The sequence below is a fragment of the Acipenser ruthenus genome, chromosome 55 (genome assembly GCF_902713425.1).
Source record: "Acipenser ruthenus chromosome 55, fAciRut3.2 maternal haplotype, whole genome shotgun sequence".
Taxonomy (NCBI): Eukaryota; Metazoa; Chordata; class Actinopteri; order Acipenseriformes; family Acipenseridae; genus Acipenser; species Acipenser ruthenus.
The window spans coordinates 1,914,676-1,986,764 of NC_081243.1; the positions used below are offsets into that span (position 1 = coordinate 1,914,676).

General features: G+C 41.9%; 3 protein-coding genes across 6 annotated transcripts; 2 read left to right on the top strand and 1 right to left on the bottom strand.

Moving 5' to 3' along the window:
• The first annotated feature begins 2,057 nt into the window (after positions 1-2,057).
• On the top strand, positions 2,058-18,122 carry b4galt3 (UDP-Gal:betaGlcNAc beta 1,4- galactosyltransferase, polypeptide 3). 2 transcript variants are annotated; one of them, XM_059017125.1, is made up of 8 exons: positions 2,058-2,350; positions 3,945-4,056; positions 5,556-6,528; positions 6,844-7,079; positions 7,164-7,354; positions 8,268-8,390; positions 12,077-12,181; positions 12,647-18,122. In XM_059017125.1, the coding sequence occupies exons 3-8, from the start codon at positions 6,240-6,242 to the stop codon at positions 13,215-13,217; spliced, it is 1,515 nt and encodes a 504-aa protein (XP_058873108.1). In that variant the 5' UTR covers positions 2,058-2,350; positions 3,945-4,056; positions 5,556-6,239; the 3' UTR covers positions 13,218-18,122. The 2 variants fall into 2 exon arrangements, with proteins under 2 accessions (XP_058873108.1, XP_033858359.3); XM_034002468.3 differs by lacking the exon at positions 3,945-4,056.
• Positions 18,123-25,819: 7,697 nt separating this feature from the next.
• LOC117401683 (natterin-3-like) lies at positions 25,820-32,530 on the top strand. 2 transcript variants are annotated; one of them, XM_059017186.1, is made up of 4 exons: positions 25,820-25,853; positions 27,082-27,138; positions 27,892-28,183; positions 29,819-32,530. In XM_059017186.1, the coding sequence occupies exons 3-4, from the start codon at positions 27,901-27,903 to the stop codon at positions 30,862-30,864; spliced, it is 1,329 nt and encodes a 442-aa protein (XP_058873169.1). In that variant the 5' UTR covers positions 25,820-25,853; positions 27,082-27,138; positions 27,892-27,900; the 3' UTR covers positions 30,865-32,530. The 2 variants fall into 2 exon arrangements, with proteins under 2 accessions (XP_058873169.1, XP_033858368.3); XM_034002477.3 differs by lacking the exon at positions 25,820-25,853 and having other exon boundaries at positions 26,892-27,138.
• An 8,057-nt stretch (positions 32,531-40,587) lies between these two features.
• tnnc1b (troponin C type 1b (slow)) lies at positions 40,588-55,440 on the bottom strand. 2 transcript variants are annotated; one of them, XM_034002502.3, is made up of 6 exons: positions 55,309-55,437; positions 53,159-53,189; positions 52,780-52,926; positions 51,187-51,301; positions 41,997-42,133; positions 40,588-41,300 (listed from the first exon to the last, which is right to left on the bottom strand). In XM_034002502.3, the coding sequence occupies exons 1-6, from the start codon at positions 55,330-55,332 to the stop codon at positions 41,269-41,271; spliced, it is 486 nt and encodes a 161-aa protein (XP_033858393.1). In that variant the 5' UTR covers positions 55,333-55,437; the 3' UTR covers positions 40,588-41,268. The 2 variants fall into 2 exon arrangements, with proteins under 2 accessions (XP_033858393.1, XP_058873157.1); XM_059017174.1 differs by lacking the exons at positions 40,588-41,300; positions 41,997-42,133; positions 51,187-51,301 and adding an exon at positions 51,350-51,708 and having other exon boundaries at positions 55,309-55,440.
• Between the last annotated feature and the right edge of the window lie 16,649 nt (positions 55,441-72,089).

Sequence of the window (72,089 nt, forward strand, 5' to 3'; positions counted from 1 at the left end):
TACCCGCATGCGCGTCAAATAATTGTATTATACCAAGAATGAATTGCAGCCAGTCGTTATTTTTTCTGTTTGTTAAAATTCAATCGCCCATATTATTCTGCAACTACAATCAAAGCATCATCATCTCGTTGCTCTATCGATAAATTAGCTGTTCGTTCATTAAGATCTGATCAGAAGCAGCTGATCAGTGTGACTTGTTTGCTGCGCCCAAGCAATTCCACCACAGCAGGATTAATCTCAGCAAAGGTGGAGCTCATTTATTGCTTTCAATTTAGGGGGGATTTTGAAATTCCGGTCTGTCTCAAAGCGTCTGGTTAATCTGGAGCCATATGGTAACCCTACTTGATTTAGTCTTTTCAAATAACGAAGACAGAATAACTAAAACAGAGATCAGAGAGCCATTGGCAAACTCAAACCACAACATGGTCTCATTTGAAATGATTTTTAAAACCCAAAAAGTAATGACTAAAGCTAAGGTTTACAATTTTAGAAAAGCAAACTATGAAGGTATGAAACAGAGACTAACAGAAGTAGATTGGAATAAAATAGAGAAAACATTCACAGAAAAAGGATGGCTTTTTAAAAAAAAAAGTGTAGTACTAGAGGTGCAAAACAATTACATTCCGAAAGTAGACAAATCTAAATCTAAAACAAAATGGCCAAAATGGTTTAAAAAATATTCAGTGAAAAAAGGCACTTTTCAGAGCGTTGAAAAGGGACCAAAAACAAAGTACACAGAAAGAGTACTTGGAACTGCAAACACAAGTCAAAAAGGAAGTTAGAAAGGCCAAGAGAGAGTTAGAAATGAACATTGTTAAGGGTCTAAAACCAATTCCAAAATGTTTTTCCAATATTATAACAGCAAGAGAAGATTCAAAGAGGAGGTTAAATGTCTGAGAGACACAAATGGCAAAATCATAGACGAAGAAAAAAAAAAATAGCAAATATATTAAATGATTACTTTTCACAAGTTTTTACAAAGGAGGACATGGACAACATGCCCCACATGTCGACCTGTTCCTATCCAGTTTTAAATAACTTTAGCATAACAGAGGCAAAAGTGTTAAAGGGACTAGGAGCTCTTAAAATAAACAAATCCCCTGGGCCGGATGAGATCCTCCCAATAGTACTCAAAGAAATGAAAGAAGTTATTTACAAACCGCTAACCAAGATCATGAACAGTCTCTTGACACAGGGGTTGTACCGACAGACTGGAAAATTGCAGATGTAATACCGATCCACAAAAAGGAAGACAAAACCGAACCAGGTAACTACAGACCAATAAGCCTGACTTCTATTATATGTAAACTTATGGAAACTATAATAAGATCCAAAATGGAAAATTACCTATATGGTAACAGTATCCTGGGAGACAGTCAGCATGGTTTTAGGAAAGGGAGATCGTGTCTAACTAACCTGCTTGATTTTTTTGAGGATGCAACATCGACAATGGATAATTGCAAAGCATACGACATGGTTTATTTAGATTTCCAGAAAGTTTATGACAAAATCCTGCATAAAAGATTAATTCTCAAACTGAACGCAGTAGGGATTCAAGGAAATGCATGCACATGGATTAGGGAGTGGTTAACATGTAGAAAACAGAAAGTACTGATTAGAGGAGAAACCTCAAAATGGAGCGAGGTAACCAGTGGTGTACCACAGGGATCAGTATTAGGTCCTCTGCTATTCCTAATCTACATTAATGATTTAGATTCTGGTATAGTAAGCAAACTTGTTAAATTTGCAGACGACACAAAAATAGGAGGAGTGGCAAACACTGTTGCAGCAGAGCAGACTATAACACTGAATCTGCAACAAGCATTCATTATAATATTTAAAAAAATACAGAAAGCTGTACACATCACATTACAGAAAGCTGTACATGTACACATTCCAGTGTTGTTTATGCTGCATTTCGCTACTTTATGTCATACAATATAACTGAAATGCTCGCCCGGATCCTTGTCTTAAAAGATCCCAGTGACTCAGCATCAACAACGTGGAGGTAACCCTTGGTAACCCTTGGTACCCGTTGCATTCACTCAGAATATCTTCTCAATACTATAGTATACCGACACTTTCTTATATACTTTCATTTCTCAAAGTGGAAATCAGTTGTCTGACTGATAAATGTGGTTGATATTAATAGGAGGTTAAAATAAATGGTCCGTTGTCAAGACAACCGCATCTCTGCTCATAACGCTCTGCCCGGGAGTGACGTCCCACTCCCAGCAGCCGGAGCCGAGCTGCGGAGTGAGTCTGGGGTGTCTTCGCAAACAGCAACCCGCCTTTCTGACCCGCTTCACGCCTGGCATGGAAAAAGACCTGTAAACCACAAAGTATCGAGGTAGGGAGTCGACATGAACCTGTTTAATACGTTTTAGTGAGGGGTTGGCCTAGCAAGACTCTGTGAAACACCGGACTCGAGTAGAGCACCGACACGGGGAAAAGGGGCCGGCGTTTGGAAGTGGGTGTGCTTTGTTTGGGAGGTACTGTGAGTTCTTGAGCTACATTAATTTAAACCAAGCTCTGACAAAAACAAAAACACAAAACTGTCAGTAATAATACTCACATAAGGGTTACAAACAATTTTGACTACAAGTGGCAGCCAGAAATACAGTACAGTGTTTACAACGGAAGTAGTTTCACCTTTAACCCGTTAAGTACCCAGTAACATTTTCTATGAAAAAATCCAAACACGCTGTATTTATGTAATTTGATATATTATAAATCAATATGCTATGAATCTAAACGCGTTTAATCTATCAGAAGTGTAATGACAGGTATATTTCCAGCGTCCTAAATCTGAGGACAGTCAATTTAGACGTGGCCGTAATCAGACCAGTGAAATTTGACAGCGGCTATGATATGAAGCCCAGCATATAGAAAAATGAGCTTTATCATCCCTGGGCGGGGGAAGCACCCACAAATGTGTCTCTGATGCATCATAAAAGCATCTGAAGGGCTCTATTTGCAGAATAACAGTTACATTTCAAATGAACTTTTGCGCTTCACAAAATTCGAGTAAGTTATCACGACAATAGTGTTAAAGAGAAAATGTAAAACTGGTTAAAACAATTACAAAGTAGCCTGTCCTCAAATGAGGACAAAGGCACTAATGGGTTAATGGAACAACCAGAGGGGGTATATTATTATTATTATTATTATTATTTATTTCTTAGCTGACGCCCTTATCCAGGGCGACTTACAATTGTTACAAGATATCATATTATTTTTACATACAATTACCCATTTATACAGTTGGGTTTTTACTGGAGCAATCTAGGTAAAGTACCTTGCTCAAGGGTACAGCAGCAGTGTCCCCACCGGGGATTGAACCCACGACCCTCCGGTCATGAGTCCAGAGCCCTGACCACTACTCCACACTGCTGTATATCTGCAGAACTTGTCTATTGTCACATATTGTTTCCATCTGTGTCAATCGCATTAATCAGGAGAATTGCACATGACATTGTGATTCGACATTTCATTGCTATTTCTTATTCCATACTAATCTGTTTACGCTGTGGATTTACGTTATGGTCATCTGCTTTTGCATCATCCTGACAGCTCTGATTTTGAGTGCATGTTACTGATAGGCTTGTTGAATGTGTCGTCCGGTGGTTAATGAAAAGGGCTTGAAACCAGGAGGTCCCTGGTTCAAATCCTGGCTCAGCAACTGACTCATTGTGTGACCCTGAGCAAGTCACTTAACCTCCTTGTGCTCCGTCTTTCGGGTGAGACGTAGTTGTAAGTGACTCTGCAGCTGATGCATAGTTCACACACCCTAGTCTCTGTAAGTCGCCTTGGATAAAGGCGTCTGCTAAATAAACAAATAATAATAATAATAATAATAATAATAATAATAATAATAATAATAGTATCATAGTTAAACTGAAACAGTGATTGGGTATTTGCCATTCATTGACATTCCTTTATAGATCTGATGATGGGCCTAGTGGGAGGAGCCTGGTTATCAGAGGACCATCCAGACAACAGGCTTTGATACTAAAGCCCCACCCACAAGATAATTCAGCTTTAAATTATATTCAGGTAGGGGTAAAACTGACCCTGGCATCGGTGATCATTAAAAGGATTGTAGATGACGAAATAATTACCTACGTTTTCCATGCCCTGTAGATCCATTCACTAAACAGTTTTGAAAGAAACACATGTTTTAGCAAACATTTCAATTTTAACACCTGACATCTGGTACTACACTAAGTTAGAGAAATCTCTGTACACAAGCCTTGCTTTCAGGTAGACTTGCACGTCCTGTCACCTGGAAGGTGAAACTGTCCCCGCCCCTTCAGAGCTGTCTTTCCTGCCAGTAACCAATCATCATTCGAAAACACAAGCAGTGAGCAAAAACATGACAGTGTGCGTCGGTCTTCCAATTAAAGCTACAGTATAGCTGTGCGGTACACAACAAACCAAATAAAATAACACATCAAAGAGCAACCTAAATATTCTACATTTGTTTAATGTAAACAAATACTAACATAAATAAACATGATGTATGATCTTTACCTAAGATTTAAAATGGAGTGTTTAAAGTTGTGGGTAAACTTTTTTTAGTTTTTATTTCTCTTAATACATGATCATCTTCATATAAGAACATAAGATGAACATAAGAAAGTTGCAGGCAATAAAGATGTGCATTATAAATATCATATGGGAGATACTGAAAAAGACCTAGGAGTTTATGTTGAATCAGAAATGTCTTCATCTAGACAATGTGGGGAAGCTATAAAAAAGGCCAACAAGGTGCTCTGATATATAGTGAAAAGTGTTGAATTTAAATCAATGGAAGTAATGTTAAAACTGTACAATGCATTAGTAAGACCTCTCTAGAATATTGTGTTCAGTTCTGGTCACCTCGCTACAAAAAGGATATTGCTGCTCTAGAAAGTGTGCAAAGAAGAGCGACCAGAATTATCCCAGGTTTAAAAGGCATGTCATATGCAGACAGGCTAAAAGAATTGAATCTATTCAGTCTTGAACAAAAAAGACTACAAGGCGATCTGATTCAAGCATTTAAAATTCTAAAAGGTATTGACAATGTTGACCCAGGGGACTTTTTCAACCTGAAAAAAGAAACAAGGACCAGGGGTAACAAATGGAGATTAGATAAAGGGGCATTCAGAACAGAAAATTGGAGGCACTTTTTTTTTTTACAGAGAATTGTGAGGGTCTGGAACCAACTCCCAAGTAATGTTGTTGAAGCTGACACCCTGGGATCCTTCAAGAAGCTGCTTGATGAGATTCTGGGATCAATAAGCTACTAACAACCAAACGAGCAAGATGGGCTGAATGGCCTCCTCTCGTTTGTAAACTTTCTTATGTTCTTATGCTCCAATATTGAGTTTATTTTTCTCTAAATCTGTCTTTGACTGAGCAGCTTTGAGCTTGTCTGGAGAAACTTGGTATTAATATTATTTAGCTTCGTCGAGAATATCAGATTCAGGTTCTTAATTCTACTTGCATGTTGGTTTTGTTCCGCTTAATCAATGCATATAAACCAACCAGGGTCATCTCTGTGTGCTTTACAGGAGTGCTTACAGAGACAACTCCCCTGAGAAGGCCACTCCCACCCGGATAACAAACCCCACCCACCTCAGAAGACACACCCCTTTACATAACCACTCCCACAATCCAGAGGCCCCTTCCATTCCATTAAAGAATCACCTGTCATAGTTTGCCTTTCTCCGCTTCCTGATTGCTCTCCTCTCTCTTTCTCCTTACCCTTTTCTCTCCCTATTCTCCTCTGTCTCTTTCCCCACTTTCTACTATTTCCTGATTCACCCATTTTCCCTCTTGTCGTCCTCTCATCCTTTTCCCTTGCCCCTCTCCCCCTTTTCTACTTTCTCTCCTCTCCCTCTGCTCTTTCCTACACTGTTTCCCATCTCTGCCCTTTTCTTTCCCACTCTCCTCCCTCTCACTCATCTGTCTCATTTCCCCTCACCAATCTCCCACTCCCTTTCCTAACCCTCTCTTCTCCATCCCCTTCATATCTCACCTTTCCCCTTCTCCTTTCTCTCCAGTCTCCCTTTCTGTTTTGTACGCCCTTCTCTTATTTCTCCTCTTTCACCTTTTCTACTGCATCTCCCACTGCCTCCTCTTTCACCAGCCCCCCTCTCCCTATTTCTTCTCTCGTTCCTCTCCCTCCTTCTTTGCTCCCACACATCTTCCATCTCTCCTCCCTCTTCATTCCTCACCCCCTCTCCCCTGGTACTATGCCTTGCTCCTGCCCCTTCACCCTCCCCTCCCCTCCCCGCTCCCTCCACTCCCCCTGCACCCTGGCCTTGCTCGTGGGGTTCCAGTTTGCCTTTGTTGTGTATTTCTCTCTGGGTGGGTTTCGGGGTCTGGCCTCTGTTCTGATGCGCTCGGCCGGGGGGGACCCCCAGTTCGATTACTCACGACCCCACGATGTCTACACCAACCTGAGCCAGCTGGGGGCGCCGGCGAGCCCAGGGGAAGAACTGGAGAGAGAAAAAGACTGCCCCGAGACATCACCTTACCTGGGTATGAGAGGGGAGAGAGGGAGGAGGAACTGGGGAGAGATGGAGAGAGAAAAAAAACTGGGGAGGGGGGTACGGCACTGAGGCACCACCTTACCTGATGTCAGACAGAGTGAGATAGTGAGGCAAGGTGAGAGTAAGAGTGATATTAGGTGTGAAAGTTAGAGTAAGAGATAAAGTGAATGTAAAGTTGAAAGAGAGTGAGAGTATGATTAGGCTAGAGAGTTGGAGAGTAAAGTTGTCTGCCTGCCTGTGTGTGCTTCTACAGTGTGAGAAATGAGATAAACTGACACTGATTCATTTTTTTCCCCCTTGTCAGTGGGCCCTGTCTCGGTGCTCCTCTCCTCCCCCCTCTCGCTCTCTCAGATTGCGGAGAGGAACCCCCTGGTATCTCTGGGGGGGATGTACCAACCCCCCTCCTGCCAGGCTCTCCACCACACTGCCCTAATTGTCCCGTACAGGAACCGACCAGCCCACCTCCGCACCCTGCTATACCACATCCACCCCTTCCTGCAGAGACAGCAGCTACATTACCGGGTTTACATTGTACACCAGGTGAGATGAGAGGGGAGGGTAAAGGAGGAATGAGTGGTAAAGTGTGTGTTACACAACTGAGTCTGTATTGTGCTTTTCTCTCAGGCTGGTAACTCCACGTTTAACCGCGCTAAGCTCCTGAATGTGGGGGTGCGCGAGGCTCTGCGTGACGAGGATTGGGGGTGTCTGTTTCTCCACGATGTTGACCTGCTCCCCGAGAACGATCGCAATCGCTACGTGTGCGACCCCCGCAACCCCAAACACGTCTCTGTGGCGATGGACAAGTTCGGATACCGGTGAGCGAGAGAACTTGTCTGTGTGCGTCTGCCTACCTGTCTGTGCATCTGTTGTCCACACTGACATTTTTACTCTTTTCTGCAGCAAGATAACCGCCTTATAAAAGTTTCACACGATACAAGTACAGTGAAGTGTAATAAAGCACAGGGAGGTCTGGTAAAGCATAGGGAACCATTGTAAAGCACAGAGAGGTATGGTAAAGCATAGGCAAGCATTGTAAAGCACAGGGAGGTCTGGTAAAGCACAGGGAAGCATTGTAAAGCACAGGGAGGTATGGTAAAGCATAGGGAAGCATTGTAAAGCACAGGGAGGTCTGGTAAAGCATAGGGAAGCATTGTAAAGCACAGAGAGGTCTGGTAAAGCATAGGGAAGCATTGTAAAGCACAGAGAGGTCTGGTAAAGCATAGGGAAGCATTGTAAAGCACAGAGAGGTCTGGTAAAGCATAGGGAAGCATTGTAAAGCACAGAGAGGTCTGGTAAAGCATAGGGAAGCATTGTAAAGCACAGAGAGGTCTGGTAAAGCATAGTGAAAAACAAACCGTGGTAAACTCACCCTTATAAAAGTTTTCTACAATGAAATCACAGTAATGTGTAATAAAGCACAGTAAAAACATGGTAAAGCACAGAGAGGTATGGTAAAGCATATTCAAAAACAGGGTAAACTAACCCTTATAAAAGTTTCCCGCAGTAAAAGCACAGCAATGTGTAATAAAGCACAGTGAAAGCATGGTAAAGCATAGGCAAGCATTGTAAAGCACATTAAAAAACATGGGGGGGAAAACTGCAACTTTACTATACAAAATTGAGAAACTTTTATAAGGGCCAATTAACAGGACAGCATCATCACTGCCAATTACCAATAACTGAGCATCTCAGCACTGTCCTGTACTAACCCCCCGCCACCCTCCCCAGGCTGCCGTACCCACAGTATTTCGGGGGGGTCTCGGCTCTGACTCCTGACCAGTACCTCAAGATGAATGGATTCCCAAACCAGTACTGGGGCTGGGGGGGTGAGGATGATGACATCGCGACCAGGTGAGAGGGGGGCGGTGTGTCACATCTATGTACAGTAAAGGGGAGCTGTGTCACATTTATATACAGTGAAGGGAGGTGTATGTAAGGTTTATAGATAGTGAAGGAGAGCTGTTTTTGCAGTGGATATTAATTGAAATACTATACTGTATTAAGACCAGCCCTTTAGTCTGGCTGTAATAGCAAGTGAGAGTGAACTGTGGACTGTGGGAATTGCAGTTAAACTGACGAGAGAGAAAGGGGGTGGGGAATGGGAAGGATGGCAACTCTCATTACCTGTTTAATTTCTCCTTCTTCATGCTGTGGGGGCAGGTCCTGTGGGGACTTGTCTTTTTTTTGTATTTATTATTTGTTATTTCTGTTTGATTTTTCCCCTCTCCCTCTTTTTTTATGGTGGTTAGTTTGCAGGAGTATAATTTTTGAATAGCAGGTAAGTTCACTTGAAGGTTTTTGGGTCAGGCGTAGATAGCGGAGTGTGTGTCTGTGTGTCTCTTTCCTCTCCATGTATTGCTCTCAGCAGTGCTACTCAATCCTGCTTCATTCTTCAGTCTCTGATTTCCAGGAACACTCAGGGAGACGGCTCACTTGTTCACTGCTGTGAGCACGAGCTAGAGCAGAGAAGTAGCCTCTAAACCAGACCTGGGCTCAATAATAATTACAATTACAGCAGCATTGTTTGCTGAAGTTGCAATGATATTTTCTTCAATTACAATTAGTTACAATTATGCTTTACTCTGTTTATTCTAAATAACCCAAGCAATAAGCACAGGAACAAATACAGAAACATACTTTGCAACTTTTATTTTATTCAAACAAAAGGGGTCACTAAAAGTGGTTGAAACTACGAGAATAATGATTGCTCAATGTGAGGGGACCCTCTTTGCATATTAATTTGCTTCCCTTTACTGTTTTACTACCATCATGCTCGATTAACATTAATGTCAGATTATTCAGTCTTAGCCGATCCGTATTTTACCTGATTCGATGTTTGAATTAGCGGCAGTTTTGAAAATGAGCATTGACCACCGCGTTAGTCACTGGCAGTTTCAAATACAAAATGGGAAGTCCAAACTGCAGACTCTTTTGTTGTAAAATAATTGAATCTATTCAGTCTTGAACAAAGAAGACTACGCGGCGATCTGATTCAAACATTCAAAATCCTAAAAGGTATAGACAATGTCGACCCAGGGGACTTATTTGACTTGAAAAAAGAAAAAAGGACCAGGGGTCATAAATGGAGATTAGATAAAGGGGCATTCAGAACAGAAAATAGGAGGCACCTTTTTAAACAGAGAATTGTGAGGGTCTGGAACCAACTCCCCAGTAATGTTGTTGAAGCTGACACCCTGGGATCCTTCAAGAAGCTGCTCGATGAGATTCTGGGAACAATAAGCTACTAACAACCAAACGAGCAAGATGGGCTGAATGGGGCCTCCTCTCGTTTGTAAGCTTTCTTATGTTCGTAAAAGCAAGTTATCTGGAAATGCGTTGTCCTTATCTCTTACAAATATGTACGTGTATAATAGGTTTGTAGTAAATATATATGCAGTCAAACAATGTTTAGCAAATAATACAAGGATAGTACACAGCGGTTTCTTATGTAATCTTTTTTTTTATTATTATTATTTGTGTAACGCTACAGCTTGTCTGGTTTATTTTTTTAGGGAGGGGGGAGGGGGTCCAAATGAGGCAGGCTGTGTTTTAAGACAACCTAAAAACTTCATGGAAACCCGGTTTAAGAAAGCTGTACGATATCAGTAAGTCGCGCAAGGCCAAATTGGAACTCAGGCACAAACACAGCCTCCCGTATTTTTATACGAATTAGTTTATTTGCATTTGGAGCGAGAATTTCTCAGTCTAAAAGAAAACTAAATGGAAACACACACAACCCGAAACTACTACCAAAATAGAGTGAGAAAAAGGTGAGACTTATTTTTATTTTTCCATGGAGATTTCCCCCCACTGTAATCCATATAAACCTAGGTTGTTTCCTCCTGTTGATCTCTCTCCATTGTATTTTCCAAAGTACTGGTACCTTCACATACATTTGTTGGTAAAGTATTTTATTAAAATAGTGTGTTCAGCTTCGCTGTCGTGCTTTGACAGACATTTACAGATTCTGATCTGCGTCACGTTTGCGCCGCAACACACCTGATAAGTGGCATGTGACTTGATCGCAGGTCAAGTCATATGATCAGGCAGTCCCTGCTCCTCCAACGCAGTATGGCTTGGTTAAACAGACCTGTTGTTCCGATCCATACAGTCATACATATATATATTGGGGTCCCTCAGAATCGGGGGACCTGGGCTGCAGCCCCTAAAGCCCCTGCGTTAATCTGGCCCTGCATGGAACTGCGAATGATTAAGCTTGAAAAGGTGTGTCATTGGATTGTAATCAATTATATGGTATAATTACAATAACATCTACATTACACAGATGTGCTTAGACTATCATTCCAGTTCCACTGTAATTGCAATTAATTATGAATTACACAATTGCAATTTTATTTGACCCCAGTTCTGGTGTAAACTGTGAGTAGAAACACCAGCTGACCTCAGATCCCTGTGCTCTGTGTGCTGCACACTCCCCTGAGAGATCCCTGTGCTCTGTGTGCTGCACACTCCCCTGAGAGATCCCTGTGCTCTGTGTGCTGCACACTCCCCTGAGAGATCCCTGTGCTCTGTGTGCTGCACACTCCCCTGAGAGATCCCTGTGCTCTGTGTGCTGCACACTCCCCTGAGAGATCCCTGTGCTCTTTGTGCTGCACACTCCCCTGAGAGATCCCTGTGCTCTGTGTGCTGCACACTCCCCTGAGAGATCCCTGTGCTCTGTGTGCTGCACACTCCCCTGAGAGATCCCTGTGCTCTGTGTGCTGCACACTCCCCTGAGAGATCCCTGTGCTCTGTGTGCTGCACACTCCCCTGAGAGATCCCTGTGCTCTGTGTGCTGCACACTCCCCTGAGAGATCCCTGTGCTCTGTGTGCTGCACACTCCCCTGAGAGATCCCTGTGCTCTGTGTGCTGCACACTCCCCTGAGAGATCCCTGTGCTCTGTGTGCTGCACACTCCCCTGAGAGATCCCTGTGCTCTGTGTGCTGCACACTCCCCTGAGAGATCCCTGTGCTCTGTGTGCTGCACACTCCCCTGAGAGATCCCTGTGCTCTGTGTGGTGCACACTCCCCTGAGAGATCCCTGTGCTCTGTGTGGTGCACACTCCCCTGAGAGATCCCTGTGCTCTGTGTGGTGCACACTCCCCTGAGAGATCCCTGTGCTCTGTGTGCTGCACACTCCCCTGAGAGATCCCTGTGCTCTGTGTGCTGCACACTCCCCTGAGAGATCCCTGTGCTCTGTGTGCTGCACACTCCCCTGAGAGATCCCTGTGCTCTGTGTGCTGCACACTCCCCTGAGAGATCCCTGTGCTCTGTGTGCTACACACTCCCCTCTCAGCCCTGCGACTCCTTTAAATCTCAGCACCTCTGCTTCTGTGTGAGTTATTCTGCACACGATGTGACTCCCAACTTTGAAGTCCCAGCGAGTATGAGGAGAAGTTTACTCAGGTGGCCATGCTTTCAAAAATAACAAATCTGTCTCCCCTCTCCTTTCTCCCTCCTCGTATGTAATACTCTTCCACTTTCCCCCTCCCTCTTTCCCCTCTCCCTTCTCTCCTCTCCCTCTCCCCCCTCTCTCAGGGTTCGTCTCTGCGGTATGAAGATCACTCGCCCCCCTATTTCAGTCGGGCACTACAAGATGATCAAACACCGAGCCGACCGGGGCAACGAGCAGAACCCCCACAGGTGGGAGCTGCGAGCAACCAGGCATTACCACAGAGAGAGAAGAGCAGACAGCCAGGCATTACCACAGAGAAGGGCAGACAGCCAGACATTACCACAGAGAGAGAAGGGCAGACAGCCAGACATTACCACAGAGAGAGAAGAGCAGACAGCCATCATTACCACAGGGAGAAGGGCACACAGCCAGACATTACCACAGGGAGAAGGGCACACAGCCAGGGTTCAGAAAGTATGTCACACTTAGCCTTTTCCATATATTTGGAGAATCGCTTTTCTGATTGTCACGAAACTTGGTATTAACATTATTTTGTATACGACTGAGAATGTCAGATTTTGGGGGGAGTATGATGTGGTGTTTATCTGTATATCCGTCAGTCTGTTTGTCATATTTTAAAAACTGAAATTTCAACAAATTTCAAATAACATTTTTCTCCCCTCTCCTCTCCCTCTCTCGTTCTCCTCTCTCAGGTTTGATCTCTTGATGCGCACTCGCCGCTCCTGGCACTCGGACGGTCTGAACTCTCTGACCTATGACCTCCTGTCTCGAGAGCTGCAGCCGCTCTACACCAACCTGTCTGTGAATATTGGAGAGGAGCCGCCCAAACCCAAACAGAACCAGGGCCAGAAACGCAACCAGCCCACACAGAAACCAGAAAATAACCAGGCCCAACCGCTCCACACAAACCTATCTGTGAATATCGGAGAGGAGCCGCCCCGATCCAAACCCAAGAACCAGACACTGGGACACAGACTGCACCCGACCACACAGGCATTGACCCAGCCCCTCTGCACCAACCAGACTGTGAGCATTGGAGAGAAGCCAGACCAGAACCCAACACACAGCCTGACACAACCTAGAGTTCAGAACCAGGGGGCACCCATACTGAGACTGGATCAGAACCAACCCACGCTGAGACAGAACCAAAACCAGGGCCAGGACCAGGGGAGGCCCGCAGGAACAACGCAGACAACAAGCGAGCAACACACAGGCGATACAAACCACAGAGACAAGACACAGCACAGACACAACAAAGACTAGACACAACACAGACACTACAGAGACTAGACACGACACAGACACTGCAGAGACTAGACACAATACAGGCACTAGACACAATACAGGCACTACAGAGACTAGATACAAAACAGAAACTACAGTGACTAGACACAACGCAGACGGTACACAAAACGATAGACAGCCTTGTAAATACACGCAACGCAGGTGACTCACACTACACTATCACCAGAGACACAGAGTGCTGAAAACACACAGAAAAGAGAATGAGGCTATGAGGGAGGGGCTACAGGTAAAGGGGGCGGGGCTGTGCTCCAAGAGGGTGGAGCCAGGAGGAGGAGAGATCAGGACATATCAAGAGGGATGACATTGCAGATCAGTAGTTGTGCATAAGGAGACGGGTCGCATTTCGTTTGTATCCCCCTGTAGGCGCGAGGGGGCGGGGGGCATCTCCAACTAGAATTATGAAAAAAACAAAAGACATATTGGAATTTATCGCAATAAACATGATGAGATTTTTGTAAATGTTGACCTTTTGGGAAACCAAAGGGTACATGAGATATTGAATTGAGTGAATCAGATACCAATGATTCCTTAAAGTAGTGAATCATTCAATTCAATTCAAAACTCGCCATTCTGATCGCTCTGCTCCTTCTCCCTGAACTACAGCGTTTCCATATCCCATTTTGATAAATCTTAAACTTTCAGCTTTTAACAAAATACTTGGGTCACCCTTAAAAGAGACTTTGGTGGTTAATGGATGTTTTGTTGCCATTCTCCCGGTCTGTCCGTTCTTCTCCTCTGGTTGGTCTGCCTGCCTGCTGCCAGTCGACCCACTTCATGCACAGCTGTGTGATCTGATGCAGAATATTTATAAATGCATCTCGACAATTCGTGCCGTACCGTTTAAATGTGTCCAGGTATGATGGTATAATCTACAAAGTCAGTTTAGAAGTAACCGGGTATTCCATGCAAATAACGTCTTTCTGGCCACTGTGAAGCTGTAGCACACATCTGGTATGGATAACAAAGAACGATTGATTAAAAAAAAAAAAAAAAAACAGCACTCTCACCTGCTACTGTTGCAGGTCTTGTGAGGAAGGGTCTGCGTGATTTAAAGGCAGACTCATTTATGCTGTGTCATGATGAAAATGGGCAGTAATATTTTACTTTAAAATGTAATGAACAAACCAAGAATTACAAGAAGTGTAACAAATATATATAAAAGATAGATGGATATACAGTCAGCACTCAGATATACAACACTTTTCTTGCATGTCAAATCAGGCTGTTTTTATTGTGCAGTTATACAGCGCTTCCTCCAGTTTCACCTGACGAAAATTCAGCCAAAACAAAGCAAATGAGACAAGCTACGGTAATGTAAAACAGTTAATCTTTAAACAGTTTTAGATACTGTGATGTATTTTTATTATTTTTTTTTAATCTGTGATCTTTAATTGCTTTTGTGCATTTTCATTTGCATGTGAACTATGATATTAGGGCCCTATCGAGCACTATATTCTGTAATTTTGAATACTGACATTGGATAGTGTTTTAATTCTGGAAACTTTTTTTTTTATCTTTTACCAAATTGCATTACTTTTACATTTTTCTGTGCATAGCTAATATTTTGATTTAATTTTGCCATTGGGTCGTTAACAGGGAATTTTACAAACTGCTACAATACGTTCCGTGTTTAAAAGTATGTACTGTATTACAGTTCATGTGTCATCTCTTTTGGCATGTGATATTTTCAGAATCATATTGTTCTGAATTAAAATACTTCTGTTGAAAATATAGTACTGTACCAACAAAACCAACTATAGTACATCTAAATGGAAGCCTGCTTATTTTAAAACACAGTCCTTTCAGCTATGTATTTTTGACATTGTATCTTGTTTGTGTTCCCTGAAAAAAAGACAAGGGTTGGACGGGCCAAAATGAAATAATCAGATATATGTCACACGTGTTTAACTGTCACTGAAGTCAAAATTTTATCGGGTCGGATATGTGAGTGCTGACTGTGTGTGTGTAATCTAGACAAGCGCTTCTTATACAGTCTTGATGAAACTTGATCATTTCTTATATATGTCAGAATGTCAGTGGGATGTGTCTGTCCATTTTACATCTAGATATATCTTGCTTATACAGTCGTGATGAAAGTTATTTCTTTAGCAATCAGTATCAGCATGTGGAGGTGTATAGAGGCTGCCTGTCTTAACATATCTACATACATACAAATACTGTGTATATATATATGTATATATATATATGTGTGTATATATATATATATATATATATATATATATATATATATATATATATTATATATTTACTTGGCTTGGCCACTTTATTAGGACCAGTCTGTCTTCCTGATTGGGTTTGGCATGGCCCTGGTGTGGGGCATGTTCTCCTGGTATACCCTGGGTCCCTCCATTACTCTGGAAGGCTGAACGAATACTAAGCATCACTGATGCACCACCCAACAATGCCAAACACAATTCTGGCCCCACCACCGTGCCAGAATTGTGAACGGTTTGAGGAGCATGACAGACTTCTTCCACGGTCCCCACAATGATCTCAATGCAATTGTCTGAACAATTCGTCATCACGATCCTCTATACTGAATATTAATGACTGAATGGAGCCCTGGAGACACCTTCCAGCACCTTGTGGAGTCAAGGCCACGCCAAGGCAATGATAAGCTTATTAGGGACAGGTCCTAATAAAATGATCAGGCAGTGTACGTCACACTATTTTACATTTCTAGAATATTGCTTATCTGATTGTGGTGAAACTGCTCAGGACATTTCTTTACGCCAAGCTAATTAGCCTATCAGAATATGAGGCTGTATGGAGCCTCTGAATCAGACTTGCATTTTCCATGTGCATACAGTGGGTGTAAATCCTTGTGAATTTATTTTATGATGGTTTTATATTTATAGCTGATAGTGTATACTGTGTGTGTTTTTTAATCATGTATGTGCTATTTATTTATTTATTGCTAGTGGGATGCCCACTAAGAGAAAGACTTTGGTGTTGCAATAGCCTCATCACTGTCAGAAACCAAATGCTTGGGTATGTAGCCAAAATATAGAGTACAAATCAGATGAGTTTATGATGCTGTTGCATAATGCACTGGTGAGATTGCACTTGAAGTACTATGTCCAGTACTGGTGACCACAGCACCAAAGAGACATTGTGGCCCTGAAGAGAGTCCAGCAAAGAGCAGCCAGACTAATCCCACTGCGCAAAGGAATTCATTTATAGAGGGAATCTATTTAGAATGAAGAAGTCATTCAGATCTTAAAAGGAGTTGACAAAGTTAACCCTAACCAGTACTTTAAGCACAGCACAGAAACCAGGACCAGAGCACACACAGTTGGAGATTAAGTGGACTTCCGAGACGGAGGGTAAGAGAGAATGGGTTACCAAGCCATGTTGTTCATGCTGAATCACCGAGATCCTTTAAGTAAAACTGTGTTGAGATCTATCACTTGCCAGGAACCAGATGAGGTTTGAAGGGCCGGATGGCCTCCTCTCATTCGTGAATTTTTCATATTTCCTATCTCTTGGTCTTTGGTTCAAAAAGCTGTTTCTGCACATGTGCCGTATCAGAACTGACTGAAGGGCATTCCCATTGAGAATTTGTTTTTGTTGCAATTAAGAACCGTACTTGAACATTGTGTGCCTTTGTTTTGTTGTACAGTACAGTGAATGTTTTCCTGTCCCCTTAACTTTTCATGATGTTTGCAATCGGAGTGTTTCTTGTTGCAGTTATATTTTTAGCAGTTGCTCAAATACTAGGTTTTTATATTGTTCAGGTGCTAGCTATGAATTAGGAGCTACTCTTCAGTTCTAGTTGCTTGTCATAGATGTAGGCAGGCTAGATCACCCAAAGTGTCTTCATGTTGCTAAGCATCAGCGCCATCTAGTGCACAGCTAGTGTATTGCCAGCAATACACTGCCAAAGAACAAAATGATCAGTAGGTAGCTTGTATTTCTACAAAGACACTGGGGTTGATACGTCTACATACATCTATAACTGGCAACTAGAACTGAAGAGCAGTTGTTGAACTCGGTCAAAGCACTTAAATGTATGGTAGTCCTATTGTTAATGTGCTTTTTCTTGCATCCTCTAGGGTAGAGTGTTGCACGGGGACAGGTTAATGGTTACACTCAGGGTAGCTGTACTACTGATGGAAATATGTTGGTTAAGAGGAGTCTGGTATTTCCATACCCATACCAAGATACTTACTCATTTTTAATTGAATTTATATACCTATTTATGTGTATTAAATGGGCATATGTAAACAATCTGAACAGTCAACAAGGTTTGTATTGAAGTAAAGCGAAAAGAAGGCTGAACTTTGAGGGAGTATATTGCTGGAAACTGCTTGCTTGTGTGATTGTGTGGGTGTGATAGTTAGTCTTGCTTCTTTTCAATGTTTATTTTTCAAGGGCTTACAAAGTACTATAATAAATCACTCACCTTTTAGATCCTGGATTGGGGTTCTTCATTGGAGCAACATGAAACCTGTCAATCATACAACAGGCATCTCCGTTCAGTTCATGAGTGATTCTGACCAGCTGAGCCTTGACTGAGTGGGGCGGAGATATTCAAAGTCAATAGGAAAGTTTTGGGTGTGCTTGGAAATGCTTTACTCTTAAAAGATGAGTGATTCATTACAGTACTCTCTCTGAAAAATAAACGTTGAAAAGGAGCAATCTTAGTGGTGAGTGTGAATTTGCTATATTTCTCTAGTTTTCTATTTATCGCGGAAGTGGAGCAAAGCTGTCTCCTAAACTGTGAAAACACAAAGTTGTGAATAGTTTTTATCGTAGAGGATATATATATATATATATGTATTTACTGTGTACTCTGAAAGCTGTATCCGTCTATATAAATAAAGTGCAAATTCAACTGAATACTTGTTTCATCTTGTTGTTTATTATATTGTATTATATTGTATTATATAGAATTGGCTTCAGCAATAATTCAGACAGTTCCCCTAAGTTTAAATCTCCATAGTTTTATACCTCCTATCTAACTTACAGGGAAATATTGAAAAATGTGAATTAGTGAAGAGCTCTGTGATGTGGAGACCTGTGCTGGCTATCAGGCACATGCATGATACTGCAGGAAGTGGTCCGGAGCCCTGTGGGATCCATCTGCCAATCATGGCAGTGACGCAGAGAGGTTGGGTGAGGATGTGTCACATCTCTCTCTCTGAGTGGTCAGGAGGTGGGTCTTGGGGGGTCGAACGACCAATAAAACTGACGTTTTGCTATTCCTTCACTCTTCTAGGAGAAACGACAGCATGAGTGGGGTTCGTAAACCTGGAGTAAACAAAACCCAGAACGCCAGTGTCTGGAACGAAAAAAGGGACAAACAAGCCCGGCTGAGGAAGGCAGCCGCTATAAAGTATTTAAGAACATAAGAAAGGTTTCAAACGAGAGGAGACCATTCGGCCCATCTTACTTGTTTGGTTGTTAGTAGCTTATTGATCCCACAATCTCATCAAGCAGCTTCTTGAATGATCCCAGGGTGTCGGCTTCAACAACATTACTGGGGAGTTGGTTCCACTCCCATGATTCTCTGTGTAAAAAAGTTCCTCCTATTTTCTGTTCTGAATGCACCTTTATCTAATCTCCATTTGTGACCCCTGGTTCGTATTTCTTTCTTCAAGTCGAAAAAGTCCCTTGGGTCGACATTGTCAATACCTTTTAGAATTTTGAATGCTTGAATCAGATCGCCGCATAGTCTTCTTTGTTCAAGACTGAATAGATTCAATTCTTTTAGCCTGTCTGCATACGACATACCTTTTAAACCCGGGATAATTGTGGTTGCTCTTCTTTGCAGTCTTTCTAGAGCAGCAATATCCTTTTTGTAACGAGGTGACCAGAACTGAACACAATATTCTAGATGAGGTCTTACTAATACATTGTAAAGTTTTAACATTACTTCCCTTGATTTAAATTCAACACTTCTCACAATATATCCGAGCATCTTGTTAGCCTTTTTTTATAGCTTCCCCACATTGTCTAGACGAAGAAATTTCTGCTTCAACATAAACTCCTAGGTCTTTTTCATAGATTCCTTCTTCAATTTCAGTATCTCCCATATGATATTTATAATGCACATTTTTATTGCCTGCGTGCAGTACCTTACACTTTTCTCTATTAAATGTCATTTGCCATGTGTCTGCCCAGTTCTGAATGCTGTCTAGATCATTTTGAATGACCTTTGCTGCTGCAACAGTGTTTGCTGCCACTCCTGTTTTTTGATAGGCTAGAGCGAATGTCAGTCTCAGTGATTATTTGTAAGTGAGTGGGGGGAATTCCTGTCAATCAACCCATGATAACTCAAGCTTTCAGGTAATTCTGATAACTCAAGATTCAGGTAATTCTGTTGATGGAAAACAAGGTCCGCATTTTGCTGCCCTTTTTGAATTTCCCCTGGGGGGCTGTTCTATAATATCTTCCACTTCTATCATGCTGTGCAGTCCAGCCACCCTTGCCTCAAGGCCTGCCACCCTAGCCTCAAGGTCAGAGACCAGCTGGCATCATTCACAGGTGTATTCCCCCTGGATAGGATTATCCAGAGAAGTCCACATTCTGCAAGCCTGGCACTACATGTTGGCCTTTATATTACATTTGGGTTTGTTTTCCAAGGGAGAGATCTAGTGTTGCAATTACTCTTACTTTACCAGTAAAAATGTGATAGTAGTTTATTATTACTCTATAGTATTAATTTATAACTTGTTTTAATACTTTGTGTTAGCTTAGGGCTACTGTTTGGAGTATGTATTGTTTTATGTTGTATGCATTCGCTCGGTAGACGGTAAGTGTTGCAGATACAATGGATGCAGTAGGTGGATTATGCACACAGTGGATGCAGTAGGTGGATTATGCACACAGTGGATGCAGTAGGTGGATTATGCACACAGTGGATGCAGTAGGTGGATTATGCACACAGTGGATGCAGTAGGTGGATTATGCACACAATGGATGCAGTAGGTGGATTATGCACACAAGCCAAATCATTTGGCAATTAAATAAGTAAACAGTAATTAAATAAAAATAGACTTAGCTGTTAACTTTTGATGGTGGTAGCCTTGTTCCTCATTCGCCTCCCCCCTCGCTCTCGCTTCCTTCCGTTCTGCTCGATCTTCCCAAAAAAAGTTATAGCAACATCGGAAAATATCAGCTTCAATAGCTTAGCTGTGAATCTGTCAGATGTACCACTTCCTTCCTCTATACGGTGAGACTAACAGTAACCCACTAAACCTTCAGTTTCAGCTCAACTTCGAGAGACCAAGACGAAACTCCTGACTCTACTTTTCTGTGAGTATTTTGCTTTTATTTAAAAATTTCTACTTTGCACAGAGAGAAGCATCATTGTGATCTAATTGTCATATTCTTGACGGCTCTGATTTTGAATGCTCAATGCGTGGCACTGCAGTGGTTCTGTATTACACTGAGGGGCAATGGCAGCACAAGTATAGGGCAGCTACAATGGGATGAGGCTGGTAGAATGGACCACAGTATGCTAACTATACCCTAAATCAGTTATTCAATTGCCAGCCCGCTGACCCAATCTGGCCCGCAAGAGCCTTCCGTTTGGCCCATCGAGCGTCAGCTGTCCTTCATCCAAAAGATGAAATAACAGATATGCAAAATTGAAAGATTGCTGCCATCAACAGGCATTTGTGTACCCTAACAAACATTTTGGCAACACGCTATAATACAGAAACAAGTGACCACTGCACTTCATGTGGTAATAATCCTTCTCCTTCTCTGTTTGCAAGCTGCCCTCAAATCCATATTCACTCTGTATGCACATGAATTCCTATTCATATCAGTGCAATCCATAACCCAACAGTGAATACAGTTTACTGTTATTGAACTATAACTATAACTCCTCTACTGTAAATTCTACTCTGCCTCTGCTGACTGACTGGGCTAAACACTGTTAGTGAACCACTCACTACTTTTTGAGTCTCTGTAAAGCAGCTGGGAACTCTAAAATAAAAAGGGAGGGCAAGAATTAGATGGGCATGGAAACTAAATTGACATTTCACCCTGTAAGAGCACAGCCTGATTTGCATTGGATGAATACTCTCTGAATCTCTGAATCAATCTAGCATTGTTCCAAAGGACTAACATTTAGGAATATACACAATCAAAAGAACAACTTACTTCATAAAACAAGAAACGTTTAATATTACTGGCATAGATCTGTCTTTTTGTTGGTGATGTAAATGACTTAACAGAATGCCAGTACAAAGCAGCCAGCTGGTGTAACAAACATTGTTAAATGTGTTCACCTGCAAGGACCTGTTTCCTCAACATCTTGTTTTAAGAAAATAAGGTTACAAACGAGAGGAGGCCATTCAGCCCATCTTGCTCGTTTGGTTGTTAGTAGCTTATTGATCCCTTATCAAGCAGCTTCTTGAAGGATCCCAGGGTGTCAGCTTCAACAACATTACTGGGGAGTTGGTTCCAGACCCTCACAATTCTCTGTGTAAAAAAGTGTCTCCTATTTTCTGTTCTGAATGCACCTTTATCTAATCTCCATTTGTGACCTCTGGTCCTTGTTTCTTTTTTCAGGTCGAAAAAGTCCCCTGGGTCGACATTGTCAATACCTTTTAGGATTTTGAATGTTTGAATCAGATCACCGCGTAGTCTTCTTTGTTCAAGACTGAATAGATTCTTTTAGCCTATCTGCATACGATATGCCTTTTAAACCCGGGATAATTCTGGTCGCTCTTCTTTGCACTCTTTCTAGAGCAGCAATATCCTTTTTGTAACGAGGTGACCAGAATTCAACTCAATATTCTAGATGAGGTCTTACTAATGCATTGTAAAGTTTTAATATTACTTCCCTTGATTTAAATGGCTGTTGTAGTAAGGGGATCCAGACTGCAAACTGATCTTGCTGTGTTTCTCAATATGGAGTCCCCAACAATCATGACCTCCCTTCTTTTTGCTGCCTGGCCAGCACTGTTTATAGGGTCCTGGATGTTATTCCTTTCGTTCTCTTGATGAAGTTTCTTTTTTTCCCTGCTTCTGCCTACCTGAACCCAGCTGTTTTGACCATCTTCCATCTCCCTTTCAGTCTGCTGAGGGTGCTGGCTTCCATGAATTGTGGGTGTGCCAGCTCCTCAAGCTCCTGTTGCTGTCTCATTTCCTGCAGCTCCATTTCTAGCATACTTACTAGTTTAAGCAAGTCCTGGATCGTGCGGGACTTTACACACACTTGGTTCAGCTCTGCTGGATTTAACTGTAATACAGCTTTACGTCCCGCTAACAACCCTCCATCCTGATTATAATATCATTTTAAATCTCACAAGCGGAGTCTCCAATAGAAATGTAGGAATGTGCTGTCACTCAGTAGTTGGGGTGGGTTTAGAAGTATTCAGAACGAATCAATGACAGATACAAGTCAGGAAGGCGGGACATTGCCCAGCAGCACTGGGAAATGTATTTGTTATTATTTTTTGTAGTAGTTTTTAATGTAAAAAGGGTAAAGTAAACGTGAATTGATTAACCAGTTCCACAGTTTTTTTTCGGTGTTTCCCGGTGTTTACTGGCTATCCACCGACTTCATTTTTTTTTGTATCGAGGGTGTTTTATCAGGTTTTATCAGTTAAAACCGAAAATCAGAAGCCCTAGTTATAAGCCACTTTTACATTTGACCTTAAGGAGAGGTCAAAGGTCACGGTCAGACATTTTTTGATAGAGCATATGTGGGATCCTGTTTGTGTTCCATAGTAACCATGGCTATATCTGCACTCTCAAATTATTTATAAGCAAGTTTTGCATTTGACCTTTGGCAGAGGTCACAGCCAAGGTCACGGCCAAGTTCCATAGTAACCATATATATATATATATATATATATATATATATATATATATATATATATATATATATTACACAGGGTTCTCCCCAAAATTCTGTACAGCTAGGTGGCAGAATATTATAGCCAGGAACACTTTTAATGGAGAAATAAACTTGCCTTACCTTAACTATTTGAATAATGGGGTGTCTTTCGTTGACTATCTGGTTGTGCTTTATTTTCTACATTTTCTTTTTCATTTCTGTTTTCTATTATGGTAAATCACCATGCTTATTTAGGCACTCTACGATTTGACTGGGGAAAAATAGAGTATAATAATAAAACACGTAACCGTTTCACTTCCGTTTTATCTTAATTATAGAGCTTCTTGCTTCATTTAAATTGTCTTTATGTTACGTTTTCAGGGCATTTTGTCTTTTTGTTTTACTCTGTTCTATATTTTTTGAATGCAGCTGTTCATTTTAACCATATGTTTTACACACCAGTACTCGCACACGTTTGGTCATCATAACTGTTGCATGAAACCGCAGTGTAATAATCCAGCACCTCTGCACTTAAGGATTTGTATCTCAGCTCACAAAAGCTGATATTCCATCACGCCTTTCTTCTTAAAGGCATACAGCCTCTATAAATGAACCCGCAATATCTCTCACAATCACCTGCACCGGCGTAGATTTAGCTAGGGACGGTAGGGACATGTCCCTACCAATGTCAAGGGACCGTTGAATTGTCCCTACCAATAATTTTGATAAATCTGAAACGTCTTTTGTCAAGTCATTTTATCTGCTCCACAAAGGGTTAACTCTTCACATTTATTTTAAAAAATAAGAATAAATATAATCAGTTTAATTCGATGTTTGTGTTTGTTGGTTAATGCATTGTCACATTTCTATCCTCCTCCTTCTTCCCTTTGTAACTAACTTACTCCTTGCTTGATATTTTTGTATCGTGTGTGTAAAAAGCGAACACGAACATATGTATTTGATTGAATGGACAGTGTGACTATCCAGGCGGCTAAATAAACGCTCTATATTATATAGGCAGTAATAAAATATATATATATATATATATATATATATATATATATATATATATATATATATATATATATTAAAAAGTCAAATTAAACGGGGGCGGGGGACGACGACGACAGATATACAAATAAATTTCAGTGCGGCGTGAGTAAAAAAAAGGTTGAGAACCGCTGGCTTAGGCTGGACTCTGGAAAGACGCTCATCTGATGTTGCCGCTTGCCGGTCAGTCCGATATGAGTGTGACCCACTGACTGAATGAAAGCCAGGTGCCGGGGCTGAAGGTATTGTCAGCTCGTCAGCAACATAGTTTGAGAGAATAAACCTACCGACCTACCTACCTATTACGTTAGCGACCCATTACTAGCTGCTAACCCAACGTCCTTGGTGGCTAGCTAGATGTTTCACAGCTAAATCATTATGTGTGTGTGTGTGAGAGAGAGAGTGTGTGTGAGTGTGCGTGAGCATGTTTTGATATCGTCATTCAAATAACGTTAGCTAATCACTTCAATTTGGCTTTAGGTGACTAAAGCATAATAGCAACCAAAAAAAGAAAGATGGACATAAGGAAGTTTTTTTTACAAAAAGTCAAAGTGTAAGTAGGAAGATGTTATTAAAGTAATAAACACAATTGATACTGATTCTCATAGCAAATGATAAAATAATTTACTAATGAAGTTAGCAGAGTCATACTTTCTCTCTAAACAGCATGCATCAATTTATCATTTTATCAGGCGAGTGAAGCAGTGCAACCTGGTAAAAGCAGTACAGAGGCAGGTGGAGCAACAGGGTCTCAGGTGAGGTCTGTAATGGCTTAGTGATTATAACAGTGAAAGTGTTACTCAGTTTTGAGATATATTATTGTTTGAGGCACATTGTGATATAATAGTAGGCTAATGCTGTATAGTGATACTCAGCAAATAAAGTTAGCATAGCCATATATTTTCTCTCTATATGGCATGCATCAATTTATTATTTTATCAGCTGAATGAAGCAATGCACCCAGGTAAGAGCAGAGGCAGGCAGAGCACGTGAGCATGCATGTGCTCATGCTTGTAGCGCCAGGGGTATTGGTAGCTTACAGTAAGGCTGGGATAGGTTATAATTCAGGTTATTAGTAATTCTACAGCAGGGATGTCAAACCAGCTTCCAGGAGGGACACTTTATCATAGTGTTTTAAGTGTATACCAGCCAACTTCATGTCAATCAAATTGTCCTCGATTCATGTCCAGCATTCATTTCAAGCCACCAGAAGTTACCATTTAACAGCTGTCTCCTAAAAAAATTCTTCCTGGGGGGGCATGCCCCCGAACCCCACTAGCGACCGTGACTCCGCCCCCCTACAAAATTGTGTCCCCACCAATGTTCAAACCAAACCTACGCCCTTGAGCACCTGGGTACATAAAATGAATACCCCCCTGTGGCAATGTGCCCCGCCCCTGTGTGCATGTGTGTGTTATGTGTTGCGTGTTGCGTGTGTAAATGTTGGTGTATAGTCATTGGTACACGGGATATAAACGGGTCTGTGCTTCACGTGTATTTAAAAATGTAGATTTGTATTTAGGCACGAGGAGGGCACAAATCACTTCACGTGCTGGTTAAATGTAATATGTGAGCACGGGGTTGCACAGAATTAATTCACGTGCTGGGATTCAAGTGAATAATTAATTAGTAATTGAATCCCAGCACAACAGTATATATAGATGCACGTTTCTTTCACTTGGGGTTGGGTGTTCGGTGAGTGGAGAACGAGTGTGGAGAAGGAGGTAAAAAGACTAATAAGAATAAGAAAATTGTCTCACTCACCGTGTTTCGTTTGTCAGTCTGTTTACTGTTTAGTACGTTTTGTTTGTCTATTTTATTTTGGTGTAGAGTGCCGTGGCCTGTTTTTGTGTTCTGTTTAAACCTTTTATTTTGTTAATAAACGCTGAGTGCTACCATTTGCACTCAGCTTCTCATCACCACCGTCTGTCTGTGTGTGTTTCTCTCTCTCTGGTCTGAGTTCCTCCCTGCAGCCAGCCTGTCACACCCCCTTTTTTATGCATGTGTATAGCTATTATGTACTATATCACCTTACAGTACAATAATACGACAAAAAATGGACTGAATGATAACCGAAAATAATATTTTTTTAATAAAGTAGCCGGTGCAAATATAGTATTAGGCGGTGGATTGCGTCGATCGCTGGTTTATTTTGACCCCCTGCATTAATTGTCACTGTTTTTGCTTTGAAAACAATTGGTTATTTTTTTAGCAGTCATCTAAGGTTGATTGGTAGAAGTTGCAAGCAACTTGACGGCTTCCAAGGCATTCTTGATCCTATCTGTGTTCCATAGTAACTATGACCCTACCTGCACTCTCTAAGGAGTTATAAGCTAGTTTTGCATTTTGGCGAGGTCAAAGACGAGTATATCTGGGTTCATTTGTGTCTTCTATATTAAAAAAAAAAAAAACGTTTTAATACCACACAACCTATCATCTTCTTACGAACACCAGTTAATCTTGGACTATCCCTCAACAACTATACCAACTTTCAGCACTAAGTGGTTTTCAAAAGACGAATTTTTACATTTCGGCAAAATTGTTTTTTTTTTCAATCCAATATGGTGGCCAAACCATGTGACCTACAACATATGACCTATGACATATCTACCAACTTCCCATTTCGTCAGTTTTCAAGCAACTTTTTGCAGAATGAATAATAAGAATAATCCCAATAATAACAAAATGTTTCCCAGCCCTAGGGCCTGGAAGCCTAAATAATAACAATAAAAAAATACTAATAATTAATCTTTACAATAACAATAGGCTTCCCAGGCCAGCTTGGAAGCCTAATAATATGAAAGCACCTTAACACAGCCTTCTGAATAATGATAAGGTCCTATTGGATGATATTCTGGGTGCAGTCACTTTCAGGAAATCTTTCTACTGCTTTACTGGAATACAGGTGTGTTAAGGGTTGAAGTGTGCTTTAATTGCTTTATTGTTCTAAAGGTCAGCAGCAGTGATCAGAACTACTGGACAACTCATTAGTGTGTCTTTCCTCAAACGGTAAGTCCTTTTTTTTTCTTCAAAGTGAGCAGCTTTTGACTAGATACAGTGACCCAGGAAAATTATTCAGAGAGCTACTGTATACTTAAATCTGCATAGTATACATAGAAGTTTTAGTAAATTGGAATGAGTACATTTTCCACAGTGATACTAAAATTATATTCAATATTTAGTGTATATCTTTTGCCAATTACATTTTCATTTTTGGAAAAATATATTACAAAATGTATGTATATAGGTATATTGTCATATATATATATATATATATAGATAGATAGAAAGAAATATGAAAAAAAAACAATGTATTTATCTGACAAAATCATGTCCAAAAACTTTATACTATATGGTACAGGGATGGAAATGAGGCTCCCATTCCATAGCAGTTCGATCCATTTTACTACGAGTTAAATACGACACACCTGAGCTTGTTAACGATACACACTATGGCTAATCAAGCTTGTATTAAAACCTGGAATGGGTGAAACTGCTATGCAATATGAGCTTTATTTCCACCCGTTATATTGACAAATGTATTTATAATAATGTTTTGGATACATTTTTAAATATTTATCAGTATATGTATATCTTAAAATAACTATAATTTGTATATTTTAAAATATATTGCAATATACTAGGACGCATCTTTTTAAATATTTTATTCCGACTATGAATCTTTCAGCAGGGTATGTATGTAACTGACATGCTCACTTTGATTTCTCGGAGTTCTCATTTCCAGTCTCTTTGCTTTTCTAGGTGCTCAGCATGTCTACAAGTCTTTGTGACGCGCTGGAATCAGCGCTCCTAGAGCTGCTGGAAGAGGATCTCAAACGATTCAAGAAGAAACTGGAAGATGTGGAGCTGGAGGCAGGGTACACACACATCCCCCGTGGTCGGCTGGAGAAAGCCGTCTATCCCATTGATCTGGTCAGCTTGCTGATCGATCACTACACGGAGCGCTATGCTGTCCAGGTCACTATGCAGGTGCTGAATCGCATCAACAGAAAAGATCTGCTCGAAAAACTGAACAAAGTAGCTGGCCAAAGCTGTAAGTACAAAACACATAGGGCAGGATTTTCAAAAACCAGTGTTATTGTATCGAACGCGTGGTACAGTAACGAGAGCTTTAGTAGCAAGTAATTTTCAAACAAAATGCGTTAATTAAACCAATCCGTTAATGCTTTGAAATTGAATCGATGAGGAAGTTAATGAAAGCATTTCTCGTTATTCGCAGGTCATCTACATCACTTCCTGTCTCAAAATGCATGCTATCGAGATCAAAAAATGAATGAAAGCATAATTCGCTGTTTTGTAAATTACCAGCCTACAGCTAGCGAGCAGCAACTAAACAAATAAATAAATAAATAAATAAATACATTTGTGTTTGTATTTGTTAGCTATATTATACATGTAACACGTCATTATATATTAATTAAGCTTTTAAAACTGATAGAACTCCCTACCCAATACACAATTTGTTTATAATTAATTATTTGGTGAATTCCTCTAATCCTGCATTTTCTCTGGTACTCTTTGCTCGCCTCCGGGATAAATCTCGATCACATTCTTTCGTTAATTAAAGCCCTTCTTTTCCAAGTGCAAATTAACTCCTGATAAATTATGACAATTAACACAGATTTTCTTTTAAATTCCCACGCAAACAAAAGAAATAGTCGCAAGAAGCCCTTCTCGTTAAGATATTAACATAATTTCGGAAATCACATTAGGACGATTATTAAATAACGAAATAGGCATAACGACCGTTTGAAAATGCCAAAATCAATGCTACATACCAATTTCTTTATTATCACTGGAGTTATCATTTACGACCTTTTAAAACTCTGCCCATAGAGTGCAATGCAAAGCATGTATATATTTATACATTGTAACAAAGTGGGGGTGCCTTGCTACAATTCGGGACCTTCTTGTATGAAAAATAAACTTTTACTGGACCACAGATGTTATTTAAACAGGACAGGGCCTGTATATTTATTCATAAGCACCCCAAACAAACAAACAAAAGCCTAACTCCTCAAAGGAGTACTAACTAAACAGAGTACAGTCCCTGACTGACCATCGGGCAGCTAAGCTGCTTACCGATACAAAACAAACCACACAGGTTTACTCTACCTTTCTTCTTCCTACACTTGTACACACAACCAAGCGGGCTCTCCACACAGCAGCCCTGAGCAAACTGACTGCCTCTTAAATACCCTGCACCTGGTTCTAATTTAACAATGGCTACCAGGTGCAGGGGATAATTAATAATAAAACAATTAACAAAACCCTTCCCCAATTAACAAAACTACACATTTTACTGCGGATTTCAACCCCCTCCCCGCTGTGCTACAACATATAAAAGAGTAGTATATTTTGCATATAAAAGAGTAGTATATTTTGCATATAAAAGAGTAGTATATTTTGTCCCACTATATATTACCATATAGTTCAGAATCCTTTTAGAACATTTATCAATATATTCATTCAAGAGTACCACATACAGTATGTCGATGGTCAAGCATTGATGATCCAAATTACAGTCTCTCACAATATATAATATGCAACTAATGAGAGCTGTCTGAGTCACTGTTGGTGCCACGGCTGTATAATTTATAAAACTATAGAACTGTCTGAATCGTTGCTGATTACACTACATCTTGTAATTTTCCTTCTCTATCTTCAGGTGTGACTGTTTCAAAGCCCCAGGCAGGAGTGCCATCTCTTTATTTGGAAGCCCTGACAATACCACCTCCCAGTACAGCAGAACCAGACAGCACCAACCCAGCACAGTCCCCCTATTACCCCGACAATGTGAATCTAAAGTGGGTCCAGTGGAGCGGCACGCTCCCTAAAGATGCAGTCTCCATCTACAACAGTAAATACTCTCGAACTGACTATGTGGCCAGATTCAGGAGCTGCGGCGGTTTTTACACCCCCTCTAAAGGCTCTTACTGCCATTACCCTATCAGCGACAAGGAGGAGCACTCCCTGGATTTTAAACTCCTGGTGAACGAAGACAATTTCGAACCTCTGGAGTGGCGAGCTGGGACCTTCGGTTCTGTGCCCAATAATGCTGTTAAAACAAACCCAGAGGGGAACGTGTTTGTAGGCAGGAATAAATATGGGTTAGGAAAGGTAGTTCCCAAGTTTAATGCGTTTTTCCTGCCCTGCGATGGCAAAGAGTACTGTTACAATTTGACCTATGAAGTCCTCAGCATCGTCAACACACTTTACTCTCAGGAGATTTCCGACGTCCATTTCCGATTAGAAGAGAAGAAATTGACGCGGAACCCGGAAAAGGGGATACAGTCGTGCAATATTGTCAATAACGAGGATCAGCACATATTGAAGATAGTCCAGCTTTCTTTCCAGGGACACAGGTTGTGGGATATCAAACGCCCAATCCAGGCTGGTGTCACCACCACTATAACAGCCCAGGTCCCTGTCATCTGCGGCGAGGTGGTCAATTTGACTCAGGAAAAAAAATATTTTCGGTGCAGCCAAGGTACCACCCTGTCTGAATCTGAGAAGCAGGAGGTCCGATTTGAAGTCACTGTAGCACCCAGGAATACGAGTACAGTGCAGTTTGAAGGTGTAAGGGTTACTGTAGACATTCCCTTCACAGCCAGGCTGAGCAGAACCTACAGCCACTCCGACACTCGTCACACAAGCATCTCTGGAGTGTACAGAGCAGTGCAGATCTTGGATGTGAAAGCTGTGGTAGAGTGAAGCGGACACGTCTGAGTTATCAGAACGGCTAATCAACTTTTTTTTTAGTAGCTTAATAAAAAGCAAAGAGCTGAAAGATTCTTAGCATAATAAAATCAAGATTAGTAATAATGTTAGGCAGATTCATAAAGGTACGGGGACTAGAAAGAAATATGAGAAATTAAAAACTACCCTTAGAAATGTTTCCCACAGTAAAAGCACAGCAGTGTAATAAAGCACAGTGAAATCATAGGTAAGCATTGTAAAGCCCAGAGAGGTATGGTAAAACATATTTTAAAAAAATAAAATAAAGAACTAAAAAACATAGTAAACTATGGTAAATTTATAATATTGTAGGACCATAAGAGTAGTTAAAAGGTTAAACTTTGCGGGAGTTCTGGTGACACTCCAGCGAGATGGCTGCACTTCACTAAACCTACTGCTAACACCCCTGCTATTTTATTTATATCATACTTATTTTACAAAATGTTCCTGTTTTTGTTCGTCCCCCGTTGGTCTGATGGCGTCTAGTAAAAGTTCCACAGCTTCCCTCCAAGCAACTCCCAAAGGGAAACACTTCAAAAAAATCTTCACCGCCAGACGAGATTATGGCAGTGATCGAGCGAGCCATCGAGACGCAGGGTGACACTTTCTGCGACCTGGTGAAGGACATGCTAGCCGAGGCTTTAGGGACTGTTAGGGAGGCAATGCAAGATAATGGTGTGCTCCTTCGTTCCATGAGAGCAGACCTCGATGCACACAGAAAAGCAGTGGAGAAAGTTACTGCAAAGATGGACACCCTTAAAGGCGACATTAGGCAGGTGAAAAAGGATACCATTGCCTTGACCGTGTGGAGGCATTCCAAGACAAACTTAATGATTGGGAAGAACGATCAAGATACTGCAACGTGAGTGTGGTTAATCTACCAGAGGGGCAAGAGGGGAGCAGTCCCATCCAGTACCTCTGTGGATCCCCAGCCTTGCTCTCCCCTCATCATCTTCAGCGATCCCGATTGATATAGACAGAGCACACCGCGGGTTTAATGGCTCAACACATGGCTCTAAACAAACTACGTACTCTAATATTTAAGTTACTTCGCTATTTGGATCGCCAAGCTATTCTGCAGGGATATCGGAATTTGCAGCCTATACAAGTGGAGGGTCATCGCATCCAGATTTCTTTGTGGTTTATTACCCCGCTACAGCTATCAAGAGGAAGGCCTTCACACAGGTCAGAGCTAAGCTGGTCGCTTTCCTAATCTAACTGGCAATAAGGATTCTTATGAGGGGAAAAAACTTGCATTTGGGTCTCCTGTTGAAGTAGAGAAATTCCTAACACGTTTGACCAGCCCAGGGCCACTACCTTGCAGGAGAGCACTCATCTTTCATCCTACCCTCTTTCAAGAGGACTCAATCGCAGATGAGTAACTGTTACGCTTGATCTCTGTGCCACTCTACAGCCTGCGGAGCTGTGTATTTCAATGGGGACCGTTAAGTGCTGATCCTTATTATTAGGGGGTAAGGGATGTTTAATGTTAGGCATCGCTGTGTGCATGTCACAGGTGTTAAGAGCAGGAAGGGGGGATCCTCAATGTTCTTCTCTTTACTCTAAAGCCAGTTCTGTTGTTGCTATTATTATCACTCCTTTGCTAAACCTTGTATTAACTAAGGGAGGGGAGATCCCTGGGGTTGAGGGGATGGGGGGATGGTGGGGAGGGACATATCGTGGGCTCTTTACTCTGTTCTTGTACCTTTGGGAGTTCTAATTGCCTTCTGTGTTTTTGTACTGATTACTGTAATCTTGCTTGTACTTAATTTTGGTATGGCACTGTTGAGTGGATTTTTCAATGCTTTCTTATCTATATCATACTGTGTTTTTATGACAATGGCTAAGTTCTCTGTGGTATTTTTTAATGTACGAGGCTTGAATTTGAGATTTAAACGTGCAGAGGTACTCGATTTTTTAATATTATCATTCACATCTTAATATCAAGTAATGTTTTTACCCTGTGTTGTATTGCATTTGAATTGATTTATGTTTTAATGTTTGCTATTGCTTGTATAGTATCAATAATTACTGTTATGTTGTACCTGTGAATCACCTTGCGACAGTTTATTGTGAAGGGCGCTATATCAAATCAAGATTGATTGACTGATACATTATTGTACTATTTTAGATTAAGATCAGTATTGGACAGCTTCTTTGTTCCTTATTGTTATGCATTTCTTGCATTTGGTATAATAAAAATGTGATTACAAATAATTGTCTAGCAGCTGGAAATATAAAGGAGTCGAGAATTGTGTAACATTATAGTTTGGAAAGAAATGGGCCCCTGGTCACCATAGAAACACAGATAAGTATTGGGGGAGATAGCCTCTCCCAAGTTCATTAGCTTGGGGCGGGGTCCTGAATAAATAAGATATAGCCGAGCCTGGCTGCACCTGGTTGTCAAGGTCGAATGTTGCATGAGAATAATTATTTGATCACAAACAACAGCATAGCCAAGAGCTCACAGGAATATTAAACCATAACACCCCAGAATTTGGTTAAAATTGTGAGAAACTTAAATAAGAGAAACTTGACCAACTAGATCACCATTCAAGAAAGAGGAAAGGCAGACAAATATTGAACCAGTAAATTAATTAACTGATTTCGCCTGCTGGCACTGGTCAAATTTACAGCAAGCGATCTCCAATAGACTACTGAGCGAGACTGGGTTGTCTGACCAGGGGCACAGTCCAGCTTACAGCAAGTCAACCGCTGATCTTGGAAAATTGAACAGACAACAACTTCATTCTAGCCCTGTGTAAGGTTTTATATAAATTGTAATAATTGTATGTGCCCCTTTAAATGGTAAAGAAGTGTGAGGTCATTGTCTGTCTCTGAACGCTGTGTGGTTTTCCTGTTTAATGTAAGGCTTTTCAGATATACTGCTTAAAAAGCCCAGACTTTTGAACCATGCAACTCTGCACGTACACACATTACACCCACACGTGACGAGATAAGCGAGCTGATTTAACACGGCCAAGATGAACTGGTATGACCTCGGGTCCCGTCTTTGTTTCCGTGTTACTGCTTTAATGACTGTTTCCTCGTTTCTATTGTAAAACCACAAGTCTATCGTTGAAACCAAACATACATCTTGCACTTCTGCTTAAAAAGCAGTTTTTTAATGATATGTCAGAATTCTCGCACATACTCTTTTTATATATATATATATATATATATATATATATATATATATATATATATATATATATATATATATGCTCTGAGCCCACTCTTAAACTCAGGGGAGACGTTCAAGGAGGACAGAGATGTTTTAAACTTCTGTAGTGGTTTTGTTCATGCACTGGGTTTGCAACGTATCAAGATGACTTTTAATAATAAAGAAAATCACACAGACTCATTTAATTTGAAGATTTGACGAATCAGAGCAGTAGTTGTGCTCTTTTCGGTTTATTAAATGCTTTAAAAATTGGATTGGTTGGTTGCGCAGACCACCGTGAATCCCAAGTAATAAGCAGTCCAGGCTTCTTTACAGGTTTAACAGCATTAATACTTCAATGTAGTAATACAGATATGGTTATCATATATTTAGCTCTTAGGCTATAAAATGCAAAAAGCTAAAAACGCCCACCGCTAAATTCTAGAACATTCAATATATATCACTCTCTTAAGACTAAAACATAATTTCTATACCTTATAGCAATGCATCAATATAAAAGATATATTAAATTCAAATATATGCTTACCTTCCAGTATATGGAAGTGTAGTGTAGGATATATTGAAAAATAAGAGCTGTCTTCAAAAGGCAGAGACTTGTGAATACCACCAAACAGCAATCAGTTTTTCAGAGATCCTCAGAGCATGGATCACATCAGCTTGCAGTTAGCAAGTCGCGCGATACTTGACTGGGGTTTTAGTTTGGTTTTTATAGATTTTTCCCTCCATTGAATACATCAGGAGTCCCAAGTAAATCTAATCATCACTGGGCCTCTTTTTTCAAAACTGATTGGATATAACTTCTTGCCAAAAAATACTGGAACATTATTTCATCGCTCTCTTTTTCCAACTCCTCCTTTTTCTAAAAAGTCAGGTGGACCAACGTTCACAGAATCCTTGCTGTAATATATTACAAGTATTTGTGTATATATGAGAGATGTTTTTAATATGTAACACCAGCTCTATTTGATTATATTAAGCTGAGTCAAAAATATATGTCCCTCCTGGCCGCATATTATGTTACCTTTTCAGTGTGTTGTCAATGGCCCAGTTTAACTTCATATACAAATGTGTGTTAACAAAGTTTTTGACAAAGAGTGTAGAAGTTTATCAAAAGCCTTTGAATAAGACCACTAAGCATACAGTGTCAAGTCCAGTTATTTTCATTTAAATTCAAGATATAATAAAACATGTTAAATATAATAGCCTTGTATTAACTGGTACCATTCTAGGACCAAGCTTCACCTCTCTCTCTTTTTCTAAAAGTTTGCCTCCACAAGCAAGTTTTAGACACTCTGTTTACTTGCCAAGGCTAGTGTTTTAATTAAAATGAAATTCCACTGTAAGCACTTTTCCAAATTCACCACATTAAGTAATGTTTTGGCCAATTCAAGAGACACCTGGACCGGTATCTTCAGATAATACCAAAAACCACTTACATCCTAATTTTTATAACTAAACTCTCATTATTTTCTTATAATATAGTGAGACACATACTCCTGTCTTCCGTTAATTATCATTCAAGGTTGGCAAATCCCGCTTTTAAGAACCAACACCGAATCCTGCTTTGAGGTGCCTTATTTTTTTGAAGGTCTGATGCCCTTCCAGAATTCTACTGTGTGTCTGAGACAAACGTTTAATTCTTTCACTTTTGAATCCTTCCATTTCCCTGTAAATAAGTATCTCTGTTTATTACTGCAGTAAAATCTTAATATAAACTAAACAGGTGTATTATTTGGTTTAATTGATAATGTTCAACCAAACAAAAAGTCTTTTAGACATTTCAAATATTGGTTTAATTGATATTGTAATATCCAAAAGACCCTCTACCTAGCTGGAGAAACTGAAATAATTCTTAAATTGATTTAATTAAATAAACACTATTTCAAATGTGTCTTAATAGTATATTTACAATATTGTCAACGCCATGCTTCTGTTATAATAACTTTTACTGTGTTCACTAGTTTAACTTTAAATGGCATTATAATATGTATTTCTAATTAAGTTATTTCAGTACAGTTACTCATAGAAATTGTAATATTATTTCACTCCATTGATAAATCTTTCAAGATTGTAAGGGAAGGTCCAGTTATTTATATCTAAATACAGGCTGGCATTAATATATTAGAATGCCATAGTGTTATAGTGATTGAACTAAGTCTGACCACCTTCTCTGTTCATACAAAATCCAGTTAAAGCAGGTTTTAAGACAACCTCTACTTTTTGCCAATTTTAGGGTTGGTTAATATGAAACACTATCGTAAGCATTTTTCAATACACATTATTTCAAACCAATATCTAACTTAACAAATTAACGCGTCCTACTCTTTCCGTTCACATCTCTTCCTGCCAGGTTCTAATTAATTTCTGTTATATATAGAAAATGATTATTGTAAGATAAACTCCTATCTTCTGTTATCCGAAAGGTATTTCGTTCGTTAATATTAACGAGATCGCTCATTATAGAGATGATCTTGGCTTTTAAAATCACTGACCATCAAAACATCCCCGCTTTATCGGCCAAAACCAATGAGTCATCTTCAACACTGCTTTACTTCAATTTTCCTTCATTGATATACAAAGAAGGCAAGAGGTTAATTTTGTAGTATTAATATTAACCCTTTGTGGTCCATTGTCGGACTGGGTCTGACATTGCAATTATTCCTCACAGGTCCTTTGTCGGACTGGGTCCGACATCATTATAGCAACGCAAAAAACGGGTTTCTAGTCGTTTTTTCTCCAGAAAAAGCCGAGAAAACCATTCAATTGCCGAGTGGGAGCGACAGGAGCAGAGACAAGTCAAAAAAAAAAATTTTAAATAAAAGGCGTATCTCATGATTAGTCATACATGGCCTGGTGTCAGATAACGGGGCGGTCGTAGTAAACAAGCTGGCTGATCAGTGCATCAGCGCACAGAGAACACGGACATTTGCAGAGCTTTTTTGAGATGTTATAGTAATAAAATAATGACTTGGATTGCATTATTGAGGAGTATGGTGATAAAACGAGTGATCAGGAGATGATCGATCGGTATGTACGACTATTATTTTTATTATTATTTATTTCTTACATAGCTGAAAGCGATAGCGAACGAAAGGGTGGGGCGGGGCTGGAGATGCCTAGTGAGTGCTTTGTTGATATGCAGGGCCATTTAAACCCGTTTGACTGTGGAAAAAAATACTTTTAAACAGCGCGTCTAAAATTAACTGCGCGTGTGAAAATTAATTAGACCTGACGTGCCTGACGCGCGATTAATAAATGGACCGCAAAGGGTTAATATTTAAACTTAGGACTGCTCATACATTTACTTAATGTTATTATATAAGTTTATTTTTTATTTAAATACTTTTGCATTTACTTGCTATAATCAAACCTAGTTCGATTGCTTCTAGCATATTAACTGTGCTCCATAGATTCTGCCATTCTGCTTTCACTGGATCAGAATGTTTTGAGGCTCTGATAAGGGAGGTTTGGAACTTTCAGCAGGTCAGTCTGACCTTCATTGCAATGAACTCCTTCTCACAGGCCTTACACAGATCTGCTAATAATATTTTCTAATGGCTTTATATTTTCTAAAACACATTAGTCATTACAATATGTGTTGCAGTTTCACAAATGTTCAATTTGTTTCCCAAAGATCAGCCTGCTTCCAGTAGCTGTGACGGTCTTGGGTCAGTTTCTGCTCACAGGTGTGGGTGACAGTCTTTAAAAGCCTGATACCTGCAAAAACTTCAGTCTTGTTAGCTGGGCTCCCATCTCTACATTCTCATTCCCATCATCAGTGGGCAAACACATTTTAACTGAATCTGGGTCCATCAAAGAACCGCACACCTTTGCAACCGAGGACTTCCATGCAAAAGGATCTAATGACTTACAGCACAAAAGGAACGTGCCCGAACCGTCTGTGACAGTGCAAACATAAAATTCTGCTTAAATGACGCGATACAATCATAGAACTTCACCTCCTATCAGAGAGGGTCGGCTTTGTTATTGGTCTTAGTGTCACTGTGTAACATAATATATACAACTATTGCTATTGAAACTTAAAAAGTGCTAATATGTAAAGTGCTAATCAGTGTTTTCAAATCAATTTTATTACATGCTGTAGCTGTCCCTTTGACTCTTTCTGATGTTTGCAATCATTCTGGGTGGTTCTTATTGTTATTTGAGTTTATTTTCTGATACGTCTGTCAAGGTACCTTGACCGAGTTCTGGAGCAGTTTCAGTTGCCTGCCACAGATTGTGTTATTAAGAAGTGCACGTCCGTGTATTGCTAGAAAAATACACAGATTCCAAAGTGACAGGTGACTAGATGGCTCTCACTCTCTTTTTCGATAAAGATCCTACATTGTGTCTATGGCAGGCAATAAGACGAAGAGCAGCTTCTAAACTCAGAAAAGCCCCTCAATACAGACTTGAACACAGGATTTGAGGATTTGAACCACTTGGAATGAGTACAAAACATCATTAACTAGTGAACATTACACATGTGTTCAATTCCGTATAGCCTCTAAAATTCAATGACAAACGTTTTTAATGCTAATTCTAATAAATCCACATTATACAGTTTCACATTTTCTCTAAAGTACCATAAACTAACAGGAAAAGTGGATTCCAGAATTTCTTTCTCTTGTATCAGCAAGTGCATGATACAAGAGAAAAGCCCTTCATTCAGAGGCCTGCCAAAATTTTTGATGCAGTAACGGCCTTGGTGTTCTAGTCATCTCTACAGGGGGCAGAATTTCTGTTAACCTCTGGTCAACCAGTAAACAATTTTAGTTCCTATCTACCATAAGAACATAAGAACATAAGAACGTTTACAAATGAGAGGAGGCCATTTGGCCCATCTTGCTCGTTTGGTTGTTAGTAGCTTATTGATCCCAGAATCTCATGGCAGGGTAGACCACTCACTTTCATGACTAGAAGAATCAAACCGTAGAGCAGACAACTGTCCAGTTACACCTCAGCAGGCACTTAGATGTAACTAACTTATATAGATACTCTGGTATAACACTATGCAGACACTGCGCTGATAAGAACATAAGAATGTTTATAAACGAGAGGAGGCCATTCAGCCCATCTTGCTCGTTTGGTTGTTAGTAGCTTACTGATCCCAGAATCTCATCAAGCAGCTTCTTGAAGGATCCCAGGGTGTCAGCTTCAACAACATTACTGGGGAGTTGTTTCCAGACCCTCACAACTCTTTGTGTAAAAAAGCGCCTCCTATTTTCTGTTCTGAATGCCCCTTTATCTAATCTCCATTTGTGACCCCTGGTCCTTGTTTCTTTTTTCAGGTCAAAAAAGTCCCCTGGGTCAACATTGTCTATACCTTTTAGGATTTTGAATGTTTGACTCAGATCACTGTGTAGTCTTCTTTGTTCAAGACTGAATAGATTCAATTCTTTTAGCCTGCATACAACATGCCTTTTAAACCCGGGATAATTCTGGTTGCTCTTCTTTGCACTCTTTCTAGAGCAGCAATATCCTTTTTGTAACAAGGTGACCAGAACTGAACACAATATTCTAGATGAAGTCTTACTAATGCATTGTAAAGTTTTAACATTACTTCCCTTGATTTAAATTCAACACTTTTCACAATAAATCCCAGCATCTTGTTGGCCTTTTTTTGCTGCCTGGCCAACACTGTTTATAGGGTCCTGGATGTTGTTCCCTTCGTTCTCTTGATGTTGGTTTTGATCATCTACATTTTGAAGTGGCTCAAATTTGTTGGATGTTTGGATTTCTGATCGTTCTCTTGATGAAGTTTCTTTTTTTCCCTGCTTCTGCCTATCTGAATCCAGCTGTTTTGACCCTCTTCCATCTCCCTAGTGGCTTTCAGTCTGCTAGGGGTGCTGGCTTCCATGAATTGCATGAATTGTGGGTGTCAGATCCTCAAGCTCCTGTTGCTGTCTCATTTCCTGCAGCTCCATTTCTAGCACACTTACTAATTTAAGCAAGTCCTGGATCATGCGGCACTTTACACACACTTGGTTGAGCTCTGTTGGGTTTTCTCGGATTTCCCACATCATGCAGGTGTCACAGATTACTGGCTTGAAGACCATGTTAATTATTATTATTTTTTTTTAAAGTTTAGTTTAGCTTCTGCAGCTGTCAACCTGCTTTCAAACTGCTTCTAACTGCTCTGTACTTTTACACGACTGCCTGGCTTTTGTCTGTATCTGTTGTGCTGCGGGATCCGCCCCTCCCCCGTGTCTCAGAACAGTGGCGAATTTGAATCCGTTGCTCTGAGCTTCAGCTTGTTATCATAAAAAGACACGCCGCTGTTAGACTTTAAGATGCAGTGTTTTCTGATTAAAGCAATTAAAGATGTCATTTCTCCTTACTGCTTCTAACTGCTCTGTACTTTTCCACGACTGTACTTCTCCCACGCTGTCGCTTCCATGAGGGAGGTCGACAAAGAGAGAGAGAGATGGAGAGAGAGGGATACAGCGGTGGATACGGTGCTGGAGAGTGTGGTGTGGGGTCTGAGAGACATGAACACCAGTTTACTGCACAGATTCCGCTTTTCCATTTTGTTTTATTGAAAATCCAGTTTACACTATGAATACAGGGGTAGGGATTACACTATGAATACAGGGGTAGAGATTACACTATACATACAGGGGTAGAGATTACACTATGAATACAGGGGTAGAGATTACACTATGAATACAGGGGTAGGGATTACACTATGAATACAGGGGTAGAGATTACACTATACATACAGGGGTAGAGATTACACTATGAATACAGGGGTAGAGATTACACTATGAATACAGGGGTAGAGATTACACTATGAATACAGGGGTAGGGATTACACTATGAATACAGGGGTAGAGATTACACTATACATACAGGGGTAGAGATTACACTATGAATACAGGGGTAGGGATTACACTATACATACAGGGGTAGAGATTACACTATACATACAGGGGTAGAGATTACACTATACATACAGGGGTAGAGATTACACTATACATACAGTGGTAGAGATTACACTATACATACAGGGGTAGAGATTACACTATACATACAGGGGTAGAGATTACACTATGAATACAGGGGTAGAGATTACACTATACATACAGGGGTAGAGATTACACTATACATACAGGTACTACTAATGTTGCGGTGATCGATTCAGGGGGGCTGTGTTGCTGGCAGGTTCTGATTTATTATTTTATATTTCTGAAGATTTATTCCACTCCCTTCATGAACTCCAGGAATTCTGAAAGAAAACAAGTTCACGGTTAGGAAGTGAGAGTGCGACTGTAGCCCAGTGGTCTCAAAGCTGTGTCCTTAACACTGCGATGAGTGGATGTTCTTTTATAACTGAGCTGTATAAATGACTATAGTTGAAACGTTTGTAGTTGAATGCAAGTTTCTTTTAGTATTACTGCAAGATCATAATGTGTGTCTATGATGCTAACTGACATATTGCAATAACATTGAAGTAATAGAAAATCAAGAGTCATTACAAACTGTACTCCTCCTCCCTTTCCCCCTCTCCCTCTCCGCTTTCCCTCTCACCCTCTCCCTCTCTCTCCTCCCCTCTCTCTCCCTCTATCTCCCCCTATCCCCTCCCCCTCTCTCCCTCTATCTCCCCCTATCCCCTCCCTCTCTCTCCCCCTATCCCCTCCCTCTCTCTCCCTCTTTCTCCCCCTATCCCCTCCCTCTATCTCCCCCTATCCCCTCCCTCTCTCTCCCTCTTTCTCCCCCTATCCCCTCCCTCTATCTCCCCCTATCCCCTCCCTCTCTCTCCCTCTTTCTCCCCCTATCCCCTCCCTCTATCTCCCCCTATCCCCTCCCTCTCTCTCCCTCTATCTCCCCCTATCCCCTCCCTCTCTCTCCCCCTATCCCCTCCCTCTCTCTCCCTCTATCTCCCCCTATCCCCTCCCTCTCCTCTCCCCACCCCCTGCTGTACCGTCGTAGTCGATTTTGCCATCGTTGTTTTTATCTCCGTCTCTCATCAGCTCCTCGATGTCGTCCTCAGTGATGGTCTCTCCCGTCTCCTCCAGCATCATCTTCAGCTCCTCCAGGTCAATGTAGCCGTCGCAGTTCCTGAAACACAGTGAGAGAGAGATGAAGAGCAGATTACAGACACACTGGTACACTGATACACAGACACGCTGATACACTGATACACTGACACACTGATACACTGACACACTGACACACTGACACACTGATACACTGATACACAGACACGCTGATACACTGATACACAGACACGCTGATACACTGACACATTGATACACAGACACACTGACACACTGACACACTGATACACAGACACACTGACACACTGACACACTGACACACTGACACACTGATACACAGACACACTGATACACTGATACACTGACACACTGACACACTGACACAGAGACACACTGATACACTGATACACTGACACACAGACACACTGATACACAGACACACTGATACACTGATACACAGACACACTGATGCACTGATACACAGACACACTGATACACAGACAGACTGACACACTGACACACTGATACACAGACACACTGATACACAGATACACAGACACACTGATACACTGACACACAGACACACTGATACACAGACACACTGATACACTGACACACTGACACACTGACACACTGATACACAGACACACTGATACACTGACACACTGATACACAGACACACTGATACACTGATACACAGACACACTGATACACTGATACACAGACACACTGATACACTGATACACAGACACACAGACACACAGACACACTGATACACTGATACACAGACACACTGATACACTGATACACAGACACACTGATACACAGACACACTGATACACTGATACACAGACACACTGACACACTGATACACAGACACACTGATACACAGACACACTGATACACTGATACACTGACACACTGATACACAGACACACAGACACACTGATACACTGACACACAGACACACTGATACACTGACACACTGATACACTGACACACAGACACACTGATACACTGACACACTGATACACAGACACACTGATACACTGATACACAGACACACTGATACACTGACACACAGACACACTGATACACTGATACACTGATACACTGATACACAGACACACTGATACACTGATACACTGACACACTGACACACTGACACACTGATACACAGACACACTGATACACAGACACACTGATACACTGACACACTGATACACAGACACACTGATACACTGACACACAGACACACTGACACACTGACACACAGACACACTGATACACTGACACACTGATACACAGACACACTGATACACTGATACACTGACACACTGACACACTGACACACTGACACACTGATACACTGACACACTGACACACTGATACACAGACACACTGATACACTGATACACTGACACACTGACACACTGACACACTGATACACAGACACACTGATACACTGATACACTGATACACTGACACACTGATACACAGACACACTGATACACTGACACACAGACACACTGACACACTGACACACTGACACACTGATACACTGACACACTGATACACAGACACACTGATACACTGATACACAGACACACTGATACACTGATACACTGATACACTGACACACAGACACACTGATGCACTGATACACAGACACACTGATACACTGATACACAGACACACTGATGCACTGATACACAGACACACTGATACACTGATACACAGACACACTGATACACAGACACACTGATACACTGATACACAGACACACAGACACACTCATACACAGACACACTAACACACAGACACACTGATACACTGATACACAGACACACTGATACACTGATACACAGACACACTGATACACAGACACACTGATACACTGATACACAGACACACAGACACACTGATACACAGACACACTGATACACAGACACAGTGATACACTGATACACAGACACACTGATGCACTGATACACAGACACACTGATACACAGACACACTGATACACTGATACACAGACACACTGATGCACTGATACACAGACACACTGATACACTGACACACTGATGCACTGATACACAGACACACTGATACACAGACACACTGATACACTGATACACAGACACACTGATGCACTGATACACAGACACACTGATACACTGACACACTGATGCACTGATACACAGACACACAGACACACTGATACACAGACACACTGATACACTGATACACAGACACACTGATGCACTGATACACAGACACACAGACACACTGATACACAGACACACAGACACACTGATACACAGACACACTGATACACAGACACACTGATACACTGATACACAGACACACAGACACACTGACACACTGATACACTGATACACTGACACACTAACACACAGACACACTGATACACAGACACACTAACACACAGACACACTGATACACAGACACACTGATACACTGATACACTGATACACTGACACACAGACACACTGATACACTGATACACTGACACACAGACACGCTGATACACTGACACACTGATACACAGACACACTGATACACTGATACACTGACACACAGACACGCTGATACACTGACACACAGACACACTGATACACTGACACACTGATACACAGACACACTGATACACTGATACACTGACACACAGACACACTGATACACTGACACACTGATACACAGACACACTGATACACTGATACACTGACACACAGACACACTGATACACTGACACACTGATACACAGACACACTGATACACTGATACACTGACACACTGACACACTGACACACTGATACACAGACACACTGATACACAGACACACTGATACACTGATACACTGACACACTGACACACTGACACACTGATACACAGACACACTGATACACTGATACACTGACACACTGATACACAGACACACTGATACACTGACACACTGACACACTGACACACTGACACACTGACACACTGATACACAGACACACTGATACACTGACACACTGATACACAGACACACTGATACACTGATACACTGACACACTGACACACTGACACACTGATACACAGACACACTGATACACAGACACACTGATACACTGACACACTGACACACTGACACACTGATACACAGACACACTGATACACAGACACACTGATACACTGATACACTGACACACAGACACACTGATACACTGACACACTGATACACAGACACACTGATACACTGACACACTGATACACTGATACACTGATACACTGACACACAGACACACTGACACACTGACACACTGATACACTGACACACAGACACACTGACACACTGACACACTGATACACAGACACACTGATACACTGATACACTGACACACTGATACACAGACACACTGATACACTGACACACAGACACACTGACACACTGACACACTGATACACAGACACACTGATACACTGATACACTGACACACTGATACACTGACACACAGACACACTGATACACTGATACACTGACACACTGATACACAGACACACTGATACACTGACACACAGACACACTGACACACTGACACACTGACACACTGACACACTGACACACTGATACACAGACACACTGATACACTGATACACAGACACACTGATACACTGATACACTGATACACTGACACACAGACACACTGATGCACTGATACACAGACACACTGATACACTGATACACAGACACACTGATGCACTGATACACAGACACACTGATACACTGATACACAGACACACTGATACACAGACACACTGATACACTGATACACAGACACACAGACACACTCATACACAGACACACTAACACACAGACACACTGATACACTGATACACAGACACACTGATACACTGATACACAGACACACTGATACACAGACACACTGATACACTGATACACAGACACACAGACACACTGATACACAGACACACTGATACACAGACACAGTGATACACTGATACACAGACACACTGATGCACTGATACACAGACACACTGATACACAGACACACTGATACACTGATACACAGACACACTGATGCACTGATACACAGACACACTGATACACTGACACACTGATGCACTGATACACAGACACACTGATACACAGACACACTGATACACTGATACACAGACACACTGATGCACTGATACACAGACACACTGATACACTGACACACTGATGCACTGATACACAGACACACAGACACACTGATACACAGACACACTGATACACTGATACACAGACACACTGATGCACTGATACACAGACACACAGACACACTGATACACAGACACACAGACACACTGATACACAGACACACTGATACACAGACACACTGATACACTGATACACAGACACACAGACACACTGACACACTGATACACTGATACACTGACACACTAACACACAGACACACTGATACACAGACACACTAACACACAGACACACTGATACACAGACACACTGATACACTGATACACTGACACACAGACACGCTGATACACTGACACACAGACACACTGATACACTGACACACTGATACACAGACACACTGATACACTGATACACTGACACACAGACACACTGATACACTGACACACTGATACACAGACACACTGATACACTGATACACTGACACACAGACACACTGATACACTGACACACTGATACACAGACACACTGATACACTGATACACTGACACACTGACACACTGACACACTGATACACAGACACACTGATACACAGACACACTGATACACTGATACACTGACACACTGACACACTGACACACTGATACACAGACACACTGATACACTGATACACTGACACACTGATACACAGACACACTGATACACTGACACACAGACACACTGACACACTGACACACTGACACACTGACACACTGATACACAGACACACTGATACACTGACACACTGATACACAGACACACTGATACACTGATACACTGACACACTGACACACTGACACACTGATACACAGACACACTGATACACAGACACACTGATACACTGACACACTGACACACTGACACACTGATACACAGACACACTGATACACAGACACACTGATACACTGATACACTGACACACAGACACACTGATACACTGACACACTGATACACAGACACACTGATACACTGACACACTGATACACTGATACACTGATACACTGACACACAGACACACTGACACACTGACACACTGATACACTGACACACAGACACACTGACACACTGACACACTGATACACAGACACACTGATACACTGATACACTGACACACTGATACACAGACACACTGATACACTGACACACAGACACACTGACACACTGACACACTGATACACAGACACACTGATACACTGATACACTGACACACTGATACACTGACACACAGACACACTGATACACTGATACACTGACACACTGATACACAGACACACTGATACACTGACACACAGACACACTGACACACTGACACACTGACACACTGATACACAGACACACTGATACACAGACACACTGATACACTGATACACTGACACACTGACACACTGACACACTGATACACAGACACACTGATACACTGATACACTGACACACTGATACACTGACACACAGACACACTGACACACTGACACACTGATACACAGACACACTGATACACAGACACACTGATACACAGACAGACAGACACACTGACACACTCATACACAGACACACTAACACACAGACACACTGACACACTGACACACTGATACACTGACACACAGACACACTGACACACTGACACACTGACACATTGATACACAGACACACTGATACACAGACACACTGATACACAGACACACTGATACACAGACAGACAGACACACTGACACACTCATACACAGACACACTAACACACAGACACACTGACACACTGACACACTGATACACTGACACACAGACACACTGACACACTGACACACTGACACACTGACACATTGATACACAGACACACTGATACACAGACACACTGATACACAGACACACTGATACACAGACAGACAGACACACTGACACACTCATACACAGACACACTAACACACAGACACACTGACACACTGACACACTGACACACTGACACACAGACACACTGACACACTGACACACTGACACACTGACACATTGATACACAGACACACTGATACACAGACACACTGATACACAGACACACTGATACACTGATACACTGACACACTGACACACTGACACACTGATACACAGACACACTGATACACTGATACACTGATACACTGACACACAGACACACTGATACACAGACACACAGACACACTGATACATTGACACACTGATACACAGACACACTGATACACAGACAGACAGACACACTGACACACTCATACACAGACACACTAACACACAGACACACTGATACACTGATACACAGACACACTGATACACTGATACACAGACACACTGATACACTGATACACAGACACACTGATACACAGACACACTGATACACTGACACATTGATACACTGACACACTGACACACTGATGCACTGATACACAGACACACTGACACACAGACAGACTGACACACTGACACACTGATACACAGACACACAGACACACTGATACACAGACACACTGATACACTGATACACAGACACACTGATGCACTGATACACAGACACACAGACACACTGACACACTGATGCACTGATACACAGACACACTGACACACAGACAGACTGACACACTGACACACTGATACACAGACACACTGATACACTGACACACTGACACACTGATGCACTGATACACAGACACACTGACACACAGACAGACTGACACACTGACACACTGATACACAGACACACAGACACACTGATACACAGACACACTGATACACTGATACACAGACACACTGATGCACTGATACACAGACACACAGACACACAGACACACTGATACACAGACACACTGATACACTGATACACAGACACACTGATGCACTGATACACAGACACACAGACACACTGATACACAGACACACTGACGCACTGATACACAGACACACTGATGCACTGATACACAGACACACTGATACACAGACAGACTGACACACTGACACACTCATACACAGACACACTAACACACAGACACACTGATACACTGATACACAGACACACTGATGCACTGATACACAGACACGCTGATACACAGACACACTGATGCACTGATACACAGACACACTGATGCACTGATACACAGACACACTGATACACAGACAGACTGACACACTGACACACTCATACACAGACACACTAACACACAGACACACTGATACACTGATACACAGACACACTGATGCACTGATACACAGACACGCTGATACACAGACACACTGATACACTGATACACAGACACACTGATGCACTGATACACAGACACACAGACACACTGATACACAGACACACTGATACACTGACACACTGATACACTGATACACAGACACACTGATGCACTGATACACAGACACACAGACACACTGATACACAGACACACTGATACACAGACAGACTGACACACTGACACACTGATACACTGACACACTGATACACAGACACACTGATACACTGATACACAGACACACTGATACACAGACACACTGATACACAGACAGACTGACACACTGACACACTCATACACAGACACACTAACACACAGACACACTGATACACTGATACACAGACACACTGATACACAGACACACTGACACACTGATACACTGACACACAGACACACTGATACACAGACACACTGATACACTGATACACTGACACACTGACACACTGACACACTGATACACAGACACACTGATACACAGACACACTGATGCACTGATACACAGACACACAGACACACTGATACACTGACACACTGATACACTGATACACAGACACACTGATGCACTGATACACAGACACACTGATACACAGACACACTGATACACTGATACACAGACACACTGATGCACTGATACACAGACACACTGATACACAGACAGACTGACACACTGACACACTCATACACAGACACACTAACACACAGACACACTGATACACTGATACACTGACACACTGATACACAGACACACTGATACACTGATACACTGACACACTGACACACTGACACACTGATACACAGACACACTGATACACAGACACACTGACACACTGACACACTGATACACTGACACACTGATACACAGACACACTGATACACTGATACACAGACACACTGATACACAGACACACTGATACACAGACAGACTGACACACTGACACACTCATACACAGACACACTAACACACAGACACACTGATACACTGATACACAGACACACTGATGCACTGATACACAGACACACTGATACACAGACAGACTGACACACTGACACACTCATACACAGACACACTAACACACAGACACACTGATACACTGATACACAGACACACTGATACACAGACACACTGACACACTGATACACTGACACACAGACACACTGATACACAGACACACTGACACACTGACACACTGATACACTGATACACAGACACACTGATACACAGACACACTGATACACTGACACACTGACACACTGACACATTGATACACAGACACACTGATGCACTGATACACTGATACACTGTTACACAGACACACTGATACACAGACACACTGACGCACTGATACACTGACACACAGACACACTGATACACTGATACACTGACACACTGACACACTGATACACTGACACAGAGACACAAACACACCGAGACATACACACACAGACACACACACACACACACGCACATACACTTGCAGGAGCAGGTTTACATGAGACCAATACACACCAAAGGTTCATTCGATATAGTGGTACAGCTGACATGGGTTTGAACTGGGTTTGACCTGGGTTTGACCTGGAAGGAATTGCAGTCCTTACTTGTCGAACATTCTGAAGAGTTCAGCCAGCTCCTCCTCTGATTTGCCCTTACTCTCCTCCTTCATACACCTCACCATCATGACGAGGAACTCATCGAAATCCACCGTGCCACTGCCTGGAGCAGAACAGAGAGGAGTCAACACACAACACACATCACAACACTTCATACACCTCAGCATCATGACGAGGAACTCATCAAATCCACCGTGCCACTGCCTGGAGCAGAACAGAGAGGAGTCAACACACAACACACATCACAACACTTCATACACCTCACCATCATGACGAGGAACTCATCGAAATCCACCGTGCCACTGCCTGGAGCAGAACAGAGAGGAGTCAACACACAACACACATCACAACACTTCATACACCTCAGCATCATGACGAGGAACTCATCGAAATCCACCGTGCCACTGCCTGGAGCAGAACAGAGAGGAGTCAACACACAACACACATCACAACACTTCATACACCTCACCATCATGACGAGGAACTCATCGAAATCCACCGTGCCACTGCCTGGAGCAGAACAGAGAGCAGTCAACACACAACACACATCACAACACTTCATACACCTCAGCATCATGACAAGGAATTCATCAAATCCACCGTGCCACTGCCTGGAGCAGAACAGAGAGGAGTCAACACACAACACACATCACAACACTTCATACACCTCAGCATCATGACGAGGAACTCATCAAAATCCACCGTGCCACTGCCTGGAGCAGAACAGAGATGAATTAACAGGGTGTGAAAAATCATTCTGCCCTATTTACCATGGGATTTGGTTTCCAATTCGTATTTTCACCGAGGTATCATGGGGTTTGGTGTTGTTCTTTTTTCAGTTGTTCATCACATCCTTGAAACTTATTTTGAAGAAGTTTGAGCTCAGCAAGGTTCAGAGCAATATCTACTGAAGACCAGTACAAGATGCTTCAGTCAGATCCACACTTTGTGCATCATTGATGTGAAACTAAAGGTTTAGACCAGGGGTGTCCAATCACAGTCCTGGAAGGTCATTGCACTCCAGGTTCAACAGATGACATGAGATAATGAACTAGTCTAGGGTTTGCATGGAGGTTTAATTGGTTCAAATAAACAATTTAGAACAGTGTTGGAACAACGACCCAGAGTGGAAGGCCACTTTGGCCAGCCCTGGTTTAGACTAATGTGACTATTCGTCTCACCTTCTAATTAACCCCACCAGGCTGTCGCACTGCAACTGTCAGCAGGGAAGCTCACACAGGAGTAGAAGGTGAGACTCATAATCAAATCTCTCTCTCTTGTAGTCAAATGAAATCAATGATGCAAGGGTGATGGAATTATTCATTCACACACTACTTGCTCTACTTTTTGTACACTTCACAATGTGTAAGTGTTTGAAACTCTGGCCTTCGTGATCCAATCCAGTCCAGGTTTTTACTCCAAGCAGGTTCTAGTAGTTAAATAAGAGGCAATTAACTAATTTAGGACCTGTTTGGAATAAAGACCAGGACTGGAATAGATCTCGAGGGCCAGAGCTGAGTACCTCTGCTCTAGTTGTATTTGCTTCAGACAGTGCCCCCCTCTGGTGGGGTGGATACTCACCATCCTCATCCACCTCGTCTATCATCTCTGTCAGCTCTTCTGGTGTGGGGTTCTGTCCCAGCATCCTCATCACCTTCCCCAGCTCCTTGGTACTGATACACCCGTCCTCCGCATCCTGGATAAAGATATCGAACGCAGCCTTAAACTCTGAGGAGAGGGGAGAGGGAGGCGTGAGAGAGGAGAGGAGAGGTGAGGAGAGGAAGGGAGAGAGGAGATGAGAGAGGAGGAGGGGAGAGTAGGTGAGAGTGGGGGGAAAGGAGAAAGGGGAGGAAGGAGAGGTGAGGTTAGGAGTACAAAATCGTTTTTCCTTTTCTCTGCTAAACTCTCTGTTTTTAATAGCTCTGAAATATCTTTGCAGTTTGGATGATATTAAACTCACCATTCTTCTGCTCTTCAGTCAAGTTCTCAACCTGAAGGGAGAGAAGGAAGGTACTGATGAAACAGACAAGCCAGTGGGTAACAGTTCAGTACAGATTAGAAATACGTCATTGCTTTAAAATCCATTCTCTTACCTCTTATTAGCTTTATTAACATTATCACTGGAGTGTTAACGCAGTCCTTAAAACCCATCTTCGCTTGTTAGATTTAAACATTATCACTGTGCTGGAAATGTGACTCTTCTCCTGTTTTTGTGTAAATTCAAGAAAAGCAAATACAGCTGAACCTGCTTTATATCATGATTGCCGTGCAGCCATAATTTGGGCAGCAGTGTGGAGTAGTGGTTAGGGCTCTGGACTCTTGACCGGAGGGTCATGGGTTCAATCCCAGGTGGGGGGACACTGCTGCTGTACCCTTGAGCAAGGTACTTTACCTAGATTGCTCCAGTAAAAATCCAACTGTATAAATGGGTAACTGTATGTAAAAATAATATAATTGTATGTAAAAATAATGTGATATCTTGTAACAATTGTAAGTCGCCCTGGATAAGGACGTCTGCTAAGAAATAAATAATAATAATAATTTGATATACAGTAAAGCGGGTCATGATATAAACGAAATACGTTGTGTATCATTAACTGGAACGAAACAGTTTGTGTCATTATCTAAAAAAAGGCATGAATTGTTGACTGATGAGAGGTGTTTTTTTGTGTGTGTGCATTTGTATAAAACTGACTATGCTAAAGAAGAAAACATTGGTGACGTTAGTGTTTTGTAGCTGAACTCTGTCCCGTGGCCGCCCACGCAGCATTTGACAGGCTGCCTTTCCTTCTTTACCATTTAAGACCATTTAGTGTATAATTAGCATATTGTGGTCCCATTCTACCAGCCTCACCCTATTGTAGCTACTCGATACGTGTGCTACCATTGCCCCTCAGTATACGACAGAACCATTGTAGTGCCTCTGTCTGTCTGCCTGCCATTGAAGATCATTTAGTATCCTGTGGTCCCATTCTACCAGCCTCACCCGAGTGTAGCTGCCCTAACTTGTAACACAGCACCATTGTAGTGTCCTGTGTGTCTGCCCTGGAATGTGCAGTTAAGCGCCTGATAGATTTGTGGCCGTCACTTATCTATTCCCGGACGATGGTTTAAAAATGGAAATGACACGCGCCAGAATGCCAGCTACTAAAAAGGCTAATCTGAGAGCGAGTGTCGGGTCAGCTGCCAATGCACAGGTGTCCTTGAGTCCACCGCAGCAGATGGGCCATTCAATCAAACTTAAATTGCTGGCTATTGACAACAAGTGTTGAAAATGCAGATCTAATATTTGGTTTTGTAAACTAAACCTATTTTATGTTTAAATCTGTTTTCCAGCAGTAATAAGAACATAAGAACATAAGAAAGTTTACAAACGAGAGGAGGCCATTCGGCCCATCTTGCTCGTTTGGTTGTTAGTAGCTTATTGATCCCAGAATCTCATCAAGCAGCTTCTTGAAGGATCCCAGGGTGTCAGCTTCAACACCATTAAATATACAGTAGTTGGTATTGCTGTGATCTTATTATCAAACACACCCCCAGTTTCTGATTCTATCAATAACTTGTGCTAAAGAAGGTTCTTAGCAATTATTAGCATAATTGGATAAGTGGTTTTCTAGAAATATGTAAACCCTGAGTGGCACATACGGAGAGACAGACAGCCTCCATACACCACCAAAGTGTATGGATGCTGTCTCTCTCTCTCTCTCTCTCTCTCTCTCTCTCTCTCTCTCTCTCTCTCTCTCTCTCTCTCTCTCTCTCTCTCTATATATATATATATATATATATATATATATATATATATATATATATATATATATAGATAGATAGATAGATAGATAGATAGATAGATAGATAGCTTGTTCTATCTTCAACGCAGACAGACAGCCCCCACATACCCCCAGAATCCAATACTCTCAATAGCTTGTACTAAAGAAGGTCTTTAGCAAGTTTCATCACAATCGGACAAGCTGCTCTCTGCTAGTAAAAATGAAATGATTAAGATTATAATTATTAATTGTAGTAGTGAAATTATTATGATCGTTATTCTTATTCTTATTATGAATGTGTTAGTAATTTCATTCTTTATTTCACTCTTTGATTAAGACTCACCGCTGCTTTATACACATCATCCATGACTGCAGTGGAGTAACTTCAGAGAGAGAGAGAACGACAGAGACCCCGAGAGACGCAGAGAGACACAGAGAGAGAGAAACAAAGGCAAGTGGGGCACCTGGGATTGGGGTTTTATGAGAGGGGGGAGAGAGAGAGAGAGAGAGAGAGAGAGAGAGAGGGAGGGAGGGAGTGAGAGAGAGAGAGTGAGAGAGAGAGAGTGAGAGAGAGTGAGAGAGAGAGAATGCTGCCTGGCATCACTCATGCTGTATAATAGAGCTATTAATACAAACCCACAGAAAGGGAGAGGGACAGGGAGAGAGACCTTTTAAACATTTCCCCATAGTAAGAGCATAGCAAAGTGTATTAACGCACAGCGAAAGCATGGTAAAGCATAGGTAAGCATAATAAGAACATAAGAACATAAGAAAGTTTCCAAACGAGAGGAGGCCCCATTCAGCCCATCTTGGTCGTTTGGTTGTTAGTAGCTTATTGATCCCAGAATCTCATCAAGCAGCTTCTTGAAGGATCCCAGGGTGTCAGCTTCAACAACATTACTGGGGAGTTGGTTCCAGACCCTCACAATTCTCTGTGTAAAAAAAGTGCCTCCTATTTTCTGTTCTGAATGCCCCTTTATCTAATCTCCATTTGTGACCCCTGGTCCTTGTTTCTTTTTTCAGGTCAAAAAAGTCCCCTCGGTCGACATTGTCTATACCTTTTAGGATTTTGAATGTTTGAATCAGAGCACTGCGTAGTCTTCTTTGTTCAAGACTGAATAGATTAAATTCTTTTAGCCTGTCTGCATATGACATGCCTTTTAAACCCGGGATAATTCTGGGCGCTCTTCTTTGCACTCTTTGACCAGAACTGAACACAATATTCTAGGTGAGGTCTTACTAATGCATTGTAAAGTTTTAAAATTACTTCCCTTGATTTAAATTTAACACTTTTCACAATATATCAGAGCATCTTGTTGGCCTTTTTTTTATAGCTTCCCCACATTGTCTAGATGAAGACATTTCTGAGTCAACAAACTCCTAGGTTTTTTTCATAGATTCCTTCTTCAATTTCAGTATCGCCCATATGATATTTATAATGCACATTTTTATTGCCTGCATGCAGTACCTTACACTTTTCTCTATTAAATGTCATTTGCCATGTGTCTGCCCAGTTCTGAATGCTGTCTAGATCATTTGGAATGACTTTTGCTGCTGCAACAGTGTTTGCCACTCCTCCTATTTTTGTGTCGTCTGCAAATTTAACAAGTTTGCTTACTATACCAGAATCTAAATCATTAATGTAGATTAGGAATAGCAGAGGACCTGATACTGATCCCTGTGGTACACCACTGGTTACCTCGCTCCATTTTGAGGTTTCTCCTCTAATCAGTACTTTCTGTTTTCTACATGTTAACCACTCCCTAATCTATGTGCATGCATTTCCTTGAATCCCTACTGCGTACAGTTTGAGAATTAATCTTTTATGCGGGACTTTGTCAAAAGCTTTCTGGAAATCTAAATAAACCATGTCATATGCTTTGCAGTTATCCATTTTCAATGTTGCATCCTCAAAAAAATCAAGCAGGTTAGTTAGACACGATCTCCCTTTCCTAAAACCATGCTGACTGTCCCCCAGGATACTCTTACCATAGAGGTAATTTTTCATTTTGGATCTTATTATAGTTTCCATAAGTTTACATATAATATAAGTCAGGCTTATTGGTCTGTAGTTACCTGGTTTGGTTTTGTCTCCCTTTTTGTGGATCAGTATTACATTTGCAATTCTCCAGTCTGTCGGTACAACCCCTGTGTCAAGAGACTGTTGCATGATCTTGGTTAGCGGTTTGTAAATAACTTCTTTCATTTCTTTGAGTACTATTGGGAGGATCTCATCCGGCCCAGGGGATTTGTTTATTTTAAGAGCTCCTAGTCCCTTTAACACTTCTGTCTCTGTTATGCTAAAGTTATTTAAAACTGGATAGGAACAGGTCAACATGTGGGGCATGTTGTCCGTGTCCTCCTTTGTAAAAACCTGTGAAAAGTAATCATTTAATATATTTGCTATTTTTTTTTCTTCGTCTATGATTTTGCCATTTGTGTCTCTTAGACATTTAACCTCCTCTTTGAATGTTCTCTTGCTGTTATAATATTGGAAAAACATTTTGGAAATGGTTTTAGCCCCCTTAGCAATGCTCATTTCTAACTCTCTCTTGGCCTTTCTAACTTCCTTTTTGACTTGTGTTTGCAGTTCCAAGTACTCTTTCTGTGTACTTTGTTCTTGGTCCCCCCCCCCCAGAATCTCCTTCTCCCCCTGCTTGCCTACCTATCACCATCAACATACTCTCTCAGTGCATCTCATTCAAATGCTCCAGCTACTCCTCCCAGTTTTTAGATAAAACCTTAGAAGCCCTTTTTTCTCCTAGCCTTGTTTGGGTTCCTTAGGTGCTCAGAGTTTACATTGCACTCAAATAAATTCAACCCCCAGATTCACCCCTGTATCTCTGACCTAGCAATCACCTCATCTGATACCTTCTCCTTCCTACTCAAAAGACCAGGAAGGAAACGGCTCCCTAATCTATTTGTTTACATTAAACTCCCATGTTAGCCCATACGACACCCTTCTCTCTTAACTCCAACTCCACCTTTCTCAGGGCGCATCACCCACAGACCCGACAGATTCTTTCCAGGTCTGGATTCACAGCTGAGCAGTTTTCCGGTCATTCTCTCAGAATCGTAGCAGCTTCTCCCCACGGAGTTCCAGACTCCTTTATCAAACGGTTTGGTTGTTGGTCCTCCAGTGCTTACCAAGTTTACATTAGAACAAATATTACAAATCCTATAAATGCTTTTACAGAAATGTGCTCTTAAGCGTTAGTAGCCTGCCTGGAGGAAGGGCAATCGAATCAGCCATGGATTCCCAGAGGTTTATTTCCCAAAAATGGGTTTTGTTTTCCTCTCCTGCGCTCTGATGATCATTTGTTAAAGGTTGGCTAAACCTTCAAGTGGGCTATATTCAATTCTAATTGTGGCATTGAGACCGGCTTGTTCTTTTTGGGGGTCTCTGCCTTGTCCAGTCAGCCAGGCAGCGAACCCTCAAACCAAGTTAGGTTTGATGCCAAATTCATATGTATATACAACATACTTCTCTGTAAAACCTCATACTCTGCATTCTCCACAATAAATATTTGTGATTGCTGTTTGTCCCAAACTACTGAATCAGACTTTTATTGGTCAACATAATCAGGTGATAATGTTTGTGAACAGAGAATCACGTTTGAACGTTATTTGATCCTCTGACTTCTAAATATACCTGCTATATCATAGGATACAGCGTAGGACTTCTCATTACAATGTCGGAGTTAAAATAAAACAGTGTTTTAATCAAAATATTGTGTATTTCCTAGAAAACAGTACCGGGAAAATATTGAATAGTAGCCACAAATCGGGTATAAATCAGTAAAAACCGCCGTTCAATTAAAAAAAAAATCCTGTAATTTTCCGGTAAAATTTGGAATAAACCGGAAACACAGAACACTGCATGATGGATTTGGCTGAACAAGGTACTGTTACTTTAAGAGCACTGGTGATTTGAAATAAAATCTGCACCCCCCTCTCCCAGGTAAACCACTAAGTTAAAACACACCCTGAATTACCACTGAGCAGCACTCATTTTCATTATTGTGTGTGCTTGTGAGGGAGAGTGTGAATGTGTCAGTGCGTGCATCGGTGCATGTGTCGGTTAGTGTGTCAGTGTGTGTGTATTTTTGTGTCGTACGTGGTTCATCTGTGAGTGACGGCTCTTAACCCATGGAAGGTTTTTGTTTCTCTCCTGTCCTTGACAGCTGCATTCCTGTGCCAGCTGTCTCCTCTCGTCTCTCTCACAGAGACACTTTTCAACACAGACCTGCAAGCTGGGCTTCAGGGGCTTCTATTATACCTTCTACTGAATGCCCTGTGCTGCAGACACACTCAAAAACGCAGGAAACACATTCAATACACTGATAAAGACACCAGTGACCAGGTATCATCTTATCGTTTTCAGTTTGATGAAAAAGTTACCAAACCAATGATTAAAATCAATGAGAGTAAAACCTTGTTTCCTTAGTATAAACACCACCCCTCAATTCAGTATAAACACCACCTCATGATTCAGTATAAACACCACCCCTCAATACAGTATAAACACCACCTCATGATCTAGTATAAACACCACCTCTCGATTCAGTATAAACACCACCCCTTAATTCAGGACGCTTTTTCACAGTCCACATTTGCTCCTATTGACAGTAATGTTGAGTCACCTTTAGTATGACGTTTCCAGGTAACTATCGGGGGTAATACTCACCTGCTTCTATTCTTAGTGAATGCAAACCATGTAAAGCAGGTGAAGGTAACCTGTATCAGTACTTAATTGTGTTAAACAGACACATCTTACACAAAACAATATTTTTTTTATCTACCTAAATGTATCTGCTGATTTTAATAGTCATGGATTTTCCTGGTGTTAATCAATATTTTGCACATGCTTGGGTTCGGGGCAAAATTTCAGTCTAAATCACTAATAACTGACTTAATTACTGAGGTTTTGTAAAATCTGGTAATTTTACAGTAAAAATCTGTCAGATTATACGCAGTGACCAAGGGTGTGAAGCAGCAGATCCACTGTGTGTGGGCAGGTTGAGTTGAGTAAGGGTAGTGACCACCCCGTGTGTCTGAGGGAATGTCTGTGCTGGTGCTGGTATTCCAATCTCTTGTCCTTGACTTTAACCCCCTCCCTTTCTCTATAAATACACACTAACAGCTGCTGAGAAGGACAATAGCTATTTTTACCTCACACAGACACTAAGAAGCACACAGACACACACAAAAACACGCACACAGACACAAACATACAGACAAGCACACATACACACACAGACACACACACTCGCCCACAGACACACACACAGACACAGGCACATGCACACAGACATACACACACACGCACACAGACATACACACAGACACACACAAACATACAGACAAGCACACAGACACACACACATACAGACAAGCACAAATACACACAGACACACACACATACAGACATGCACACAGACACACACACACGCACGCACAAAGGCACACACACACACACACACACACACAGAGACACACACAGAGACACACTCACTGTGCTATATTATTACATTGACTAACTATCCCTTTGATGCAGAGAATAATTTTTATACACCATTTGTCTCTACTAAGGAGCAAATGTATTAGGACAGAATTGTTTATAGGAGAGCTTCTCAAACAGGTAAGGAAAGAAAAAAATGAAAAAATGCAAGCCTTAGTTTCAATAGAAACCTGTTCACAAGTATGTACTATATATGTATTTGTCCAGCCGGGAACAACTTAGTGAGAGAAAATCTAGGAAAAACTGAGTCAAGCAGACAAGCGTTTCAGCTAGTGACATCACCATTACGTTTTGTCTTGCAGTTCACATTCTAGGCCAGCAGAGGGCACTGAGCTTAAGCTCTGCACATTCTGATGTGATCGTTTTTGAGAGAGGGGAAACAGCAGGGAATCATGAATATCAAACAGCATAGAAGGTAAGAAACCTCCTACAGGTCTAAACTATCCTAGTTATCCTAACTAATGTATTCTTCTAGTTCAATTTAACTTTATATCATTTTCTGTTTCAGTCACTTCTGAGGACTTTTTAAACAGTATAAAGCCCTTCCCCACATGTGACCTCAATAGAACTCTAAGAATCATGCCCCCTGTGTGACCTCAATAGAACTCTCAGAATCATGCCCCCTGTGTGACCTCGATAGAGCTCTCAGAATCATGCCCCCTGTGTGACCTCGATAGAGCTCTCAGAATCATGCTCCCTGTGTGACCTTGATAGAGCTCTCAGAATCATGCTCCCTGTGTGACCTTGATAGAGCTCTCAGAATCATGCCCCTTATGTGACCTTGATAGAGCTCTCAGAATCATGCCCCCTATGTGACCTCGATAGAGCTCTTAGAATCATGCCCCTGTGTGACCTCAATAGAGCTCTTAGAATCATGCCCCCTGTGTGACCTTGATAGAGCTCTCAGAATCATGCCCCTGTGTGACCTCGATAGAGCGCTTAGAATCATGCCCCCTGTGTGACCTCGATAGAGCTCTCAGAATCATGCCCCTGTGTGACCTCGATAGAGCTCTTAGAATCATGCCCCCTGTGTGACCTTGCTAGAGCTCTCAGAATCATGCCCCCTGTGTGACCTTGATAGAGCTCTCAGAATCATGCCCCTGTGTGACCTTGCTAGAGCTCTCAGAATCATGCCCCTTATGTGACCTTGATAGAGCTCTCAGAATCATGCCCCCTATGTGACCTCGATAGAGCTCTTAGAATCATGCCCCTGTGTGACCTCAATAGAGCTCTTAGAATCATGCCCCTGTGTGACCTCAATAGAGCTCTTAGAATCATGCCCCCTGTGTGACCTTGATAGAGCTCTCAGAATCATGCCCCTGTGTGACCTCGATAGAGCGCTTAGAATCATGCCCCCTGTGTGACCTCGATAGAGCTCTCAGAATCATGCCCCTGTGTGACCTCGATAGAGCTCTTAGAATCATGCCCCCTGTGTGACCTTGCTAGAGCTCTCAGAATCATGCCCCCTGTGTGACCTTGATAGAGCTCTCAGAATCATGCCCCTGTGTGACCTCGATAGAGCGCTTAGAATCATGCCCCCTGTGTGACCTCGATAGAGCTCTCAGAATCATGCCCCTGTGTGACCTCGATAGAGCTCTTAGAATCATGCCCCCTGTGTGACCTTGCTAGAGCTCTCAGAATCATGCCCCTTATGTGACCTTGATAGAGCTCTCAGAATCATGCCCCCTATGTGACCTCGATAGAGCTCTTAGAATCATGCCCCTGTGTGACCTCAATAGAGCTCTTAGAATCATGCCCCCTGTGTGACCTTGATAGAGCTCTCAGAATCATGCCCCTTATGTGACCTCAATAGAACTCTAAGAATCATGCCCCCTGTGTGACCTCGATAGAGCTCTCAGAATCATGCCCCCTGTGTGACCTTGATAGAGCTCTTAGAATCATGCCCCTTATGTGACCTTGATAGAGCTCTTAGAATCATGCCCCTGTGTGACCTCGACAGAGCTCTCAGAATCATGCCCCTGTGTGACCTCGATAGAGCTCTCAGAATCATGCTCCCTGTGTGAATGATGGCAATATATATTTGGTAATATTTACTGGAATATTTTGGTTAGAACCATGTACTTTAAATAATAGGGCTGATGTGTATTCCTATTACTTTCATTATAACTTCAGTTTCATTGTCTCTGTGTTGTGCAGTCTGTCAAGAGTCAGAGCCATTGAAACTCTTTCAGGTGTCATGCTGTTTATCTCAGCGAAGCTCCAGGCCTTCAGTCTTCATTTCCTGTCTGTCTATCCTCCCAGAGTCCCAGACTGTTTGTTTTGATTCCATTCTTTCACCCGGAAAGTGAACTCCAGCCCTGGCCAAGTTAAACAGTGAATTCAGCGCCCCAGCGGCACTGTTTGCTTTTTTGTTTTATCCCCAGCGAAGGCCTCCTCTTTATATCAGCCTTCGAAATGCTCAATCAGTACTGTTATTTAAAACTTAACAAACAAGCGTTTCAGCTCTAGTGCCTTCATCAGTGTTATTGAAACTAGAAGAGACTGAGTCAAGCAGACCAGCATTTGGGCTCCAGTGCCTTCATCAGTGTTACTGAAACTAGAAGAGACCAAGTCAAGCAGACCAGCGTTTGGGCTCTAGTGCCTTCATCAGTGTTATTGAAACAAGAAGAAACTGAGTCACGCAGACAAGGATCTGGGCTCTAGTGCCTTCATCACTGTTATTGAAACTAGAAGAGACTGAGTCAAGTAGACAAGGGTTTCAGCAGCAAATGCCTCAACAGTTTCAGGTTCCATAGTTTTATATATTATACAGCAGTGGCACCAACAATTAGTCAGACAGTACCCCTGAGTTGTAATGTCTAAAGTTTTATATATTATTCTAAAGCATCATATTGCTACTACTGATAAGAAAGATTGACAGTCCAGTTAGTTCACATTCACCAATGGAGGGTCGTTTTTCAGCTGTAAAGACAAAGCTTCCTCCCCCCTTAAAAACCTGTGCACCACTGCACGTCCTTCACTCTGTGCACGCCACTGCAATGTTCTGCTCACCTCCAGTTTCACCCAGTTGATCTCCCTGGAGAAACTGAGAAAAAAAAACAAGTTGAGCACATAGTCCCAGCAGATAGAGGGGTCTCACGCTGTCAACACAAGCTGAACAAACAAGAGACAAGAACCTGACATCTGGATTCTCAACGCTTTGCACCAGGGCTGAGCACCTCCCCAGTCAATCCCTTCAAGATGTCAGCTGTATAATATATACAACTATGGAGATTAAAAATTAGGGGCACTCTGGATCATTGCTTCTGTACGGTTTGTATAGCATATGCTTCATCGTAACCGTTGGTCCTATTTGAAGCAGAAAAGCGGTTCTGTGAACAGAAGGCCCTTTCACTCTCTGCACAGTGTTAACAGGAAACAAGCAGAAACAAAGCTGTTTGTGAGGCAAGAAATCTGCGCCAAGGACATGAACGTGAGATACATTGCAGTACATTACAGATCACGCCAATATATATCAAATAAGTTGCAATGACTGTATTCCTTTTCTTATCTATGTAATGCAATGCATTTTAGTATATGCTCCCATATACAGTGCCTATAGAAAGTCTACACCCCCTTGAACTTTTTTCACATTTTGTTGTGTCAGTGCCTCAGAGTTTCATGCATTTAAATGAGGGTTTTTTCCACTTATCTACACACCATACTCAACACTGTTAAGGGGAAATAAGTTTTTATTAAAGTTTTTATATATTAAAAATACAAAACTGAAAAATCATAACTGGATAAGTCTCCACCCCCCTGAGTTAATACTTGGAGGAAGCACCTTTGGCAGCAATTACAGCTGAGAGTCTGTTGGGATAGGTTTCTACCAACTTTGCACACCTAGATTTGGCAATATTTGACCATTCTTCTTTACAAAACTGTTCAAGCTCTGTCAAGTTCCTTGGGGAGCGTTGATGAATAGCAATCTTCAAGTCATGCCACAAATTTTCGATTGGATTTAGGTCGGGGCTCTGACTGGGCCACTCAAGGACATTTACCTTTTTGTTCCTTAGCCACTCCAGTGTAGCTTTGGCTGTGTGCTTTGGGTCGTTGTCATGCTGAAAGGTGAACTTCCGTCCCAGTTTCAGCTTTCTTGCAGAGGGCAGCAGGTTTTCCTCAAGGACTTATCTGTACTTTGCTCCATTCATTTTCCCTTCTATCCTGACAAGTGCCCCAGTCCCTGCCGTTGAGAAACATCCCCATAACATGATGCTGCCTCCACCATGCTTCACAGTAGGGATGGTGTTCTTTGGGTGATGCGCTGTGTTGGGTTTGCGCCAAACATAATGCTTTGCATTTAGGCCAAAAAGTTCAATTTTAGTTTTGTCAGACCACAAAACTTTTTGCCACATGGCTACAGAATCTCCTGAGTGTTTTTTTTTTGCATACTTCAAACGGGATTCAAGGTGGGCTTTCTTGAGTAATAGCTTCCTTCTTGCCACCCTACCATACAGGCCAGATTTGTGGAGTGCTTGGGATATTGTTGTCACAGGCACACTTTGACCAGTGTTGGCCTTAAAAGCCTGTAGGTCTTGCAAAGTTGCCATTGGCCTCTTGGTAGCCTCTCTGATCAGTCTCCTTCTTGCTCGGTCATCCAGTTTGGAGGGACGGCCTGATCTAGGCAGGGTCTTGCTGGTGCCATACACCTTCCACTTCTTAATAATCGTCTTGATCGTGTTCCAAGAGATATTCAAGGCCTTTGATATTTTTTATACTCATCCCCTGATCTGTGCCTTTCAACAACTTTGTCCTGGAGTTCTTTTGAAAGCGCCTTGGTGCTCATGGTTGAGTCTTTGCTTTGAAATGCACTACCCAGCAGAGGGAACCTACAAGAACTGCTGAATTTATCCTGAAATCATGTGAATCACTACAATTTAACACAGGTGGAGGCCACTTAACTTGGTGTGTGATTTTGAAGGCGATTGGTTACACCTGAGCTAATTTAGGATTGCTATTACAAGGGGGGTGGACATTTATCCAACCAAGCTATTTCAGTTTTTATTTTTAATTAATTTTCTACAGATTTCTAGAATATTTTTTTCACTTGGAAGTTGTGGGGTAGGATGTGTAGATAAATGCTATAAGGCAACAAAAGGTGAATATTTTGAAAGGGGGTGTAGACTTTCTATAGGCACTGTATTTCATCATTCCTTTCAAAATATTCATCAAGATATTCTTGATATTTCTAAATATATTTTCAGGATGTGTTTATATTTTTCTCTTGCATTTGGGGTGTCTCATCCTAAAGTGTTCAAGTCTGCAGGATATTTAAGGAGGTGGGGGGGAGGAATGTGATTCAAGTTTTCAGAGACATCAGGAAGGTTTCAATGTGGTTTGCCAAAATAACTACAAATACAATCCATTATGTAATAAATATAAATATACACCCCAGGCGAGCGTGCTGCCTATAACAGATTTAAAATCTAATTTTCTCTTTATTGAAACCATGCGAACAAACCTGCCAGTCTTCTGTATGTCTGAGTGCAATCTGCTGTGATCTTACAAAGTGTACTGCTTGAGGTATCCCCTGGTAAAAGCACACCATGGTGTAGTAAAGCAAAAGATAATGAACCAGCCCCTTCTCAAAGTGTACTGCTTGAGGTATCCCCTGGTAAAAGGTTTTAAACTTCAGTTATTAAAAATGATTTGAGTTTTTCATCTTTAACTACGGTTCAGTTACAGTGTTAGACTGCATGTGTTTTTGTAAGGGAGGCTCTTTCAAGTTCTCCCAGGTTTCGGAGCTGAATCTCAGGCAGTGTTTCTCAGTCTGGCCTGTTAGAGGGAGCACAATGCAGCCTTTCATCATTGCAGCCCCCTCTAGCACGGATTAAACACACACTGAGATGGACCCATTCCAAACCAGCTCTCACATGTGCGCTGTGTCAAGATCTTGTTTCGTTATTTCACTTCTTTCTCTGATAATGAATTGCAAGACACAAGGTTTGGGACAATAATGGATTATTATGATACTGTATTATTAGTAATCTGTTAAATCTGGAATATTTATTGTACTGCAAAATGATTAGTGTTAGTAATCAAATTTCTGGTATCTAAAGCTGAAAAGGACCAGCGCCGTGGCTGCAGGGGTTCCTCTCTCTGCCTGCAGATCAGGGGGGTCTAAAGTTAACCCTTCCACTGCTGGTCTTTGTTCCAGCCCTGTTCTAAACTGTTTAATTGAACCAATTAAACCTCCATCCAGACCCTGTAGTTCATTTTATAATTTTAGCTGTAAATCTAAGAGTGGATAATCGTGAATTCCGATATCATTTAAAACTTCATCATTCAACGTCTATTGGGTAGACTGACTTTTTTTCTGAAAAATTACTGTATTTTATTATTGTATTTTACAAAAATAATGAGGCTTCCCAGCCAGAATTGCACATATTTGCACATATTGCAGTATTCATTTAAGGTACAATTTTGTAGACTTGTGAATCTTCATAGAGTGGTGGAAGAGGCCTTTGTGAAGTTGTGTCAGAGCGAAATCAACGTCATAGGTCACATGGTTTGGCAGCCATATTGGATTTTTTGCAAATATTGGCCAATTTAACTCCAAAACCTCTTATGGTACAGATGTGAAACTTAGGGCACATACTACCCTTATGGTCTATATTTAGATTTGTTCAACACAAGTTGATTGGTCGCATGGTTTGGCAGCCATATTGGATTTGTCAAAAATATTCAAACGTCTTTTTCTCTGAAACCGTTATGCCGATTTAAGCGAAACTTTGCATACATAGCCTTGGCAAGGTTGTCTATCAAAGCAACTGGCTACATAAAAAACATGGCCGCCGTGAGCCAATCAAATTTCAGCTCTGGTCAAATTGCACATATTTGCCCATCATACCTTTCTAAAGCTCAAATGCAAAACTTGTTTAGAACTCCTTTGAGAGTTTAGACAGTGTCATTGTTACTATAGAATACACAAATTAACCCATATATGCTCTATACAAAAATTAACTTGACTGTGACCTTTGACCTGTCCTTAAGGTCAAATGCAAAACTAGTTTATAACTCCTTAGAGAGTGCAGGTAGGGTCATAGTTACTATGGAACACAGATAGGAACAAGAATGCCTTGGAAGCCGTCAAGTTGCTTGCAACTTCTAATTTTATTTATTATTAGTTTTGCAAAAGCATAAGCATTTGTATTTTATTTATCTATTTTAAATAGAAATACTAAAAGAAACACAATAAATTCAATAACAAACATGTGACTAGAAGTCTTTGTCAGTGTCTACAATGACAATTTAATTGTATTCACTGAAATTTTGTGATGTTACACTCCCAGTTCAAAAATTACACAGCAATAAAAAGCTAAATGTTCTCAAATCCATATTTCTTATTATAAATTTAATCAACATAACATATTTAAAAAATGAAAGGGTTTTTTAACAGAAGAGTTCATTTCAATGATTTACATTCAAAGTCCATCCCAATCCCATTTCACATGGTGTTGCACATGTTCTCAAAGCCCAGCCCAGTAGTGCAGTCCTCAGTGTTGAGTGAATCAGTAGAGACTGTGTGGTGACTTCCACACTGAATCAATGAGGGGCTTTGTTGGAAGGGCTCCCCCTCTCTCCCTCTGCTTTCCTCTCTCCCTCTCCCCTGTATATGCTGTAGAAGCAGGCAGTTCACAGTCTGGACCCCTCAATACAGTCTGAATTCAGGATCTGTCCAGTTTGTTCTATCTCGGGTTGAGGATGCAGGTATTGTTGCTTTGTGCTTTAGTCCTGTGCTGGGGGCAGGTCCACTCTGCATTGAGAAGGCAGGAACAGACAGCAGATAAGGGTGGAGAGGAGAAGTGGAAAGCACTGCTGCAGCAGCAAAGGTCATTCAAAATGATCTAGACAGCATTCAGAACTGGGCAGACACATGGCAAGTGACATTTAATAAAGTGTAAGGTACTGCACGCAGGCAATAGAAATGTGCATTATAAATATCATATGGGAGATACTGAAATTGAAGAAGGAATCTATGAAAAAGACCTGTTGACTCAAAAATGTCTTCATCTAGACAATGTGGGGAAGCTATAAAAAAGGCCAACAAGATGCATGGATATATTGTGAAAAGTGTTGAATTTAAATCAAGGGAAGTAATGTTAAAACTTTACAATGCATTAGTAAGACTTCATCTAGAATATTGTGTTCAGTTCTGGTGACCTCGTTACAAAAAGGAAATTGCTGCTCTAGAAAGAGTGCAAAGAAGAGCGACCTAAATTATCCCGGGTTTAAAAGGCATGTCGTATGCAGACAGGCTCAAAGAATTGAATCTGTTCAGTCTTGAACAAAGAAGATTACGAGGCGATCTGATTCAAGCATTCAAAATTCCAAACGGTATAGACAATGTCGACCCAGGGGACTTTTTCGACCTGAAAAAAGAAACTAGGACCAGGGGTCACAAATGGAGATTAGATAAAGGGGCATTCAGAACAGAAAACAAGAGGCACTTTTTACACAGAGAATTGTGAGGTTCTGAAACCAACTCCCCAGTAATGTTGTTGAAGCTGACACCCTGGGATCTTTCAAGAAGCTGCTTGATGAGATTCTGGGATCAATAATCTACTGACAACCAAACGAGCAAGATGGGCTGAATGGCCTCCTCTTGTTTGTAAACTTTATTATGTTCTTATGTTCTTATGTATATTTGTTGTTATTCATATAAGAAGATAAGGGCACAGAAGTGTATGTTTGCCTAGGGCCCCATGATGGGTTAATCCGTGTCTGCATGTGTGTGTGTGTGTGTGTGTGTGTGTGTGTGTGTGTGTGTGTGTATCTCAGAGTCTGTTTGTCAATGTCTGTGTGTTTCTAGCGGAAATTACAGTGGTATTTTATTTTCAGTACAGAAACCTGTGTTTAACTAAATTGGCCATTCTGCGTGAAGCACAGTGTAATTTAGAGGTTTCAATTGCGCTCTGCCTGCCCGAGTGCAATAAAAATCCAGTCTTCATACAATGCGTCTATTGAGCCAGACAGAGCACTGCAGCCAGAGAGCCTTGTTCCAGCTGAGCCTGTCCAAGCAGTGTGACAGGGCCATCCCATCACACACTTAACAACGTCGCTGACAGGCAGGGCCATCCCATCACACACTTAACAACATCGCTGACAGACAGGGCCATCCCATCACACACTTAACAACGTCGCTGACAGACAGGGCCATCCCATCTGTGACAGGGTGCACCCCGCCCCTGTGTGTGTGTATTATATTATTTGCTGTAGTTTGTAAAAACACAATGGTTTGTTATTGTTATTTTGCAGCAAGGATGGGGTTAAAATTCCCCATCCATGCTGAACTCGTGCAGAATGTGACTAATTAATTTATTGCTAATTTGGCAAGGTCGAGGGCGATGTGGGACTGGCTGGTGGACCTTGAGGGGAACATGAGGAAGGACGTCCCGAGGGCAATTAACCTGTTGTGGGCCTGAGATGGGGAGCGATGGGAAGTCTGAGAACAGCAACACCGCCCAGCGTCCCTTTCAGACATCGTAGCCATGATACTCAACTACATGGCTGCAGATATGGGAGGGCCCTGCCATCCCCAGTCCCATTGGGAGGAGCCACGCCTACTCCAGTTCCACAGACAGTAGGCACGTCCACACCAGAGCCAAGAGAAGAGCCGCACCAGTCCCCAGTGACAGAGGAAGAGCAGCACCAGTCCCTAGTGATAGAGGGAGACTACCTGCTGCTCTTGCCTCCATCGCCATGGGGAGACTACCCACTGCTCCCACCTCTGCCACCAGGGGGAGACTACCCGCTGCTCCTGCCTCCGCTGCCAGAGGGAGACTACCTGCAGCTCCCACCTCCACCGCAAGATGGAGACCACTTGTTGCTCCCGCTACCACCACCAGAGGAGCTGAAGCTACCTCCCAAGGGTAAGCTCCTGCCATCGCCTTCCAAGGGTCAACTCCTCCGCGGTCCTGCCGAGCCTGCATTGCCTAGGGCTGCCGAGCCTGCAACGCCTGGGGCCGCTAAGCCTGCGTTGCCTGGGGAGACCTGCTCACCATCACCCGGGGAGGCCAGCTCGCCATCGCCTGGGGAGGCCTGTTCTCCATCACCCGGGGCTGTGTTGTATCCAGCAGCAAAGGAAAGGGAACCAGCAGCTACAGAGAAGGGATGAGAGGCAAGGAGATCATCTCCACCTACAGTAGTTTCACTACCGGAGAACGCTGAGAGCAGCTTTACCACAGCCAGCGCCACAGCCATGTCCGGAAGAACGCTGAGAGCAGCTTTACCACAGCCAGCGCCACAGCCACGTCCAGAATACCCAGCCCCTCTGCTACTGCTGGACTGTCCCGCACTGAGAGCAGCCTTACCGCTGCCAGCGCCATCTTCCGGGATGCTTGTTCGTCACCATCTGGGGGACCCCCAGGGATTTACTGTGGCCACTGGCGGAGTATGCCACACCGCTGTCCGCCTTTCTTTTGCCAGCGTTGCCACTGGGCAATGTTCACTCTCACACCTGCCTTTGCTGGAGGAGCCAGCCTTGACGCTGTCAGCATTTTGGCTGACAGCATTTCGGCTGACAGCATTTACCACTGGAGGAGAACCTTGCTCCGCTGTCAGCATTCCTGCGGACAGCATTACCACTGGCAGCGTTTTTATTATTATTTGTTTATTTAGCAGACGCCTTTATCCAAGACAACTTACAGATACTAGGGTGTGTGAACTATGCATCAGCTGCAGAGTCACTTACAATTACGTCTCACCCGAAAGACGGAGCACAAGGAGGTTAAGTGACTTGCTCAGGGTCACACAATGAGTCAGTGGCTGAGGTGGGATTTGAACCGGGGACCTCCTGGTTACAAGCCCTATTCTTTAACCACTGGACCACACAGCCTTTCTGCTGCCAGCGGTGCCATGAGAGGTAGACCTCGCCCCACTGCCAGCATTTCCGCTGACAGCATGGCCACTGTAAGTATTGCCACTGTCAGCGTTGCCATTAGCAGCATTTCCGTTGCTGGAGTGTGCCACCCCGTTGTCAACTTTTCGCTGCAAGCAGGGCCACTGGTGGAGGACCTTGCCTCACTGACAGCATTTCCACTGCCAGCATTGCCAAGGGCAGCATTGCCACTGCCAGGATTGCCGCTCGTGAACCCCTGGATACCTCTCTTCCTGGCCCAGGACTATAGGTGAGACTGTTGGGCTTTTAAGGGGGAGGTGGCCTTTGAGGCCATGTGTGATACGCACAAGGGGGGAGATATGTTACAGGTTGCACCCCGCTCCTGTGTGTATAGGTATTATTTTGTATTTGTGTTGTATTAGTATTTAAAACGTATTGGTTAGTTTGTAAAAACACAATGTTTTGTTATTGTTATTTTGCAGCATGGATGGGGTTCATGCCGTGCATGTCTGTTTGTTTTGGCCATTCTGCATTTTGTTTTGTATCAGTGTTTTGGTTTTGTCTAAATCATTTATTTATTTATTAAATCTGTGCATCAGCGCATTCATACCCCATTGCTGTCTGTTGTCTGTCTACTTCCTGCCCTGATGTCCCCACATGAATGAGCCAGCATGGTCACACCATCACACACTTAACAACATCAATGACAGACAGGCCTTCCCATCACACACTTAACAACGTCAATGACAGATGTTTACAAGAA

Bases quoted from the DNA above. Each gene is read 5' to 3' on its own strand.
- tnnc1b (XM_059017174.1), bottom strand. From the start codon at position 55,332: ATGGATGATGTGTATAAAGCAGCG. The intron at 52,927-53,158 runs GTGAGTTTAATA...CCCTCTCCTCAG, and splicing joins GACTGAAGAGCAGAAGAATG to AGTTTAAGGCTGCGTTCGAT. The intron at 51,709-52,779 runs GTGAGTATCCAC...GTTCTGCTCCAG, and splicing joins AGACGAGGTGGATGAGGATG to GCAGTGGCACGGTGGATTTC.
- LOC117401683 (XM_059017186.1), top strand. From the start codon at position 27,901: ATGTCTACAAGTCTTTGTGACGCGCTGGAATCAGCGCTCCTAGAGCTG. The intron at 28,184-29,818 runs GTAAGTACAAAA...CTCTATCTTCAG, and splicing joins CAAAGTAGCTGGCCAAAGCT to GTGTGACTGTTTCAAAGCCC.
- b4galt3 (XM_059017125.1), top strand. From the start codon at position 6,240: ATGCCTTGCTCCTGCCCCTTCACCCTCCCCTCCCCTCCCCGCTCCCTC. The intron at 7,080-7,163 runs GTGAGATGAGAG...CTTTTCTCTCAG, and splicing joins GGGTTTACATTGTACACCAG to GCTGGTAACTCCACGTTTAA. The intron at 7,355-8,267 runs GTGAGCGAGAGA...CACCCTCCCCAG, and splicing joins ATGGACAAGTTCGGATACCG to GCTGCCGTACCCACAGTATT.